This window comes from Schistocerca gregaria, unplaced genomic scaffold, assembly GCF_023897955.1.
Source record: "Schistocerca gregaria isolate iqSchGreg1 unplaced genomic scaffold, iqSchGreg1.2 ptg000308l, whole genome shotgun sequence".
Classification (NCBI taxonomy): Eukaryota; Metazoa; Arthropoda; class Insecta; order Orthoptera; family Acrididae; genus Schistocerca; species Schistocerca gregaria.
The window spans coordinates 4,269,137-4,341,225 of NW_026061788.1; positions in this window are offsets into that span (position 1 = coordinate 4,269,137).

Genomic DNA, 72,089 nt, shown 5'->3' on the forward strand with positions numbered 1-72,089 from the left:
TTCTTTGGTGCCTTGGGCATGAGGTAGGACCTTAAGATTTTGCATGAGAAGAGGTCTAGCAGCCGCGTTGCACGAGAGAATGTGAAAAGTGTTCATATGTAGTAAAAACCTCAAAAATCCGTCAATTTTCCTCCTTTGTTACCGAATCGACTTAAAGCCAGATATTCACATTGCCCGCTCTTCTCTCTGAAACGGTTACATTTATCGTCTGCAAAGCTATGTCGCGTGCTGCGGTATGCGGTGATACTAAAAGCACCATAGTAGAACACAGGAGAAACTTCTAAGTTGATGTAATAGCTAGTAAGAACCAGTACAATTCAAGTTTTAGCTATAGATTATTGACTTTTTACCCATCTTTGGTGCCTTGGACATGAGGTAGGACCTTAAGAGTTGCATGAAAGGAGGACTAGCAGCCGCGTTGCACGCGAGAATGTGAAAAGTGTTCATATGTAATAAAAACCGGAGACATCTGTCCGTTTTCGTCATTTGTTATCGAATCGACTTAAAGCCAGATCGTCACATTGGCCGCTATTTTCTCTGAAACAGTTACATTTATCGCCTGCAAAGTTATGCCGCGTGCTGCGAAATGCGGAGACACTAAAAGCACCATAGTAGAACACAGAAGAAACTTCTATGTTAATGTAAAAGCCAGTAAGAAGCAGTACATCAAAATTTAGTTATCGATTATTAACTTTTTAGCCTTCCTTGGTGCCTTGGACATAAGCTAGGACCTTAAGATTTTGCGTGAAAGGCGTACTAGTAGCCGCGTAGCACGGGAGAATGTGAAAAGTGTTCATATGTAGTAAAAACATGAGATATCCGTCCGTTTTTGCCATTCGTTATCGAATAGACTTAAAGCCAGATCGTCACATTGGACGCTCTTCTCTCTGGAACGGTAACATTTATCGTCTGAAAAGCTATTTCGCGTGCTGCGGTATGCGGAGACACTAAAACCACCATAGTAGTTGATGTAATAGCCAGTAAGGAGCAGTACAATTCAAGTTTTAGTTATCGATTATTGACTTTTTAGCCTTCCTTGGTGCCTTGGACATGAGCTAGGACCTTAAGATTTTGCGTGAAAGGCGTACTAGCAGCCGCGTCGCACGGGAGAATGTGAAAAGTGTTCATATGTAGTAAAAACCTGAGAAATCCGTCCGTTTTCTTCATTTGTTATCGAATCGACTTAAAGCCAGATCGTCACAAAGGCCGCTATTCTCTCGGAAACGGATACATTTATCGTCTGCAAAGCTATGTAGCGTGCTGCTGTTTGCGGAGACACTAAAAACATCATAGTTGAACACAGAAGAAGCTTCTAAGTTGATGTAATAGCCAGTAAGAAGCAGTTGAACGCAAATTTTAGTTATCGATTATTGACTTTTTAGCTGGCTTTGGTGCCTTGGACATGAGCTAGGACCTTAAGATTTTGCATGAATGGCGGATTAGCAGCCGCGTTGCACGGTAGAATGTGAACTGTGTTCATATATAGTAAAAACAGGAGAAATATGTCCGTTTTCGTCATTCGTTATCGAATCGACTCAAAGCCAGATCGTCACATTATCCGCTCTTTTCTCTGGAACGGTTACATTTATCGTCTGCAAAGCTATGTCGCGTTCTGCGGTATGCGAAGACACTAAAAGCACAATAGTAGAACACAGAAAAAGCTTCTAAGTTGATGTAATAGCCAGTAAGAAGCAGTACTACTCAAGTTTTAGTTATCGATTATTGACTTCTTAGCCGGCTTTGGTGCCTTGGACATGAGCTAGGACCTTAAGATTTTGCATGAAAGGAGAACTAGAAGACGCGTCGCTTGGGAGAATGTGAAAAGTGTTCATATGTAGTGAAAACCTGAGAAATCCGCCCGTTTTCGTCATTTGTCAACGAATCTACTTGAGAAATCCATCCGTTTTTGTCATTTGCTATCGAATCGACTTATAGCCAGATCGTCACATTGGCCGCTCTTCTCTCTGAAACGGTTACTTTTTTCGTCTGCAAAGCTATGTCGCGTGCTGCGGTATGCGGAGACACTAAAAGCACCATAGTATACCACAGATGAAGCTTCTAAGTTGATGTAATAGCCAGTAAGGAGTAGTACAATTCAAGTTTTAGTTATCGATTATTCATTTTTTACCCTTCTTTGGTGCCTTGGACATGAGCTTGTAAGTAGGCTGTTTAGGTCTTCTTATTGGTAACGCCACATAGCGCTCGGTATGAAAAAATCACTGGCTTTGCCGTGTGCACTCTGTGTTAAGTTTGCATTGTTGTCTGCCATTGTAGTGTTGGGTAGCGGCAGCTGGATGCTAACAGCGCGTAGCGTTGCGCAGTTGGAGGTGAGCCGCCAGCAGTGGTGGACGTGGGGAGAGAGATGGCGGAGTTTTGAAATTTGTAAGAATTGGTGTCATGAACTGATATATATATTATGACTATTAAGGTAAATACATTGTTTGTTCTCTATCAAAATCTTTCATTTGCTAACTGTACCTATCAGTAGTTAGTGCCTTCCGTAGTTTGATTCTTTTAGTTAGCTGGCAGTAGTGGCGCTCGCTGTATTGCAGTTGTTCGAGTAACGAAGATTTTTGTGAGGTAAGTGATTTGTGAAACATATAGGTTAACGTTAGTCAGGGCCATTCTTTTTTAGGGATTACTGAAAGTCAGATTGCGTTGCGCTAAAACTATTGTGTGTCAATTTAAGCACAGTCTTGTATAATTTTTCAAAGGGGACGTTTCATATGTCGACCCTTAGCCGAGGATACCTCACTGGAATCTTCTGATTTTTTCCTTGTAGTTTGTGTAATTAGTGTAGCTTTTGTTTATTGCTAGCGCGTAATCTTAGAGTGAATTTCCTTTGTAGTTGTAGTCTTTCATTGTTGTACAGTACAACAGTTGTGGCATGCATGTAGAGTTGCACCAAGTATTTTGCAGCTGCGCTTGCAATTAACTAGATATTATTTTCAGTGCTATGTTAATGTGTTCTCTTATTTTTGCTCTTCAAATTGTGCTTTTCTGTGTTATCGTGTGAAATATTGTGACAATAATGGCGTGTGAAAAACGTAATGCTAGGCTACAAAGTAAACTGGGAAATGACAGTGAAGACGGAAGCAATGTGTTAGCGCCACCATGTAATGAATTCACAAATGTTCAAAGTAGTAATTTGGTAATAGTGCATAGGAAAATGGAGCAGGCTGCAAATAATGGTGTAGGAAGTGAAACAGTTAGTTAACAGGGAAGCATTATCGATCGATTGGTCGGCAACAGCTCGTGTCAGGAATCCGATATGACAGGACACAATCTTGCAAATACTGTACATTCAGGTTTTGCGTCCTCACCGTTTTCTCAAATAAGCCGAGACACATTTTCTGCTTGTCAAACTGTGAATGTTGCCGGTGCAAATGCACTGCCGAAAAGCATAGATGATCAAATTCCAGACACTAATACATTATTATTGCAATTAATGCAACAAATGAAACAAAACCAGAGACAAACACAGCAACAGTTAGACACAATGGAACAAAATCTTCAAAAGTTAGACACAATGGAACATAATCTTCAAAAGTTAGACACAATGGAACAAAATCTTCAAAAGTTAGACACAATGGAACAAAATCAGAGACAAACACAGCAACAGTTGGACACAATGGAACATAATCTTCGGAAGTTAGACACCACACTTGAACAAACACGTGAAGATTTAACTACTGAGTTACATAACATTGAATCGAAATGTCAAAAAATCTTTAATGACGTAAAAACACAAATTTGTGAGCATTTTCAACCTATTTTTTCGCGGCATGAAAACTCATTACAGAATCACGAAGCAGCCATAAAAGAATTGCAAACTGTTGTTCGTGAAAATCACGACACCTTGCAAGCTAAAATGGACTCAGTTGCATCCACCAATTCGGTTACGCAACTTGCAAGAACTCAGGAAAACTTAAAGGACACAGTAGATTCGATTTCAACACAAATGGACATTCTGAAATTTGGTTCAGAAAAACACACTGAGGAAATGTGTTCACTATCGGAGAAAGTAGCCGAACTTTCGGATCAGTTCACTAATTTATCTACGAAGGTAGATGATAATTTGAATGACACAAAACCGGTAGTCTTTAATGACACAGAAGAGTGCGAACAAATTAGGAAATTCAAACAAAGTCTGAATCAAATTAGTACGCAACACCAAAGAGAAATCCGGGAAGTACAAGATCAGCTGACACAGGTAATACAACAATTACGTATTTCAGAGGACACTCGCGCTCCAATACGGAAAGAGGGACATAGAAATACGGAACAGCCACAAAATAATAACACAGGGCGCTTCGGAAATTATGAAAGAAATTGGCAATGTACACCGAATTCTGAGATGGAACCGCCGACACGACGTAACAATGACCGATATGCTACCCGCCGAGACGATGATTTTGACTATAAGCTGTTCATTACTGCACGTAAATTCAAAACATTTAAGAATTCTGGCAACGACATTCATCCACAAGCGTGGCTCCATCAATTCTCTCATTGTTTTCCTCCCAACTGGTCACTAGAGCACAGATTAGAATTTATGTGTGGCTACTTAGAGAATGAACCAGCTGTAAGAATGCGATCGGTCATTCACGATTGCCACAGTGAAGGAGAATTTTACCATGCCTTCCTCTCAGCATATTGGCCGCAAGCCACACAAGACCGAGTAAAACGTGGCATCATGATGATGAAACATTTCGAACAATCTGAATTTTCCAGTCTTGTGAAATATTTTGAAGACATGTTGCACAAGAATCAGTACCTGTCAAACCCATACAGCCCGTCAGAACTCATCCGCATTTGCTTAATCAAATTGCCTGAACATTTACGGCATATTATTTTGGCAGGCCGTTGCAAAGACGACATTGAAGCTTTTCAGGGACTCTTACAAGAATTAGAAATTGACACTGACAATCGCGGAACGCGAAAACAGGAACACAACAATTACAGGTCACCTCCGTCGCAATTCCGTGATGAAAGAAATAATAACTGGACACGACAAGGCTATTCTCACAATACAAATCGTGACCAAAACAGACACCACCCGTATGACAACCGTTGGCAGAGTAGTAATAATTACAGGGAAAGGTCACCTCTCCGCGGTAATGACTATCACAGAGACAATCAGAGAAACAGACAATATGGGAACCAAAATAATTACTATCAAGGGAGACAGAATAACTTTAGACGCAACGGTCCAGCGCGCAGTTACGATTCAGAGAGAAATTCTCCACCACGTGACCGACAAGAAAGAAACTATGGAATCTACCGACATGACGACAGACGATATGATCGTAACGACAGACCTGAATTGCAGCAGAACTGGCGGGAATCAAACAGAGCAGGGCCCTCTCGACAAGGTGAATTTGTAGAAGTTAGGTCTCCAAATCCCAATAACGACGCGCGCCAACAAAGACACAATAGGCAATGACACATACCGCTGGCAGCCTCAAAACGTACTTATCAAACTGACGACGCAGCTGCTGTAGCTAGTAATTACGTTAAAATGGAAGACATTAGGGACATATTACTCCAGGAACACGACGTAAAACACAACAACATTGCATATCCTGAGATTCACATTACTGTAAATGACGTAAAATTTTAAGGCAGTACTTGACTCAGGCAGTCCCATTTCAGTAATTAGTGAAACAGCTTTTAGCAAATGCAATAAATCGAACGATTGCCCCACACTTCCGTTACGCAAGATTAAATTACAAAGTGCAGTCATTGGAAAAGTGTAGATGTACGCCAACAAACTAACTTAGAATTCTTTTGTCAGAGCCACAGCTTCTCTATGAACTTTCTTATTGTTCCATTGTTGTCGACGGAAATTATACTGGGAGTAGACTTTTTGAATGAATACAAAGCAATCTTAAACTTTCACGATGCCGAAATAAGTTTAGAGAAAGAAGGTAAGTCAATAGCTTTGAAATTTGAAGATTGGCTCTCAAACCATGACGAGGAAATTAATCGGATTTACCTTCTGTTAGACAACAGTTCGGAATTTTCTACGGAAATAGACACTAACAGTCGCTCTGCAAGTACTGACAGGGATGATATCGACGGCACAATTGAAACTAATGAGTTAATTCAGAATAAAATTCAAACAATTGAGAATTGTAATGACACTGATAGGCAGGACCTTTCTGAGATTTTACAAGCACATTCCACAATTTTTACTCACAAAACAGGAACAATCAAGGGATTTCAATACCAATTTCGTGTTCGTGAGCATACTAAATTTTGTGTTAGACCATACGTAATTCCAGCACATTATAGGGACCGTGTTAGAACAGAAATACAATCCATGCTTGACGACGGCATTATTGAGCCTGCAGTAAGCTCATACAACAATCCATTACATGTTGTTGAGAAGAAAAATGGATCGATCAGGCTTGTCTTAGATTCGAGACAAATCAATACTATCATTATTCCTGAAACAGACAGGCCGCAAACGTTGGAAGAACTTCTTCAAAATTTTAATGGTGTAAAAGTGTTGTCTTCCATTGATCTCAGATCCAGCTTTTATCAGATCGAACTTCACCCAGAATGTAGAAAATATACAGCTTTTCTTTGTTTCGGCGTTTGTTATCAGTTTCGGAACCTTCCTTTTGGTTCGAACATTTCCTCGGCAGCATTCATTCGCGGGCTAAATTCCATATTACCTGAGCTCTTAAAACGTCACATCACCTTATATGTGGACGATATTCTGATAGCAGAAGCCTCATGGGAACAACATAATCGCATCCTCAACAGCGTGTTACATATTTTTGCAGAATCTGGAATTACAGTTAACTTGGAAAAGTCTGAATTCGGTAGGACAAAAGTGAAGTTTTTGGGACATATTATTTCTTCTGAAGGCATCCAGCCGGTTCCTGAAAAGTTAGAAGCAATCAGAGCCATTCCAATTCCATCCACAAAAAAACAAGTCCGCAGTTTTCTAGGTCTCGTAATTTTTACCGTCGTTTTCTGAATATGCAAATTCTAGTTACACCAAAACTTTGTTCTCTCACTGGAAAAAATACTATTTGGAACTGGGACAAACAAGCACAGTTGGAATTCAATTCTTTGAAAGAATCGCTCCTTAACGCGCCAATACTAGCTCATCCAGATCTTTCACAAGACTTTTGCCTAAGCACGGATTCTTCTAAAGTCGGTCTTGGTGCCCATTTATTTCAAGAAGCCACAGAAAATGACATTACTGTTCAGAAAACCATTGCTTTTGCTAGCCGAGTGCTAACAAAATCTGAAAAAAGTTATTCCGTTACTGAATTAGAAGCTTTAGCTATCGTTTGGGCATTTAACAAATTCCGTTTCTTTCTTTAAGGTAAGCACGTAAAAGTATACAGTGACCACCGTGCATTACAATTTCTTATGTCTTCAAAATTAAATCATGACAGGTTAAAACGTTGGGCATTGTTTCTGCAAGAATTCCACTTCACAATAGTCTACATTCCCGGCAAGGAGAACATTGTTGCGGACGCACTGTCACGCGCACCGGCTGGGCTTGAGAAAAGTAACACAGAAAGCAACCTCGAGAGAAATTTCAGTATTCTTTACATCCAGAAAGTCGCCTTTGAAAACTTCATCACCACATCTTTAAAGGACATTGCTCATGAACAAGACAAAGATCCGATTTGGAAAGACATCAAAAGTAAATGACATGAAAAGACACACACACAGATTCGGCTTTATTATCTGGTTAGAAACAACATACTGTTCAAACGATGCACTGTTGATGACAAGCTATGGGTACTTTGCATTCCAGACGATTTTGTTAATAAGCTCATTTGGTACATTCATTTCAGCTATGCACATTTTGGTCCACGAAAATGTTATCATATTCTTCGAACGACTTGTTATTTTAACAATATGGAAAAGAGAATTCGAAGAGTCTTGTCTATTTGTAAACTTTGTCAAAAGGCGAAACCATCTACTGTCACTCATCGTGCTCCATTGTTTCCTATCATTCCTTCTAAATTAAAAGAATTTGCTGCTGTTGATGTCTTGGGACCGCTTGTCAGAACATCTAATGGATTTTCGTACGTTCTAGTCGCTGTTGAACTTACTTCAAAATTCGTTTCTTTCACTCCGTTACGTAAAGCCACTGGACGGTCTGTATCCAACGCCTTTGTTAGAAATTTCTTACGTGAAGTTGGACACGTTAGTAAAGTAATTTCAGATAACGGACCGCAATTCAGATCTGCTGTTTGGTCACGCATGCTTCGTAACCATAAAATCAAATCTGTTTTTATTTCATTGTACTCACCACATTGTAACCCGTCTGAACGGATTATGAAAGAAATCAATAAGCTTTGCAGACTTTATTGTCACAGAAAGCATCAGCATTGGGACAGATATTTACACTTATTTCAAAACGTGCTGAATGAAATGCCTCATGACTCCACTGCTTTACCACCTGTTCTTGTACTGAAGAATAAAGAACCACCAAACAGAATAAGAGAGCTTGTACCTTTTCCGAATACACGTAAACTTCGACACAAAGACATAATTGATTTGGCTATTAAAAATATAAATTCTGCTGCAGACAAAAGGAAAAAATTACACGGTAAAGCAAATGCAAAGAAATTATATATTGGTCAGAAAGTTCTCATTAAAGCTCATCCATTGTCACATAAGAAGAAACACTTGAGTCACAAATTCTTTCTAGTTTACAATGGACCTTACAGAATCCGACGTATACCACATGATAATTGCGTTGAAGTTGAAACTCTGCGTACTAGGAAGAGTAAAGGTTTACACCACATTTCACATGTAAAACCGTTTATTGAAAGATAATCTGCTTTTTAACTTTGTCTTTGCCATAAAACATTTCACTTCACATTTCTAGTATGCTTTGTCACACTGAGAAACTGTTAACATGCAACAATGTTTGAAGTTTACTATCCAGTTTAGAACCTACGGAACATATTTTAACAGAAATTACGAATGCATTGTTATAGTGAACAGACGTCACAGTGTTATTGTGCGTGTACATTCTTGCTTGTTAGTTGCACGATTACGTAACGACCATAAGGTTCACATACTTAGAACATTTACCAGTATTGCTAATGGGATTTTAATGCAACATTTTGGTTTACTTGAAAATACATTCTGGATTTAAAGTACTTTCTGTGAGATACCAGATGATACAGTGGTTAGTTTATGTGACAGCTACACGATTTTATCACGACGCTACTAATGAGTGACAATTTACAACGTTGCTTTTGCAGTTTATCTGTTTTATATCTACACAGTTTTTCTGAATTTCTCTGGAAAGTAAAACATGTTTTAGTAGTAACGTTTGTGGTATAGCTACAATGAGACAGCCTTTTCTGTAGCACAACAATACGTACAGTACAGTACTTACTTCATCACGGCAATAAGCGTAATAACTATGATATCTATACGCAAAGCATTTCAATTTCGTTTATCATGAGGTAAGTACATTGACTTCTGCAGAACTTAGTCTTCGGAGGACAACAACTACGACACTTCCACAGAGATTGTCTTACAGCAAGACGCACATTTAGCGCTACAGGACACGCATTAAACTATTTATTTTTCAACATATTTTAATTACAAAGAAAGTTTTCCGTGATACATTTCATTCCATTGCTGTAATCTGTAACACTTGAGGATATAATTACATTATCCTCAGGGGGGTACACGCATGCTTTGTGTACCATGTGTTTGGCAAGCACAAGGAGCCCTAGCTAATATGGTATTTGCTTATACAACTTTACACATCGGTACCATATTTCTCTAACACATAAATTACACAGCTATCTGATCATTTAACTGAGAGAGACAAACATTTACTTTACTACATCAGCGACAGATGTTTACGTAATTACACCATTGGATAACTTCACACTTACGAAGTTGTATTTTGTCTGTACTTTGTGAACTGTTCATATTTTTTCGGAACCATTGTGATACTATGAGAGCTTTGAATGACATATTTGGTATGGGATCACGATTTTTAAAGTACGTTTGAGGCAGATGACACTTTTGACATGAGCAGAGAATTTTTTTTTTAGGTTTTGAAATTATTGGAGGAAGTTACGGAGATTTTGAGAGTTGACTGAGGTGTTATGATGTTATTATTACGATTACTATGTGTATTATGCTCTTGCGGTATGTTTATGATCAATAAGCCGATGCTATATGAGTCATTTGATTATGCTATGTATCTGTTATGATGAAATATTGAAGAAGTGTCGACGAATAAGGTAAGAAATAATGAGTAGAGGTTAGGGACTCTGGTTTGTGAAAAAAGTTGTTGGAAACCAAGAATCGTACTTTAAGAGTTATGAAATGTATGTAAATGCGTGAACGTATTACAATGCCGACGAAAATTTTTTGGACACTGTTATATCAATAGTATTTTGTTTCTACAGATGTGTAACGCAAATTCTTGACCTGTGAATTTTTTTATATGAGCCTGCCACTGTAGCGGAAACTGGTGTCGTAAATATTTCGATAAGACAGTTAAGTGACCACCTGCATGTAATGAGTCGTGGGCACCCAGCTGCGCGACAACCACCTGACAAAAAGAAAGCCATTAGTGTGTGCCTTTCAGAGACACAGGTAAAAAAAAGAGGCCATTATCCTCGCTATTGACATTCATTCCTTTGTAGAAAGCATCGCAAATACGCCACGCCCAAACCTGAAAACATATGATTACACTGTGAAGCTCTTAATTTATGATATTTACTGAAATGAAATGATGAGAAATATTTTATATCTATTGCCTTTCTAGCTGAGAGATTGCTCATTTTCTTTAATATCCAGTTTCTATCTGCACTGCAGCATTGGCTAAAACAAAATTTAATAGATGTACTAATATCACTATTTTCTGTCTACAGACCCAGTAAAGAATCATTTTATGATACTTTCTTAGAAAAGAGAACACAAATAGACATTTCCCTTCACAGGAATTGCCAAAATAATCTTTTTACGATTTGGTAACTTATCTGCTAGCGTATGTTTTCGTGATGCATCACTCTAGTGTTAAGATGTGACATAGATATTAAACATTTATACTGTAATATTTTTTCTGCTTCAGCTTTGTCATGTTTAGGTATAAGTTATAGCATTTGCTGCGGCTGCTTGCCATTCATAGTGCTACTGAATGTCACTTTGTATTACTAGGTTAAGCTAATTTTATTACTGATTTATTTTTCTTGTTTGCCTTATATTAGTTATAATATTGCTGCCTTTTTTTGCCAATTTCCATTTTTTTATCATTGCTGTTTGTGTTAATTGTTTTGTGCTGCTGCATTGCCTCGTCTCTTAGTTTCGTATCTGAGCTCAGTAGATTTAAGTTAGCTTAAGAGGGGGTAGACTATATAAGAAACTAACTATGATGAATTGGAAGAAAAGCATTGAGAAGCTTTAAGAAACTGGTTTGGCCAAAAAAGTAGTGTACAGTGGAGAAAAACTATTTTTGAAAGAGGATGTGAACCGAATACAGAAAGCAGGTTTAGATAGGACTTTTTGGAAAAATGATGAACTAAGGGAGATCTCTATGCAAAATACTGCAGTAAAACAAACACTGTCCTTTCCTTTCGTATTATCCCTCTATGTGTTTATGTACCCTTGTGTATTTGTCTTTTTCCTGTCTTTATGTGTTTAGCTAATAAGATTTATGTTGTAGAATTTTTCAAATACTATGTCATTTTCTTTGTAAATATGTTCAGACATTATTTATAGTGTTTTGTTTTAATGCTCATGTGTGAAGTTGATGTTTCAAAAGTTATTCTGAACCTTATGTATGTACTTTTGTTGTAATTTTTGTAACACTGATGTATTTACTATTTCGATTCTTTTGTAAGCCTGTACTACTGCAAATGTTATCTGTATTGTTATGTTCTTTAAAGATGTATTTTGTACCTTTGTTATTGCATTCTTATGTTATAAAATTGTAATTGACACCAGTTCATCAAATTAAGTAACTTGTAAATTACATTTCACGTCACACGTTTCTGGTGGTCATAGTATATTGACAATATGTGAGAAGTAGGGACTGATAGTGTTTGCACGTGTGTTAATAACTCAGTAAGGGAATGGATAACAGCATTGCTGGTTCTAAGGACAATTCAAAAACAATTTTTCTGAGTGCACAAGTGGTGGTTATGGACTTGTTATATTATCCGCAAGACTCTTCAATGGTGATTGTGCGCCTGCACAGTCAAACAGATAGCTGCTGGCCATCTCTACAAGGACTACAGTGGGTCTACACCTTTGATGACTCACCAATACCATTATTTCTACAAGGACTGCAATGGGTCTGCACCTCTGGTGGCCCACCAATACCGTAATCTCTACCAGGACTACAATGGGCCTATTCTGTGACGACCTACCTACCAATATTCTTCAAAACTTGGGCTGACTCTGCTGTGGGTTTGCTCTGTGGTGGCCCATTACCTGTCAGCATCTGAAGAGCCAGCACTGTCTTTCTGTTGGAAGGAAAACACTACTTCTTCAAGACTGCATGGAAATCCACTACTTAAGTGTGCATTTTCTTTTACTGCATAGACATTGATCAAAAACACTGCTATTTTACTATGATGAACGATCAGGACTGTCTTTATGGACTGTGAGAAAGTTTTAGCTTCTGACCAACATTGTATCAATAAGTGTGTGTATTTGATATCTTTGTTATAGTAATTATGAAAAATTTTATCAAATCATTATTGGCCACTGCCCAAAACAATCTAAAAAATTTTTTGTGGGGAGCATGGGGGCTATGTAAGAAGGCTGTTTAGGTCTTCTTATTGGTAACGCCACATAGCGCTCGGTATGAAAAAATCACTGGCTGTGCCGTGTGCAGTCTGTGTTTAGTTTGCATTGTTGTCTGCCATTGTAGTGTTGGGCAGCGGCAGCTGGATGCTAACAGCGCGTAGCGTTGAGCGTTGCGCAGTTGGAGGTGAGCCGCCAGCAGTGGTGGATGTGGGGAGAGAGATGGCGGAGTTTTGAAATTTGTAAGAATTGGTGTCATGAACTGATATATATATTATGACTATTAAGGTAAATACATTGTTTGTTCTCTATGAAAATCTTTCATTTGCTAACTGTACCTATCAGTAGTTAGTGCCTTCCGTAGTTTGATTCTTTTAGTTAGCTGGCAGTAGTGGCGCTCGCTGTATTGCAGTAGTTCGAGTAACGAAGATTTTTCTGAGGTAAGTGATTTGTGAAACGTATAGGTTAATGTTAATCAGGGCCATTCTTTCGTAGGGATTTTTGGAAGGCAGATTGCGTTGCGCTAAAAATATTGTGTGTCAGTTAAAGCACAGTCGTGTATAAATTTTCCAAAGAGGACGTTTCAAGCTAGGCCCTTAAGAGTTTGCATGAAAGGAGGACTAGCAGCCGCGTCGCACGGGAGAATGTGAAAAGTGTTCATATATAGTAACAACCTGAGAAAACCGCCCGTTTCGTCATTTGTTATCGAATCGACTTAAGGCCAGATCGTCACATTGGACGCTATTCTCTCAGAAACGGTTACATTTATCTTCTGAAAAGCTATGTCGCGTGGTGAGGTATGCGGAGACACTAAAAGCACCATAGTAGAACACAGAAGAAGCTTCTAAGTTGTTGTGAAAGGCAGTAAGAAGGAGTACCATTCAAGTTTTAGTTAACGATTACTGATTTTTTACCCGTCTTTGGTGCCTTGGACATGAGGTAGGACCTTAAGATTTTGCATAAAAGGAGGACTAGCAGTCGCGTTGCACGGGAGAATGTGAAAAGTGTTCATATGTAGTAACAACCTGAGAAAACCGCCCGTTTTCGTCATTTGTTATCGAATCGACTTAAAGCCAGATCGTCACATTGGCCGCTATTGTCTCTGAAACGGTTACATTTATCGTGTGCAAAGCTATGTCGCATGCTGCGGTATGCGGAGACACTAAACGCACCATAGTAGAACACAGAAGAGGCTTCTAAGTTGATGTAATAGCCAGTAAGATGCAGAACAACTCAAGTTTTAGTTATCGATTATTGAATTTTTACCTTTCTTTGGTGCCTTGGACATGAGCTAGGACCTTAAGATTTTGCATGAAAGGTGGACTAGCAGCCGCGTTGCACGGGAGAATGTGAAAAGTGTTCGTATGTAGTAAAGACCTGAGAAATCAGCTTGTTTTCGTCACTTGTATCGAATCGACTTAATGCCAGATCGTCATATTGGCCGCTCTCCTCTCTGAAACGGTTACATTTATCGTGTGCAAAGCTATATCGCGTGTTGCGATACGTGTAGACGCTAAAAGAACCACAGTAGAACACAGAGGAAACTTCGAAGTTGATGTAATAGGCAGTTAGAAGCAACACAATTCAAATTTTAGTTATCGATTATTGATTTTAGCTGGCTTTGTTGCCTTGAACATGAGCTAAGACATTAAGATTTTGTATGAAAGGAGGACTGGCAGCCGCGTTGCACGGAAGAATGTGAAAAGTGTTCATATGTAGTAAAAACCTGAGAAATCCGCCCGTTTTCGTCATTTGTTATAGAATCGACCTAAAACCAGAACGTCACATTGGCCGCTATTCTCTCTGAAATGGTTACATTTATCGTCTGCAAAGCCATGGCGCGTGCTGCGGTATGCGGAGACACTAAAAGCACGATAGTATAAAACAGATAAAGCTTCTAAGTTGATGTAATAGCCAGTAAGAAGCAGTACAATTGAAGTTTTAGTTTTCGATTATTGACTTTTTACCCTTCTTTGGTGCCTTGGACAAGAGCTAGGCCCTTAAGATTTTTGCATGAAAGGAGGACTGGCAGCCGCGTTGCACGGAAGAATGTGAAAAGTGTTCATATGTAGTAAAAACCTGAGAAATACAACCGTCATCGTCATTTGCTATTGAATCGACTTCATTCCGTATCGCCATATTGGCCGCTCTTCTCTCTGAAACGGTCACAGTTATCGTCTGCAAAGCTATGTCGCGTACTGCGGTATGCGGAGACACTAAAGGCACCATACTTGAACACAGAAGAGGCTTCTAGGTTGATGTAATAGCCAGTAAGGACAGTACAATTCAAGTTTTATCTATCGATTATTGACTTTTAATCTGCTTTGTTTCCTTGGACATGAGCTAGGACCGAAGTTTATGCATGAAAGGAGGACTAGCAGCCGAGTTGCACGGGAGAATGTGAAAAGTTTCATATGTAGTAAAAAACTGAGAAATACGACCGTTTTCGTCATTTGCTATCGAATCGACTTATAACCAGATAGTCATACTGGCCGCTCTTTTCTCTGAAACGATTACATTTATCTTGTGCAAAGCTATGTCGCTTGCTGCGGTATGCCTGGACACTAAAAGCAGCATAGTAGAACACAGAAGAAGCTTCTAAGTTGATGTGATAGCCAGTAAGAAGCAGTACAATTCAAATTTTGGTTATCGATTATTGACTTTTTAGCTGGCTCTGGCGCCTTGAACATGAGCTACGACATTACGATTTCGAATGATGGGAGATCTAGCCGCCGACTTGCACGGGAGAATGTGGGAAGTGTTTTTATGTAGTAAAAACCTGAGAAATTCGCCCGTTTTCGTCATTTTCTATCAAATCGACTTAATACCAGATCGCCATATTGGCCGCTCGTCTCTCTGAAACGGTTGCATTTATCTTGTGTAAAGCTGTCTAGCGGGCTGCGGTATGCGGAGACACTAAATGCACCATAGTTGAACACTGAAGAAGCTTGTAGGTTGATGTAATAGCCAGTAATGCCAGTACAATTCAAGTTTTAGCTATCGATTATTGATTTTTAGCCGGCTTTGTTTCCTTGGACATGAGCTAGGACCTAAAGATTTTGCATGAAAGGAGGACTAGCAGCCGCGTTGCACGGGAGAATGTGAAAAGTGTTCATATGTAGTAAAAACCTGAGAAATCTGTCCGTGTTCGTCATTTGTTATCGAATGGACTTAAAGCCAGATCGTCACATTGGCCGCTTTTCTCTCTGAAACGGTTACATTTATCGTGTGCAAAGCTATATCGATTGCTGCGGTATGTGGAGACACTAAAATCACCACAGTAGAACACAGAAGAAGCTTCGAAGTGGATGTAGTAGCCAGTAAGAAGTAGTACAATTCAAGTTTTAGATATAGATTATTGATTATTTAGCCGGCTTTGCTGCCTTGGACATGTGCTAGAACCTTAAGATTTTGCATGAAGGGAGGTCTGGAAGCCGCATTGTACGGGAGAATGTGAAAAGTGTTCATATGTAGGAAAAACCTGAGAAATCCGTCCGTTTTCGTCATTTGTTATCGAATCGACTTAATGCCAGATCGTCACATTGGCCTCTATTCTCTCTGAAAGGGTTACATTTATGGTGTGGAAAGCTATGTCGCATGCTACGGTATGTGGAGACACTAAAAGCACCACAACAGAACACAGAAGAAACTTCTATGTTGATGTGATAGCCAGTACGAAGCTGTACAATTTAAGTTTTAGTTATCGATTATTGACTTCTTAGAGGGCTTTGGTGCCTTGGACATGGGCTAGGACCTAAAGATTGTGCATGAAAGGAGGAGTAGCAGCCGAGTTGCACGGGAGAAAGTGAAAAGTGTTCATATGTAGTAAAAACCTGAGAAATCCAACCGTTTTCTCATTTCTTAATGAATCGACTTAAAGCCAGTTCGTCACATTGGGCGCTATTCTCACTAAAACGGTTACTTTTATCGTCTGCAAAGCTATGTCGCGTGCTGCGGTATGCGGAGACACTGAAAGTACCATAGTAGAACACAGAAGAACCTTCAAAGTTGATGTAGTAGCCAGTAAGAAGTAGTACAATTCAAGTTTTAGATATAGATTATTGACTTTTTAGCCGGCTTTGCTGCCTTGGACATGTGCTAGAACTTTAAGATTTTGCATGAAGGGAGGTCTAGCAGCCGCATTGTACGGGAGAATGTGAAAAGTGTTCATATGTAGGAAAAACCTGAGAAATCCGTCCGTTTTCGGCATTTGTTATCGAATCGACATAAAGCCAGATCGTCATATTGGCTGCAATTCTCTCTGAAACAGTTATATTTATCGTATGCAAAGCTATGTCGCGTGCTGCGGCATGCGGAGACACTAAAAGCACCATAGTATAACACAGAAGAAACTTCTAAGTTGGTGTAAACGCCAGTAAGAAGCAGTACAATTCAAGTTTTATTTATCGATTATTGACTTTTTTGCCAACCTTGGTTCCTTGGACATGAGTTAGGACCTTCAGATTTTACATGAAAGGAGGACTACCAGCCGCGTTGCACGGGAGAATGTGAAAGGTGTTCATATGTAGTAAAAACCTGAGAAATCCATCCGTTTTCTCATTTCTTAACGAATAGACTTAAAGCCAATTCGTCACATTGGGCGCTATTCTCACTAAAACGGTTACATTTATCGTCTGCAAAGCTATGTCGCGTGCTGCGGTATGCGGAGACACTGAAAGTACCATAGTAGAACACAGAAGAACCTTCAAAATTGATGTAGTAGCCAGTAAGAAGTAGTACAATTCAAGTTTTAGCTATCGATTATTGATTTTTAGCCGGCTTTGTTTCCTTGGACATGAGCTAGTACCTTACGATTTTGCATGAAACGAGGTCTAAGAGCCACGTTGCACGGGAGAGTGTGAAAGTTGTTAAAATGTAGTAAAAACCACAGAAATCCGTCCGATTTCGTCATTTGCTATCGAGTCGACTTAATGCCAGATCGTCATATTTGCCACTCTTCTCTCTGAAACGGTTACATTTATGGTGTGGAAAGCTATTTCGCGTGCTACGGTATGCGGAGACACTAAAAGCACCACAACAGAACACAGAAGAAGCTTCTATGTTGATGTTATAGCCAGTACGAAGCAGTACAATTTAAGTTTTAGTTATCGATTATTGACTTTTTAGACGGCTTTGGTGCTTTGGACGTAAGCTAGGACCTTACGATTTTGCAAGAAGGGAGGTCTAGCAGCCACGTTGCACAGGAGAAAGTCAGAAGTGTTCATATGTAGTAAAAACCTGAGAAATCCGTCCGTTTTTGTCATTTGCTATCGAATGGACTTAAAGCCAGATCGTCACATTGGCCGCTTTTCTCTCTGAAACGGTTAAATTTATCGTGTGCAAAGCTATATCGAGTGCTGCGGTATGTGGAGACACCTGGTAAGGATCCCACACTGCGCATGAATATTCTAACAGAGGACGAACGAGTGTAGTGTAAGCTGTCTCTTTAGTGGAGTTGTTGCATCTTCTAAGTGCCCTGCCAATGAACCGCAACCTTTGGCTCGCCTTCACGACATTATTATCTATGTGGTCCTTCCAACTGAAGTTGTTCGTAATTTTAACACCCAGGTACTTAGTTGAATTGACAGCCTTGAGAATTGTACTATTTATCGAGTAATGGAATTTCAGCGGATTTCTTTTGGAACTCATGTGGATCATCTCACACTTAATACCAGATCGTCACATTGGCCGCTCTTCTCTATGAAACGGTTACACGTTTCGTCTGTAAAGCTATGTCGCGTGCTGCGATATGCGGAGACACTAAAAGCACCATAGTAGAACACAGAAGAAGTTTCTAAGTTGATGTAATAGGCAGTAAGAAGCAGTACAATTGAAGTTTTAGTTTTCGATTATTGACTTTTTACCCTTCTTTGGTGCCTTGGACAAGAGCTAGGCCCTTAAGATTTTTGCATGAAAGGAGGACTGGCAGCCGCGTTGCACGGAAGAATGTGAAAAGTGTTCATATGTAGTAAAAACCTGAGAAATACAACCGTCATCGTCATTTGCTATTGAATCGACTTCATTCCGTATCGCCATATTGGCCGCCCTTCTCTCTGAAACGGTCACAGTTATCGTCTGCAAAGCTATGTCGCGTACTGCGGTATGCGGAGACACTAAAGGCACCATACTTGAACACAGAAGAAGCTTCTAGGTTGATGTAATAGCCAGTAAGGACAGTACAATTCAAGTTTTATCTATCGATTATTGACTTTTAATCTGCTTTGTTTTCTTGGACATGAGCTAGGACCGAAGTTTATGCATGAAAGGAGGACTAGCAGCCGAGTTGCACGGGAGAATGTGAAAAGTTTCATATGTAGTAAAAAACTGAGAAATACGACCGTTTTCGTCATTTGCTATCGAATCGACTTATAACCAGATAGTCATACTGGCCGCTCTTTTCTCTGAAACGATTACATTTATCTTGTGCAAAGCTATGTCGCTTGCTGCGGTATGCCTGGACACTAAAAGCAGCATAGTAGAACACGGAAGAAGCTTCTAAGTTGATGTGATAGCCAGTAAGAAGCAGTACAATTCAAGTTTTGGTTATCGATTATTGACTTTTTAGCTGGCTCTGGCGCCTTGAACATGAGCTACGACATTACGATTTCGAATGATGGGAGATCTAGCCGCCGACTTGCACGGGAGAATGTGGGAAGTGTTTTTATGTAGTAAAAACCTGAGAAATTCGCCCGTTTTCGTCATTTTCTATCAAATCGACTTAATGCCAGATCGCCATATTGGCCGCTCGTCTCTCTGAAACGGTTGCATTTATCTTGTGTAAAGCTGTCTAGCGTGCTGCGGTATGCGGAGACACTAAAGGCACCATAGTTGAACACTGAAGAAGCTTGTAGGTTGATGTAATAGCCAGTAATGCCAGTACAATTCAAGTTTTAGCTATCGATTATTGATTTTTAGCCGGCTTTGTTTCCTTGGACATGAGCTAGGACCTAAAGATTTTGCATGAAAGGAGGACTAGCAGCCGCGTTGCACGGGAGAATGTGAAAAGTGTTCATATGTAGTAAAAACCTGAGAAATCTGTCCGTGTTCGTCATTTGTTATCTAATGGACTTAAAGCCAGATCGTCACATTGGCCGCTTTTCTCTCTGAAACGGTTACATTTATCGTGTGCAAAGCTATATCGATTGCTGCGGTATGTGGAGACACTAAAATCACCACAGTAGAACACAGAAGAAGCTTCGAAGTGGATCTAGTAGCCAGTAAGAAGTAGTACAATTCAAGTTTTAGATATAGATTATTGATTTTTTAGCCGGCTTTGCTGCCTTGGACATGTGCTAGAACCTTAAGATTTTGCATGAAGGGAGGTCTGGCAGCCGCATTGTACGGGAGAATGTGAAAGGTGTTCATATGTAGTAAAAACCTGAGAAATCCATCCGTTTTCTCATTTCTTAACGAATAGACTTAAAGCCAATTCGTCACATTGGCCGCTATTCTCACTAAAACGGTTACATTTATCGTCTGCAAAGCTATGTCGCGTGCTGCGGTATGCGGAGACACTGAAAGTACCATAGTAGAACACAGAAGAACCTTCAAAATTGATGTAGTAGCCAGTAAGAAGTAGTACAATTCAAGTTTTAGATATAGATTATTGACTTTTTAGCCGGCTTTGCTGCCTTGGACATGTGCTAGAACCTTAAGATTTTGCATGAAGGGAAGTCTAGCAGCCGCATTGTACGGGAGAATGTGAAAAGTGTTCATATGTAGTAAAAACCTGAGAAATCCGTCCGTTTTCATCATTTGCTATCGAGTCGACTTAATGCCAGATCGTCATATTTGCCACTCTTCTCTCTGAAACGGTTACATTTATGGTGTGGAAAGCTATTTCGCGTGCTATGGTATGCGGAGACACTAAAAGCACCACAACAGAACACAGAAGAATCTTCTATGTTGATGTTATAGCCAGTACGAAGCAGTACAATTTAAGTTTTAGTTATCGATTATTGACTTTTTAGACGGCTTTGGTGCTTTGGACGTAAGCTAGGACCTTACGATTTTGCAAGAAGGGAGGTCTAGCAGCCACGTTGCACAGGAGAATGTCAGAAGTGTTCATATGTAGTAAAAACCTGAGAAATCCGTCCGTTTTTGTCATTTGCTATCGAATGGACTTAAAGCCAGATCGTCACATTGGCCGCTTTTCTCTCTGAAACGGTTAAATTTATCGTGTGCAAAGCTATATCAAGTGCTGCGGTATGTGGAGACACCTGGTAAGGATCCCACACTGCGTATGAATATTCTAACAGAGGACGAACGAGTGTAGTGTAAGCTGTCTCTTTAGTGGAGTTGTTGCATCTTCTAAGTGTCCTGCCAATGAACCGCAACCTTTGGCTCGCCTTCACGATATTATTATGTATGTGGTCCTTCCAACTGAAGTTGTTCGTAATTTTAACACCCAGGTACTTAGTTGAATTGACAGCCTTGAGAATTGTACTATTTATCGAGTAATGGAATTTCAGCGGATTTCTTTTGGAACTCATGTGGATCATCTCACACTTAATACCAGATCGTCACATTGGCCGCTCTTCTCTATGAAACGGTTACACGTTTCGTCTGTAAAGCTATGTCGCGTGCTGCGATATGCGGAGACACTAAAAGCACCATAGTAGAACACAGAAGAAGTTTCTAAGTTGATGTAATAGGCAGTAAGAAGCAGTACAATTCAAGTTTTAGTTATCGATTATCGACTTTTTAGCCGGCTTTGGTGCCTTGGACATGAGCTAGTACCTTATGATTTTGCCTTAAGGGAGGTCTAGCAGCCATGTTGTACGCGGGAATGTGAAATGATTTCATATCTAGTAAAAACCTTAAAAACAGCTCGTTTTCGTCATTTGCTATCGAATCGACTTAATTACTAGATCGTCACATTGGCCGATCTGCTCTATGAAACGGTTACACTTTTCGTCTGCAAAGCTATGTCACGTGCTGCGGTATGCGGAAACACTAAAAGCACCATAGTAGAACGCAGAAGAAGCTTCTAAGTTGATGTGATAGCCAGTAAGAAGCAGTACAAATCGAGATTTATTCATCGATTATTGTCTTTTTAGCCGGCTTTGATGCCTTGGGCATGAGCTGGAACCTTAAGATTTTGCCTGAAGAGAGGTCTATTATCTAAGTTGCACGGGAGAATGTGAAAAGTGTTCATATGTAGTAAAAACCTGTAAAATCCGCCCGTTTTCGTCCTTTGCTATCGAAACGACTTAATGCCAGATCGTCACATCGGCCGCTCTTCTCTATGCAACGGTTACACTTTTCGTCTGCAAAGCTATGTCGCGTGCTGTGGTATGCGAAGACACTAAAAGCACCATAGTAAAACGCAGAAGAAGCTTGTAAGTTGACGTGATAGTAAGAAGCAATACAAATCAAGTATAAGTTTTCTATTATTGTCTATTTAGCTGGCTATGGTGCCTTGGATATGAGCTAGGACCTTAAGATTTTGCATGAAGGGAGGTCTATCAGCCCGCGTTGCACGGTAGAATGTGAAAAGTGTTCATATGTAGCAAAAACCTGTAAAATCCGCCCGTTTTCGTAATTTGCTATCGAATCGACTTCATGCCAGATCGTCACAATGTCCGCTCCTCTCTATGAAACGGTTATATTTATCGTCAGCAAAGCTATGTCGCTTGCTGCTGTATGCGGAGACACTAAAAGCACCAAGTAGAACATAAAATAAGCTTCGAAGTTGGTGTAATAGCCAGTAAGAAGCGGTACAATTCAAGTTTTAGTTATCGGTTATTGACTTTGTAGCCGGCTTTGGTGCCTTGGACAATGGCTAGGACCTTATGAGTATGCATGAAGAGAGGTCTAGCGGCCACGTATCACGGGAGAATGTAAAAAGTGTTCATATGTAGTAAAAACCTGTAAAATTCGCCCGGATTCGTCATTTCCTATCGAATCGACTTAATGCCAGATCGTCACACTGGCCGCTCTTCTCTATGAAACTGTTACACGTTTCGTCTGCAAAGCTATTTAACTTGCTGCGGTATGCGGAGACACTAAAAGCACCATAGTAGAACATAAAACAAGCTTCTAACTTGATGTAATAGCCAGTAAGAAGAAGTAAAATTCAAGTTTGAGTTATCGATTATTGTCTTTCTAGCCGGCTTTGGTGCCTTGGACATGAACTAGGACCTTAAGTGTAAGCATGAAGAGAGGTCTTGCAGCCACGCTTCACGAGAGAATGTAAAAAGTGTTCATATGTAGTAAAAACCTGTAAAATCCAACTGTTTTCGTCATTTCCTATCGAATCGACTTAATGCCAGATCGTCACATTGGCCACTCTCCTCTAAGAAACGGTTACATTTATCGTCTGCAAAGCTGTGTCGCGTGCTGTGGTATGCGGAGACACTAAAAGGACCATAGTAGAACGCAGAAGAAGCTTCTAAGTTGATGTGATAGCCAGTAAGAAGCTATACAAATCAAGTTCTAGTTGTCGATTATTGACTTTTCAGCCGGCTTTGGTGCCTTGGACAAGAGCTAGTACCTTAAGATTTTGCCTGAAGAGAGGTCTATTACCACGTTGCGCGGGAGAATGTGAAAAGTGTTCGTATGTAATAAAAACCTTTAAAATCTGACTGTTTTCGTTATTTGCTATCGAATCGACTTAATGCCAGATCGTCACATTGGCCGCTCTTCTCTATGAAACGGTTACACTTTTCGTCTGCAAAGCTATGTCGGGTGCTGCGGTATTTGGAGACAGTAAAAGCAATATAGTAGAACACAAAAGAAGCTTCTAAGTTGATGTAATTGCCAGTAAGAAGCAGTACAATAAAAATTTTAGGTATCGATTACAGATTTTTTAGTCGGCTTTGGTGCCGTGGACATGAGCTATTTCCTTGAGATTTTGCCTGAAGGGAGGTGTAGCAGCTACGTTGCACGGGAGAATGTGAAAAGTGTACATATTTAGTAAAAACCTGTAAAATCCGCCCGTTTTCGTCATTTGCTATCGAATCGACTCAATGCCAGATCGTCACATTGGCCGCTCCTCTCTAAGAAACGATTACAATTTCCGTCTGCAAAGCTACGTCGCGTGCTGTGGTATGCGAAGACACTAAAAGGACCATAGTAGAACGCAGAAGAAGCTTCTAAGTTGATGTGATAGCCAGTAAGAAGCTATACAAATCAAGTTTTAGTTGTCGATTATTGACTTTTTAGCCGGCTTTGGTGCCTTGGACAAGAGCTAGGACCTTAAGGTTTTGCATGAAGTGAGGTCTAGCAGCCACGTTGCACGGAAGGGTGTGAAAGGTGTTCGAATGTAGTAAAAACCTCTAAAATCCGCCCGTTTTCGTCACTTGCTGTCGAATCGACTCAATGCCAGATCGTCACATTGGCCGCTCTTCTCTAAGAAACGGATACACTTTCCGTCTGCATAGCTATGTCGCGTGCTGCGATATGCGGAGACACGAAAAGCACAATCGTAGATCACACAAGGAGCTTCTAAGTTGGTGTAATAGCCAGTAAGAAGCACTACAATTCAAGTTTTAGTTATCGATTATTGACATTTTTGCCATCTTTGGTCCATGGACATGAGCTCGAACCTTAAGATTCTGCATGAAGGGAGGTCTAGCAGCAAGCGTTGCACGGTAGAATGTGAAAGGTGTTCGTAGGTAGTAAAAACCTGTAAAATCCGAGCGTTTTCGTCATTTGCTATCGAATCGACTTAATGACATATCATCACATTGGCCGCTCTTCTCTATGAAACGGTTACACGTTTCGTCTGTAATGCTATGTCGCGTGCTACGGTATGCGAAGACACTAAAATCACAATAGTAGAACACAGAAGAAGCTTCTAAGTTGATGTATTAGCCAGTGAGAAGCACTACAATTTTAGTTTTAGTTATCGATTATTGTCTCTTTAGCCGGCTTTGGTGCCTTCGACATGAGCTAGTACCTTAAGATTTAGCCTGAAGAGAGGTCTATTACCACGTTGCGCGTGAGAATGTGAAAAGTGTTCATATGTATTAAAAACCTGTAAAATCTGCCCGTTTTCGTTATTTGCTATCGAATCGACTTAATGCCATATCGTCACATTGGCCGCTCTTCTCTATGAAACGGTTACACTTTTCGTCTGCAAAGCTACGTCGGGTGCTGCGGTATGTGGAGACAGTAAAAGCAACATAGTAGAACACAAAAGAAGCTTCTAAGTTGATGTAATTGCCAGTACGAAGCAGTAATATTAAAATTTTAGTTATCGATTATTGATTTTTTAGTCGGCTTTGGCGCCGTGGACATGAGCTGGTTCCTTGAGATTTTGCCTGAAGGGAGGTCTAGCAGCTACGTTGCACGGTAGAATGTGAAAGGTGTTCGTAGGTAGTAAAAACCTGCAAAATCTGCCCGTTTGCGTTATTTGCTATCGAATCGACTTAATGCCAGATCGTCACATTGGCCGATCTTCTCTATGAAACGGTTACACTTTTCGTCTGCAAAGCTATTTCTCTTGCTGCGGTATGCGGAGACACTAAAAGAACCATAGTAGAACATAAAACAAGCTTCTTAGCTGATGTAATAGCCAGTAAGAAGAAGTAAAATTCAAGTTCGAGTTATCGATTATTGTTTTTTTAGCCGGCTTTGGCGCCGTGGACATGAGCTAGTTCCTTGAGATTTTGCCTGAAGGGAGGTCTAGCAGCCACGTTGCACGGGAGACTGTGAAAAGTGTTCATATGTAGTAAAAACCTGTAAAATCTGCCCGTTTTCGTCATTTGCTATGGAATCGACTTAATGCCAGATCGTCACATTGGCCGCTCTTCTCTGTGAAATTGTTACACTTTTCGTCTGCAAAGCTATGTCTGCTACTACGGTATGCGGAGACAGTAAAAGCAACATAGTAGAACACAAAGGAAGCTTCTAAGTTGATGAAATTGCCAGTGAGAAGCAGTACAATTAAAATTTTCGTTATCGATTATTGAATTTTTAGTCGGCTTTGGTGCCGTGGACATGAGCTAGTTCCTTGAGATTTTGCCTGAAGGGAGGTCTAGCAGCCACGTTGCACGGGAGAATGTGAAAAGTGTACATTTGTAGTAAAAACCTGTAAAATCCGCCTGTTTTCGTCATTTGCTATCGAATCGACTCAATGCCAGATCGTCACATTGGCCGCACCTCTCTAAGAAACGGTTACACTTTCCGTCTGCAAAGCTACGTCGCGTGGTGTGGTATGCGAAGACACTAAAAGGACCATAGTAGAACGCAGAAGAAGCTTCTAAGTTGATGTGATAGACAGTAAGAAGCCATACAAATCAAGTTTTAGTTTCCGATTATTGTCTTTTTAGCCGGCTTTGGTGCGTTGGACATGAGCTAGGACCTTAAAATATTGCATGAAGAGAGATCTAGCAGCCACGTTGAACGGTAGAATGTGAAAGGTGTTCGAATGTAGTAAAAGCCTCTAAAATCCGCCCGTATTCGTCATTTGCTATCGAATCGACTGAAAGCCAGATCGTCACATTGCCCGCTCTTCTCTAAGAAACGGTTACACTTTCCGTCTGCAAAGCTACGTCGCGTGCTGTGGTATGCGAAGACACTAAAAGGACCATAGTAGAACGCAGAAGAAGCTTCTAAGTTGATGTGATAGCCAGTAAGAAGCTTTACAAATCAAGTTTTAGTTGTCGATTATCGACTTTTTAGCCGGCTTTGGTGCCTTGGACAAGAGCTAGGACCTTAAGGTTTTGCATGAAGTGAGGTCTAGCAGCCACGTTGCACGGAAGGGTGTGAAAGGTGTTCGAATGTAGTAAAAACCTCTAAAATCCGCCCGTTTTCGTCACTTGCTGTCGAATCGACTCAATGCCAGATCGTCACATTGGCCGCTCTTCTCTAAGAAACGGATACACTTTCCGTCTGCAAAGCTATGTCGCGTGCTGCGGTATGCGGAGACACGAAAAGCACAATCGTAGATCACACAAGGAGCTTCTAAGTTGGTGTAATAGCCAGTAAGAAGCACTACAATTCAAGTTTTAGTTATCGATTATTGACATTTTTGCCATCTTTGGTCCATGGACATGAGCTCGAACCTTAAGATTTTGCATGAAGGGAGGTCTAGCAGCAAGCGTTGCACGGTAGAATGTGAAAGGTGTTCGTAGGTAGTAAAAACCTGTAAAATCCGCCTGTTTTCGTCATTTGCTATCGAATCGACTCAAAGCCAGATCGTCACACTGGCCGCTCTTCTCTATGAAACTCTTACACGCTTCGTCTGTAAAGCTATGTCGCGTCCTGCTGTATGCGGATACACTAAAAGCACAATCGTAGATCACACAAGAAATTTCTAAGTTGGTGTAATAGCCAGTAAGAAGCAGTACAATTCAAGTTTTAGTTATCGATTATTGACATTTTTGCCACCTTTGGTCCATGGACATGAGCTCGAACCTTAAGATTTTGCATGAAGGGAGGTCTAGCAGACCGCGTTGCACGGTAGAATGTGAAAGTTGTTTGTAGGTAGTAAAAACCTGTAAAATCCGAGCGTTTTCGTAATTTGCTATCGAATTGACTTAATGCCAGATCGTCACATTGGCCGCTCTTCTCTATGAAACAGTTACACTTTTCGTCTGTAATGCTATGTCGCGTGCTGCGGTATGCGGAGACACTAAAAGCACAATAGTAGACCACACAAGAAGCTTCTAAGTTGGTGTAATAGCCAGTAAGAAGCAGTACAATTCAAGTTTTAGTTATCGATTATTGACATTTTTGCCATCTTTGGTGCCTTGGATATGAGCTAGAACCTTAGGATTTTGCATGAATGGAGGTGTAGCTACCCGCATTCCACGGTAGAATGTGAAAGGTGTTCGTAGGTAATAAAAACCTGTAAAATCCGCCCGTTTTCGTCATTTGCTATCGAATCGACTTAATGCCAGATCGGCACATTGACCGCTCTTCTCTATAAAACGGTTACACGTTTAGTCTGTAATGCTATGTCGCGAGCTGCGGTATGCGGAGACACTAAAATCACCATAGTAGAACACAGAAGAAGCTTCTAAGTTGATGTATTAGCCAGTAAGAAGCACTACAATTCTAGTTTTAGTTATCGATTATTGTCTCTTTAGCCGGCTTTGGTGCCTTCGACATGAGCTAGTACCTTAAGATTTTGCCTGAAGAGAGGTCTATTACCACGTTGCGCGGGAGAATGTGAAAAGTGTTCATATGTAGTAAAAACCTGTAAAATCTGCCCGTTTTCGGCATTTGCTATCGAATTGACTTAATGACAGATCGTCACATTGGCCGCTCTTCTCTATGAAACGGTTACACTTTTCGTCTTCAAAGCTATGTCTGCTGCTGCGGTATGCGGAGACAGTAAAAGCAACATAGTAGAACACAAAAGAAGCTTCTAAGTTGGTGTAACTGCCAGTAAGAAGCAGTACAATTAAAATTTTAGTTATCGATTATTGACTTTTTAGTCGGCTTTGGTGACGTGGACATGAGCTAGTTCCTTGAGATTTTGCCTGAAGGGAGGTCTAGCAGCCACGTTGCACGGGAGAATGTGAAAAGTGTACATATGTAGTAAAAACCTGCCAAATCCGCCTGTTTTCGTCATTTGCTATCGAATCGACTCCATGCCAGATCGTCACATTGGCCGCTCTTCTCGATGAAAAGGTTGCACTTTTCGTCTGCAAAGCTATCTCACTTGCTGCAGTATGCGGAGACACTAAAAACACCATAGTAGAACACTGAAGAAGCTCCTAAGTTGATGTAATAGCCAGTAAGAAGCAGTATAATTCAACTTTTAGTTATCGAATATTGACTTTGTAGCCGGCTTTGGTGCTTTGGACTTGAGCTAGGACCTTAAAATTTTGCATGAAGGGAGGTCTGGCAGCCCGCGTTGCACGGTAGAATGTGAGAAATATTCATATGTAGTAAAAACCTGTAAAATCAGCACGTTTTCGAAATTTGCTATCGAATCAACTTAACGCCAGATCGTCACATCGGCCGCTCTTCTCTATGAGATGGTTACACTTTTCGTCTGCAATGCTATGTGGAGTGGTGCGGTATGCGGAGACACTAAAAGCACCATAGTAGAACACTGAAGAAGCTCCTAAGTTGATGTGATAGCCAGTAAGCAGCAGTACAAATCGAGTTTTAGTCATCGATTATTGTCTTTTTAGCCGGCTTTGATGCCTTGGGAATGACCTAGGACCTTAATAATTTGCCTGAATAGAGGTCTATTATCCACGTTGCACGGGAGAATGTGGAAAGTGTTCATATTTAGTAAAAACCTGTAAAACCCGCCCGTTTTCGTCCTTTGCTATCGAATCGACTTAATGCCAGTTCGACACATTGGCCGATCTCCTCTATGAAACGGTTACACGTTTCGTCTAGAAAGCTATATCGCGTGCTGCAGTATGCGGAGACACTAAAAACACCATAGTAGAACACTGAAGAAGCTCCTAAGTTGATGTAATAGCCAGTAAGAAGCAGTATAATTCAAGTTTTAGTTATCGAATATTGACTTTGTAGCCGGCTTTGGTGCTTTGGACTTGAGCTAGGACCTTAAAATTTTGCATGAAGGGAGGTCTGGCAGCCCGCGTTGCACGGTAGAATGGGAGAAATATTCATATGTAGTAAAGTCCTGTAAAATCCGCCCGTTTTTAAATTTGCTATCGAATCGACTTAATGCCAGATCGTCACATCGGCTGCTCTTCTCTATGAGACGGTTACACTTTTCGTCTGTAAAGCTATGTTGCGCGCTGCGGTATCCGGAGACACTGAAAGCACCATAGTAGAACACAGAAGAAGCTTCTATGTTGATGTAATGGCCAGTAAGAAACAGTAAAATTCAAATTTAAGTTATCGATTACTGACATTTTAGCCGGCTTTGGTACATTGGACTTGAGCTAAGACCTTATGATTTTGCATGAAAGGAGGTCTAGCAGCCACGTTGCACGGGAGAATGTGAAAAGTGTTCATATGTAGTAAAAACCTGCGAAATCCGCCAGTTTTTGTCATTTGCTATCGAATCGACTTAATGCCAGATCGTCACTTTGGAAGCTCTTATCTATGAAACGGTTACACTTTTCGTTCTCAAAGCTATGTTGCCTGTTGCGGTATCCGGAGAGACTGAAAGCACCATAGTACAATACAGACGAAGCTTCTAAGCTGATGTAATAGCCAGTAAGAAGCAGTACAATTCAAGTTTTAGTTAACGATTATTGACTTTTAAGCCGACTTTGGAACTTTGGACATGAGCTAAGAACTTACGATTTTGCATGAAGGGAGGTCTAGCAGCCACGTTGCACGGGAGAATGTGAAAAGTGTTCATATTTAGTAAAAACCTGAGAAATCCGACCGTTTTCCACATTTGTATCGAATCGACTTAATGCCAGAACGTCACCTTGGCCGATCTTCTCTATGAAACGGTTACACTTATCGTCTGCAAAGCTATGTTGCGTGCTGCGGTATCGAGTGACGCTGCATGCACCATAGTAGAACACAGACGAAGTTTCCAAGTTGATGTAATATCCAGTAAGAAGCAGTACACTTCAACTTTTAGTTATCGGTTATTGACTACTAAGTCGGCCTTTAAGCGTTGGACATGAGATAAGACCTTACGATTTTGCATGAAGGGAGGTCTACCAGCCACATTGCACGAGAGAGTGTGAAAAGTGCTCATATGTAGTAAAAACCTGAGAAATCCGCCCGTTTTTGTCATTTGCTATCGAATCGACTTAATGGCAGATCGTCATTTTGGCCGCTCTTATGTATGAAACGGTTACACGTATCGTGTGCAAAGCTATATTGCGTGCTGCGGTATCCCGAGACACTGAAAGCACCATAGTAGAACACAGAGGAAGCTTCTAAGTTGATGTAATAGATAGTAAGAAGCAGTACAATTCAAGTTTTAGCTATCAATTATTGACTTTTTGCCGGCTTTCGTGCCTTGGACATGAGCTAAGACCTTACGATTTTGCATGAAGGTACATCCAGCAGCCACGTTGCACGGCAGACTGTGAGAAGTGTTGATATGTAGTAACAATCTGAGAAATCCGCCCGTTTTTGTCATTTGCTAATGCCAGATCGTCACTTTGGCCGCTCTTCTCTATGAAACGGTTACACTTATCGTCTGCAAAGCTATGTTGCGTGCTGCGATATAAGGAGACACTGACAACACTATAGTAGAACATAAAAGAAGCTTCTAAGTTGATGTAATAGCCAGTAAGAAGCAGCACAATTCCAGTTTTAGTTTTCGATTATTGACTTTTTAGCCGGCTTTGGTGCCTTGGTTATGAGCTAAGACCTTACGATTTTGCATGAAGGGAGGTCTACCAGCCACGTTGCACGGGAGAGTGTGTAAAGTGTTCATACGTAGTAAAAACCTGAGAGAACCACCCGTTTTTGTCATTTGCTATGGAATCGACTTAATGCCAGATCGACACATTGGCCGCTCTTCTCTGTGAAATTGTTACACTTTTCGTCTGCAAAGCTATGTCTGCTGCTACGGTATGCGGAGACAGTAAAAGCAACATAGTAGAACACAAAAGAAGCTTCTAAGTTGATGTAATTGCCAGTGAGAAGCAGTACAATTAAAATTTTAGTTATCGATTATTGAATTTTTAGTCGGCTTTGGTGCCGTGGACATGAGCTAGTTACTTGAGATTTTGCCTGAAGGGACGTCTAGCAGCCACGTTGCACGGGAGAATGTGAAAAGTGTACATTTGTAGTATAAAACCTGTAAAATCCGCCTGTTTTCGTCATTTGCTATCGAATCGATTCAATGCCAGATCGTCACATTGGCCGCACCTCTCTAAGAAACGGTTACACTTTCCGTCTGCAAAGCTACGTCGCGTGCTGTGGTATGCGAAGACACTAAAAGGACCATAGTAGAACGCAGAAGAAGCTTCTAAGTTGATGTGATAGCCAGTAAGAAGCCATACAAATCAAGTTTTAGTTGTCGAATATTGACTTTTTAGCCGGCTTTGGTGCCTTGGACAAGATCTAGGACCTTAAGGTTTTGCATGAAGTGAGGTCTAGCAGCCACGTTGCACGGAAGGGTGTGAAAGGTGTTCGAATGTAGTAAAAACCTCTAAAATCCGCCCGTTTTCGTCATTTGCTGTCGAATCGACTCAATGCCAGATCGTCACATTGGCCGCTCTTCTCTAAGAAACGGATACACTTTCCGTCTGCAAAGCTATGTCGCGTGCAGCGGTATGCGAAGACACTAAAAGGACCATAGTAGAACGCAGAAGAAACTTCTAAGTTGATGTGATAGATAGTAAGAAGCAGTAGAAATCAAATTTAGTTTCCGATTATTGTCTTTTTAGCCGGCTTTGGTGCGTTGGACATGAGCTAGGACCTTAAAATATTGCATGAAGAGAGATCTAGCAGCCACGTTGAACGGTAGAATGTGAAAGGTGTTCGAATGTAGTAAAAGCCTCTAAAATCCGCCCGTATTCGTCATTTGCTATCGAATCGACTGAAAGCCAGATCGTCACATTGCCCGCTCTTCTCTAAGAAACGGTTACACTTTCCGTCTGCAAAGCTACGTCGCGTGCTGTGGTATGCGAAGACACTAAAAGGACCATAGTAGAACGCAGAAGAAGCTTCTAAGTTGATGTGATAGCCAGTAAGAAGCTTTACAAATCAAGTTTTAGTTGTCGATTATCGACTTTTTAGCCGGCTTTGGTGCCTTGGACAAGAGCTAAGAACTTAAGGTTTTGCATGAAGTGAGGTCTAGCAGCCGCGTTGCACGGAAGGGTGTGAAAGGTGTTCGAATGTAGTAAAAACCCCTAAAATCCGCCCGTTTTCGTCCTTTGCTATCGAATCGACTCAAAGCCAGATCGTCACACTGGCCGCTCTTCTCTATGAAACTCTTACACGCTTCGTCTGTAAAGCTATGTCGCGTCCTGCTGTATGCGGATACACTAAAAGCACAATCGTAGATCACACAAGAAATTTCTAAGTTGGTGTAAGAGCCAGTAAGAAGCAGTACAATTCAAGTTTTAGTTATCGATTATTGACATTTTTGCCACCTTTGGTCCATGGACATGAGCTCGAACCTTAAGATTTTGCATGAAGGGAGGTCTAGCAGACCGCGTTGCACGGTAGAATGTGAAAGTTGTTTGTAGGTAGTAAAAACCTGTAAAATCCGAGCGTTTTCGTCATTTGCTATCGAATCGACTTAATGCCAGATCGTCACATTGGCCGCTCTTCTCTATGAAACATTTACACGTTTCGTCTGTAATGCTATGTCGCGTGCTGCGGTATGTGGAGACACTAAAATCACCATAGTGGAACACAAAAGAAGCTTCTAAGTTGATGTAATTGCCAGTAAGAAGCAGTACAATTCAAGTTTTAGTTATCGATTATTGACATTTTTGCCACCTTTGGTCCATGGACATGAGCTCGAACCTTAAGATTTTGCATGAAGGGAGGTCTAGCAGACCGCGTTGCACGGTAGAATGTGAAAGTTGTTTGTAGGTAGTAAAAACCTGTAAAATCCGAGCGTTTTCGTCATTTGCTATCGAATTGACTTAATGCCAGATCGTCATATTGGCCGCTCTTCTCTATGAAACGGTTACATATGTCGTCTGCAAAGCTATGTCGCGTGCTGCGGTATGCGGAGACACTAAAAGCACCATAGTAGAACACTGAAGAAGCTACTAAGTTGATGTAATAGCCAGTAAGAAGCAGTACAATTCAAGTTTTAGTTATCGATTATTGACATTTTTGCCATCTTTGGTGCCTTGGATATGAGCTAGAACCTTAGGATTTTGCATGAATGGAGGTGTAGCTACCCGCATTCCACGGTAGAATGTGAAAGGTGTTCGTAGGTAATAAAAACCTGTAAAATCCGCCCGTTTTCGTCATTTGCTATCGAATCGACTTAATGCCAGATCGGCACATTGACCGCTCTTCTCTATAAAACGGTTACACGTTTAGTCTGTAATGCTATGTCGCGAGCTGCGGTATGCGGAGACACTAAAATCACCATAGTAGAACACAGAAGAAGCTTCTAAGTTGATGTATTAGGCAGTAAGAAGCACTACAATTCTAGTTTTAGTTATCGATTATTGTCTCTTTAGCTGGCTTTGGTGCCTTCGACATGAGCTAGTACCTTAAGATTTTGCCTGAAGAGAGGTCTATTACCACGTTGCGCGGGAGAATGTGAAAAGTGTTCATATGTAGTAAAAACCTGTAAAATCTGCCCGTTTTCGGCATTTGCTATCGAATTGACTTAATGACAGATCGTCACATTGGCCGCTCTTCTCTATGAAACGGTTACACTTTTCGTCTTCAAAGCTATGTCTGCTGCTGCGGTATGCGGAGACAGTAAAAGCAACATAGTAGAACACAAAAGAAGCTTCTAAGTTGGTGTAACTGCCAGTAAGAAGCAGTACAATTAAAATTTTAGTTATCGATTATTGACTTTTTAGTCGGCTTTGGTGACGTGGACATGAGCTAGTTCCTTGAGATTTTGCCTGAAGGGAGGTCTAGCAGCCACGTTGCACGGGAGAATGTGAAAAGTGTACATATGTAGTAAAAACCTGCCAAATCCGCCTGTTTTCGTCATTTGCTATCGAATCGACTCCATGCCAGATCGTCACATTGGCCGCTCTTCTCGATGAAAAGGTTGCACTTTTCGTCTGCAAAGCTATCTCACTTGCTGCAGTATGCGGAGACACTAAAAACACCATAGTAGAACACTGAAGAAGCTCCTAAGTTGATGTAATAGACAGTAAGAAGCAGTATAATTCAACTTTTAGTTATCGAATATTGACTTTGTAGCCGGCTTTGGTGCTTTGGACTTGAGCTAGGACCTTAAAATTTTGCATGAAGGGAGGTCTGGCAGCCCGCGTTGCACGGTAGAATGTGAGAAATATTCATATGTAGTAAAAACCTGTAAAATCAGCACGTTTTCGAAATTTTCTATCGAATCAACTTAACGCCAGATCGTCACATCGGCCGCTCTTCTCTATGAGATGGTTACACTTTTCGTCTGCAATGCTATGTGGAGTGGAGCGGTATGCGGAGACACTAAAAGCACCATAGTAGAACACTGAAGAAGCTCCTAAGTTGATGTGATAGCCAGTAAGCAGCAGTACAAATCGAGTTTTAGTCATCGATTATTGTCTTTTTAGCCGGCTTTGATGCCTTGGGAATGACCTAGGACCTTAATAATTTGCCTGAATAGAGGTCTATTATCCACGTTGCACGGGAGAATGTGGAAAGTGTTCATATTTAGTAAAAACCTGTAAAACCCGCCCGTTTTCGTCCTTTGCTATCGAATCGACTTAATGCCAGTTCGACACATTGGCCGATCTCCTCTATGAAACGGTTACACGTTTCGTCTAGAAAGCTATATCGCGTGCTGCAGTATGCGGAGACACTAAAAACACCATAGTAGAACACTGAAGAAGCTCCTAAGTTGATGTAATAGCCAGTAAGAAGCAGTATAATTCAAGTTTTAGTTATCGAATATTGACTTTGTAGCCGGCTTTGGTGCTTTGGACTTGAGCTAGGACCTTAAAATTTTGCATGAAGGGAGGTCTGGCAGCCCGCGTTGCACGGTAGAATGGGAGAAATATTCATATGTAGTAAGGTCCTGTAAAATCCGCCCGTTTTTAAATTTGCTATCGAATCGACTTAATGCCAGATCGTCACATCGGCTGCTCTTCTCTATGAGACGGTTACACTTTTCGTCTGTAAAGCTATGTTGCGCGCTGCGGTATCCGGAGACACTGAAAGCACCATAGTAGAACACAGAAGAAGCTTCTATGTTGATGTAATGGCCAGTAAGAAACAGTAAAATTCAAATTTAAGTTATCGATTATTGACATTTTAGCCGGCTTTGGTACATTGGACTTGAGCTAAGACCTTATGATTTTGCATGAAAGGAGGTCTAGCAGCCACGTTGCACGGGAGAATGTGAAAAGTGTTCATATGTAGTAAAAACCTGCGAAATCCGCCAGTTTTTGTCATTTGCTATCGAATCGACTTAATGCCAGATCGTCACTTTGGAAGCTCTTATCTATGAAACGGTTACACTTTTCGTTCTCAAAGCTATGTTGCCTGTTGCGGTATCCGGAGAGACTGAAAGCACCATAGTACAATACAGACGAAGCTTCTAAGCTGATGTAATAGCCAGTAAGAAGCAGTACAATTCAAGTTTTAGTTAACGATTATTGACTTTTAAGCCGACTTTGGAACTTTGGACATGAGCTAAGAACTTACGATTTTGCATGAAGGGAGGTCTAGCAGCCACGTTGCACGGGAGAATGTGAAAAGTGTTCATATTTAGTAAAAACCTGAGAAATCCGACCGTTTTCCACATTTGTATCGAATCGACTTAATGCCAGAACGTCACCTTGGCCGATCTTCTCTATGAAACGGTTACACTTATCGTCTGCAAAGCTATGTTGCGTGCTGCGGTATCGAGTGACGCTGCATGCACCATAGTAGAACACAGACGAAGTTTCCAAGTTGATGTAATATCCAGTAAGAAGCAGTACACTTCAACTTTTAGTTATCGGTTATTGACTACTAAGTCGGCCTTTAAGCGTTGGACATGAGATAAGACCTTACGATTTTGCATGAAGGGAGGTCTACCAGCCACATTGCACGAGAGAGTGTGAAAAGTGCTCATATGTAGTAAAAACCTGAGAAATCCGCCCGTTTTTGTCATTTGCTATCGAATCGACTTAATGGCAGATCGTCATTTTGGCCGCTCTTATGTATGAAACGGTTACACGTATCGTGTGCAAAGCTATATTGCGTGCTGCGGTATCCCGAGACACTGAAAGCACCATAGTAGAACACAGAGGAAGCTTCTAAGTTGATGTAATAGATAGTAAGAAGCAGTACAATTCAAGTTTTAGCTATCAATTATTGACTTTTTGCCGGCTTTCGTGCCTTGGACATGAGCTAAGACCTTACGATTTTGCATGAAGGTACATCCAGCAGCCACGTTGCACGGCAGACTGTGAGAAGTGTTGATATGTAGTAACAATCTGAGAAATCCGCCCGTTTTTGTCATTTGCTAATGCCAGATCGTCACTTTGGCCGCTCTTCTCTATGAAACGGTTACACTTATCGTCTGCAAAGCTATGTTGCGTGCTGCGATATAAGGAGACACTGACAACACTATAGTAGAACATAAAAGAAGCTTCTAAGTTGATGTAATAGCCAGTAAGAAGCAGCACAATTCCAGTTTTAGTTTTCGATTATTGACTTTTTAGCCGGCTTTGGTGCCTTGGTTATGAGCTAAGACCTTACGATTTTGCATGAAGGGAGGTCTACCAGCCACGTTGCACGGGAGAGTGTGTAAAGTGTTCATACGTAGTAAAAACCTGAGAGAACCACCCGTTTTTGTCATTTGCTATGGAATCGACTTAATGCCAGATCGACACATTGGCCGCTCTTCTCTGTGAAATTGTTACACTTTTCGTCTGCAAAGCTATGTCTGCTGCTACGGTATGCGGAGACAGTAAAAGCAACATAGTAGAACACAAAAGAAGCTTCTAAGTTGATGTAATTGCCAGTGAGAAGCAGTACAATTAAAATTTTAGTTATCGATTATTGAATTTTTAGTCGGCTTTGGTGCCGTGGACATGAGCTAGTTCCTTGAGATTTTGCCTGAAGAGACGTCTAGCAGCCACGTTGCACGGGAGAATGTGAAAAGTGTACATTTGTAGTAAAAACCTGTAAAATCCGCCTGTTTTCGTCATTTGCTATCGAATCGACTCAATGCCAGATCGTCACATTGGCCGCACCTCTCTAAGAAACGGTTACACTTTCCGTCTGCAAAGCTACGTCGCGTGGTGTGGTATGCGAAGACACTAAAAGGACCATAGTAGAACGCAGAAGAAGCTTCTAAGTTGATGTGATAGCCAGTAAGAAGCCATACAAATCAAGTTTTAGTTGTCGAATATTGACTTTTTAGCCGGCTTTGGTGCCTTGGACAAGATCTAGGACCTTAAGGTTTTGCATGAAGTGAGGTCTAGCAGCCACGTTGCACGGAAGGGTGTGAAAGGTGTTCGAATGTAGTAAAAACCTCTAAAATCCGCCCGTTTTCGTCATTTGCTGTCGAATCGACTCAATGCCAGATCGTCACATTGGCCGCTCTTCTCTAAGAAACGGATACACTTTCCGTCTGCAAAGCTATGTCGCGTGCAGCGGTATGCGAAGACACTAAAAGGACCATAGTAGAACGCAGAAGAAACTTCTAAGCTGATGTGATAGATAGTAAGAAGCAGTAGAAATCAAATTTAGTTTCCGATTATTGTCTTTTTAGCCGGCTTTGGTGCGTTGGACATGAGCTAGGACCTTAAAATATTGCATGAAGAGAGATCTAGCAGCCACGTTGAACGGTAGAATGTGAAAGGTGTTCGAATGTAGTAAAAGCCTCTAAAATCCGCCCGTATTCGTCATTTGCTATCGAATCGACTGAAAGCCAGATCGTCACATTGCCCGCTCTTCTCTAAGAAACGGTTACACTTTCCGTCTGCAAAGCTACGTCGCGTGCTGTGGTATGCGAAGACACTAAAAGCACAATCGTAGATCACACAAGAAATTTCTAAGTTGGTGTAATAGCCAGTAAGAAGCAGTACAATTCAAGTTTTAGTTATCGATTATTGACATTTTTGCCCCCTTTGGTCCATGGACATGAGCTCGAACCTTAAGATTTTGCATGAAGGGAGGTCTAGCAGACCGCGTTGCACGGTAGAATGTGAAAGTTGTTTGTAGGTAGTAAAAACCTGTAAAATCCGAGCGTTTTCGTCATTTGCTATCGAATCGACTTAATGCCAGATCGTCACATTGGCCGCTCTTCTCTATGAAACAGTTACACGTTTCGTCTGTAATGCTATGTCGCGTGCTGCGGTATGTGGAGACACTAAAATCACCATAGTAGAACACAAAAGAAGCTTCTAAGTTGATGTAATTGCCAGTAAGAAGCAGTACAATTCAAGTTTTAGTTATCGATTATTGACATTTTTGCCACCTTTGGTCCATGGACATGAGCTCGAACCTTAAGATTTTGCATGAAGGGAGGTCTAGCAGACCGCGTTGCACGGTAGAATGTGAAAGTTGTTTGTAGGTAGTAAAAACCTGTAAAATCCGAGCGTTTTCGTCATTTGCTATCGAATTTACTTAATGCCAGATCGTCACATTGGCCGCTCTTCTCTATGAAACAGTTACACTTTTCGTCTGTAATGCTATGTCGCGTGCTGCGGTATGCGGAGACACTAAAAGCACAATAGTAGACCACACAAGAAGCTTCTATGTAGGTGTAATAGCCAGTAAGAAGCAGTACAATTCAAGTTTTAGTTATCGATTATTGACATTTATGCCATCTTTGGTGCCTTGGATATGAGCTAGAACCTTAGGATTTTGCATGAATGGAGGTGTAGCTACCCGCATTCCACGGTAGAATGTGAAGGGTGTTCGTAGGTAATAAAAACCTGTAAAATCCGCCCGTTTTCGTCATTTGCTATCGAATCGACTTAATGCCAGATCGGCACATTGACCGCTCTTCTCTATAAAACGGTTACACGTTTAGTCTGTAATGCTATGTCGCGAGCTGCGGTATGCGGAGACACTAAAATCACCATAGTAGAACACAGAAGAAGCTTCTAAGTTGATGTATTAGCCAGTAAGAAGCACTACAATTCTAGTTTTAGTTATCGATTATTGTCTCTTTAGCCGGCTTTGGTGCCTTCGACATGAGCTAGTACCTTAAGATTTTGCCTGAAGAGAGGTCTATTACCACGTTGCGCGGGAGATTGTGAAAAGTGTTCATATGTAGTAAAAACCTGTAAAATCTGCCCGTTTTCGGCATTTGCTATCGAATTGACTTAATGACAGATCGTCACATTGGCCGCTCTTCTCTATGAAACGGTTACACTTTTCGTCTTCAAAGCTATGTCTGCTGCTGCGGTATGCGGAGACAGTAAAAGCAACATAGTAGAACACAAAAGAAGCTTCTAAGTTGGTGTAACTGCCAGTAAGAAGCAGTACAATTAAAATTTTAGTTATCGATTATTGACATTTTAGTCGGCATTGGTGACGTGGACATGAGCTAGTTCCTTGAGATTTTGCCTGAAGGGAGGTCTAGCAGCCACGTTGCACGGGAGAATGTGAAAAGTGTACATATGTAGTAAAAACCTGCCAAATCCGCCTGTTTTCGTCATTTGCTATCGAATCGACTCCATGCCAGATCGTCACATTGGCCGCTCTTCTCGATGAAAAGGTTGCACTTTTCGTCTGCAAAGCTATCTCACTTGCTGCAGTATGCGGAGACACTAAAAACACCATAGTAGAACACTGAAGAAGCTCCTAAGTTGATGTAATAGCCAGTAAGAAGCAGTATAATTCAACTTTTAGTTATCGAATATTGACTTTGTAGCCGGCTTTGGTGCTTTGGACTTGAGCTAGGACCTTAAAATTTTGCATGAAGGGAGGTCTGGCAGCCCGCGTTGCACGTTAGAATGTGAGAAATATTCATATGTAGTAAAGTCCTGTAAAATCCGCCCGTTTTTAAATTTGCTATCGAATCGACTTAATGCCAGATCGTCACATCCGCTGCTCTTCTCTATGAGACGGTTACACTTTTCGTCTGCAAACCTATGTCGTGTGCTCCGGTATGCGGAGACACTAAAAGCACCATAGTAAAACACTGAAGAAGCTTTTAAGTTGATGTAATAGCAAGTAAGAAGCAGTACAAATCAAGTTTTATTTATTGATTATTGACTTTTTAGCCGGCTTTGGTGCCTTGGACATGAGCTGAGACGTTACGATTTTGCATGAAGGGAGGTCTAGCAGCCGCGTTGCAAGGGAGAATGTGCAAAGTGTTCATATGTATTAGAAACCAGAAAAATTCGCCCGTTTTCTTCGTTAGCTATGGAATCGACTTAATGCCAGATCGTCACATTGGCCGCTATCATCTATGAAACGGTTACATTTTTCGTCTGCAAAGCTATGTCGGGTGCTGCGGAATGCGGAGATACGTAAAGCAACATAATAAAACACAGAAGAAGGTTTTAAGTTGATGTAATAGCCAGTAAGAAGAAGTACAATTCAAGTTATAGTTATCGATTATTTACTTTTTAGCCGGCTTTGGTGCCTTGGACTTGAGCTAGGACCTTAAGATTTTGCACGAAGGGAGGTCTAGCAGCCACGTTGCACGGTAGAATGAGTAAAATGTCCATATGTAGTAAAAACCTGTAACATCGGCACGTTTTCTTAATTCGCTATCGAATCCACTTAATGCCAGACCGTCACATCGGCCGCTCTTCTCTATGAAACGGTTACATATGTCGTCTGCAAAGCTATGTCGCGTGCTGCGGTATGCGGCGACACTAAAAGCACCATAGTAGAACACTGAAGAAGCTACTAAGTTGATGTAATAGCCAGTAAGAAGCAGTACAATTCAAGTTTTAGTTATCGATTATTGACTTTTTTGCCAGCTTTGGTGCCTTGGACATAAGGTATGACCTTACGATTTTGCATGAAGGGAGGTATAGCAGCCACGTTGCACGGGATAATGTGGAAAGGGTTCATGTGTAGTAAAACCCTGAGAAATCCGCCCGTTTTTTTCATTTGCTATCGAATCGACTAAATGCCAGATCGTCAGTTTTGCCGATCTTATCTATGAAACGGTTACACTTTTCGTTCTCAAAGCTATGTTGCCTGCTGCGGTATCCGGAGACACTGAAAGCACCATAGTACAATACAGACGAAGCTTCTAAGCTGATGTAATAGCCAGTAAGAAGCAGTACAATTCAAGTTTTAGTTAACGATTATTGACTTTTAAGCCGACTTTGGAACTTTGGACATGAGCTAAGAACTTACGATTTTGCATGAAGGGAGGTCTAGCAGCCACGTTGCACGGGAGAATGTGAAAAGTGTTCATACTTAGTAAAAACCTGAGAAATCCGACCGTTTTCCACATTTGCTATCGAATCGACTTAATGCCAGAACGTCACTTTGGCCGATCTTCTCTATGAAACGGTTACACTTATCGTCTGCAAAGCTATGTTGCGTGCTGCGGTATCGAGTGACGCTGCAAGCACCATAGTAGAACACAGACGAAGTTTCCAAGTTGATGTAATATCCAGTAAGAAGCAGTACACTTCAACTTTTAGTTATCGGTTATTGACTACTAAGTCGGCCTTTAAGCGTTGGATATGAGATAAGACCTTACGATTTTGCATGAAGGGAGGTCTACCAGCCACATTGCACGAGAGAGTGTGAAAAGTGTTCATATGTAGTAAAAACCAGCGAAATCCGCCAGTTTTTGTCATTTGCTATCGAATCGACTAAATGCCAGATCGTCAGTTTTGCCGATCTTGTCTATGAAACGGTTACACTTATCGTCTGTAAAGCTATATTGCGTGCTGCGGTATCCCGAGACACTGAAAGCACCATAGTAGAACACAGAGGAAGCTTCTAAGTTGATGTAATAGATCGTATGAAGCAGTACAATTCAAGTTTTATTTCTCGATTATTGACTTCTAAGACGGCTTTGCATCCTTGGACATGAACCAAGACCTTACGATTTTGCATTAAGGTAGGTCAACCAGCCACGTTGCACGGGAGAGTGTGAAATGTGTTCATATGTGGTTAAAACCTGAGAAAACCGCCCGTTTTTGTCATTTGCAAAGGAATCGACTGAATGTCAGATCGTCACTTTGGCCTCTCTTCTCTATGAAATGGTTACACTTATCGACTGGAAAGCTATGTTGCGTGCTGCAGTATGCGGAACCACTAAAATCACAATAGTAGAACACAGAAGAAGCTTCTAAGTTGATGGAATAACCAGTAAGAAGCAGTAGAATTCAAGTTTTAGTTATCGTTTATTGACTTTTTAGGCGGCTTTGGTGCCTTGGACATGAGCTAAGACATTACGGTTTTGCATGAAGGGAGGTCTACCATCCACGTTGCACGGGAGAGTGTGAAAAGTGTTCATATGTAGTAAAAACCTGAAAAAACCGAACGTTTTTGTCATTTGCTATCTAATCGACTTAATGCCAGATCGTCACTTTGGCCGCTCTTCTCTATGAAACGGTTACACTTATTGTCTGCAAAGCTATGTTGCGTGCTGCGGTATCGGGAGACACTGAAAGCACCATAGTAGAACACAGAAGAAACTTCTAAGTTGGTGTAATAGCCAGTAAGAAGAAGTACAATTCAAGTTTTACTTATCGATTACTGACTTTTTAGACGGCTTTGGTGCCTTGGACATGATCTAAGATCTTACGATTTTGCATGAAGGGAAGACTACCGCCACGTTGCATGGGAGAATGTGAAAAGTGTTACAATGCAGTAAAAACCTGAGAAATCTGCCCGTTTAGCTCATTTGCCATCAAATCGACTTAATGCCAGATCGTCACTTTGGCCGCTCTTCTCTATGAAACGGTTACACTTATCGTCGGCAAAGCTATGTTGCGTGCTGCGGTAACCGGAGACACTGAGAACACTATAGTAGAACACAGAAGAAGCTTCTAAGTTGATGTAATAGCCAGTAAGAAGCAGTACAATTCAAATTTTGGTTAACGATTATTGACTTTTTGGCCGGCTTTGGTGCCTTGGACATGAGCTAAGACCTTACGATTTTGCATGAAGGCAGGTCTACCAGTCACGTTGCACGGGAGAGTGTGAAAAGTGTTCATATGTAGTAAAAACCTGAGAAATCCGCGCTTTTTTGCCATCGGCTATCGAATCGACTTAGTGCCAGATCGTCACAATGGCAGCTTTTCTCCCTGCAACGGATACATTTATCGTCTGCAAAGCTATGTCGTGTGCTGCGGCAATGCGGATACACTAAAAGCACAATATTAAAACACAGAAGAAGCCTCTAAGTTGATGTAATCGGCCAGTAAGAAGCAGTACAAATCATGTTTTAGCTATCAATGATTGATTTATTAGCTGGCTTTGGTGCGTTGGATACGACCGAGGCCTTTAAGATTTGGCATCGAACGAAGTCTGTCACCCACGTTGCACAGTAGAATGTGAAAACTGTTCATATGTAGTAAAAACCTGAGAAATCCGCTCGTTTTCGTCATTTTCTATCGAATCGACCTAATGCCAGATCGTCACATTGGGAGCTCTTCTCTCTGAAACGGTTACATTTATCGTTTGCAGAGCTATGTCACATACTGCTGTTTGCGAAGACACTAAGAGCACCACAGTAAAAGACAGAAGATGCTTCTAAGTTGATGTAATCGGACAGCAAGTGCCACTACAACTAAAGTTTTAGTTATCGATTATTGACTCATTACACGGCTTTGGTACTTTGGACATGAGCTAGGACCTTAAGATTTTGCATGAAACGAGGTCTGTCGACCACGTTGCACGGGAGAATGTGAAAGGTGTTCATATGTAGTAAAAACTCGAGAAATCCGCCCGTTTTAGTCATTTGCTATCGAGTCGAATTAATGCCAGATCGTCACAATGGCCGTTTTGCTCCCTGCAACGGATACATTTATCGTCTGCAAAGCTATGTCGTGTGCTTCGGTAATGCGGATACACTAAAAGCACCATATTAAAACACAGAAGAAGCTTCTAAGTTGATGTAATCGGACAGTAAGAAGCTGTACAAATCAAGTTTTAGCTATCAATTATTGATTTATTAGCTGGCTTTGGTGCGTTGGATATGACCGAGGCCCTTAAGATTTGGCATCGAACGAGGTCTGGCAGCCACATTACACGAGAGAATCTGAAAGGTGTTCATATGTAGTAAAATTCTAAGAAAACCTTTCGTATTTGTCATTTGCTTTTGAATCGACGTAATGCCAGATCGTCACATTCGCCGCTTTTCTCTCTGAAACTGTTACATTTATCGTCTGCAAGCTTATGTCGTGTGCTGCGGTATGCGGAGACACTAAAAGCAACAAAGTATAAAACAGATGAAGCTTGTAATTTGATGTAATCGGCCAGAAAGAACCAGTACAATTCAAGTTTTGGTTATCGATTATTGACATATTAGCCGGCTTTGGTGCCTTGGACATGATCGTGGACCTTAAGCTTTTGCATCAATCGAGGTCTGGCCGCCACGTTGCACGGAGAAATGTGAAATGTGTTAATATGTAGTAAAAACCTGAGAAAATCTTTCGCATTTATTTAAGTTCCGTTAGTACAATAAGAAACTGGCTACAATAATCATAATCTTGCTCTACAAATCAAGTAACTACTATTATTAACAGTATTTATCAACAGCAAATATAACAAAAGACAAAACAGAAAGATAATCAAACGTCTAATGACACAGTAACGAAACTGAAAACAGTTCGCGAAAATTTCGTTTGAAATTATTTCACCAGATGACAATAAGAACACCGGACGAAGACACTTAAAGTTCCAAAATAAGCCACTATACACAAACAAATAATTAGTACTTAGCTTTGGATGCGCCGCTACAGCTGCACCTGGTCAGCGCGGAATGTAAACACAGGTAAGAAGTTAAGGTGCTCGATACGAAACACTCACAAAGATCGGGTCACAACTCAAGAAAGGCGGAGGTGAATGAAGAAACCATTAATAAGTAACTTATATAGTAAATATTATCACAAAAACCGTTAAAATATGTATCTGAAACCTAAAAATGTATGAAAACTTAGAGAGCGATTTCACACGCACTCACGCGCTTAATCGAAATGCCAGATCGTCGCAGTGGCAGCTTTGCTCACGGAAATGTTTACATATACATCTGGATACTTACGTCATGTGCTGAGGTATGCGGTGGGACCACAACCAACAAATATGAGCTTCTAAGTCGATGCAATAGGTAGGTAAGAAGTAGTTCTACTCAAGTTTTAGGTATCGAAAATTAAACTGTAGGCCGGTTTTGGTGCCTTGCATTTGACCGAGGACCTTATGATTTCGCATGAACCGAGGTCTGGCACCCACATTACACGAGAAAATGCGAAAAGTGATAATATGTAGTAAAAAACTGAGAAAACCTCACGATTTCGTCTTTTTCTTTCGTAATGACGTAATGACATCTCGTCACATTGATCTCTTTTTTTCCGGAAAGGTTTACATTTATCATCTGAAAACTTCTCTCGCCTGCTGATGTATGTGATGACTCCACAAGAAACAAAATAGAAACTTCTAAGTTGATGTAATAGGCAAGTAAGACATATTATAAGTCTAGTTTTAGTAATAGAAAATTCAGTTATTGGTCGGTTTTGGTGTTTTGCAGTTGATAGAGTACCTTGGAACATATCTGTCTATCTACCACCCCCCCCCCTCCCCCTCGTAAGGTAAGATGACAGCCTACGTACACCACCCCCCTTCGTAAGATGTCTGTCTACCTACTTCCCCCTGAAATGTCTCTTTACTTATCCCCTCAACCGGAAAACGTGTTTTCAAACCCGCCATCAGAAGATGACTTTCTTCGTACACACCCTTGGAAGATACCTGTCTACCTACCTCCCCCCCCCCCAGAAGATGTCTGCCCATCTACCTAGGTACCGCCATTTAGAAGGTGTCTGTCTACCTACCCCCACTTCGAAAGATGTTTAACTGCCTACCCCACCTCTGAAGATACACACGCGAGACAGATCCCTGGAGGATGTCTGTGTACATACCCCCCTTTTGGAAGTCATTTGACAACCGAAAAAACCGCTTTGGAAGATGTATGACTTCCTATCACTACCCTCGTAAGGTGTATGTCTACCTAGGACCCCTCTGGAAGATGTCTGTCTAACTAACGAACCTCGGTATATGCCAGTCTCACCCCCTCAGAATATGTCTGTCTACGTACCCCACATGGAAGATGTCTGTCTACCTGCCCCCCCCCCCCCATAAGATGTTTGTCTATCTACCCCTCCTTGGAACATGTCTGTCTAACAACCACCACCCCCCCCAGTTGTCTGTCTACCTACCCCCTTGAAGATGTCTGTCTACCTACCCCCCACAAAATGTCTGTGTACCCATCTTACCCTGAGAAAATGATAGTCTACCTACCCCTGTATGTAAGATGTCTCACTACCTACCCCCCTCCCCCCCCCCTTCGGGAAATGTCTGTCTATCTACCCAATCCACTCTTGAAAGATGCTTATCTAACCACCTTGGAAGATGCCTTTCTACCCCAGCTCAGAAATTGTCTATCTACTCCCTCGTCAGAAGATGTCGGCCAACATACCGTCCCCTCAGAAAATGTATATCTATCACCCTTGGAAGATGTATGTCTGTCTACCCCCTCAAAGAATATATGTCTATCTGCCCAACTCGGAAAATGTCTGTCAACATGCCCCCTTCGGAAAATGTCTAACATCACCAAGCTCAGTAGATGTGTGTCTATCTGTCCCGCCCCCCTCGGAAAATGTCTATTTCCAGCCCCCCTCGGAAGAAGTATGTTTACCAACCCTCCATCAGGAGAAGTCTGTCAAACTACGCCCCAGGAAGGTCTCTCTCTACCTACCACCCTCCCCCCCCATCGAATATATCTGTCCACTCAACCCATCCTTGGAAGATGATTGGCTACCTACCCCATGGAAGATGTCAGGCAACCTGCCCCCTCACTTAGGAAGATGCCTACTTCCCCCTTGGAAGTTGTCTATTTTCCACCACTCGGAAGATGTCTAACTACCCCCCTCCCAATATATATGTCTATCAAATCCACACAAATGATGTCTGTTTACCTACTCCCATAAGATGTCTATCATCCCCTTCAGAAGGTATCTTCCTATATACCCCCTCCCCTTGGAAGATGCCTGTCTGCATACCCAAACTAAGATGATGTCTATCAACCTTCCACCGCACATATGATGTCTGTCTACCTACCACCCTTGGAATATCTATGTCTTTCTACCCCCCGGAAGATGTCTGTCAGCCTGCCCAACTTGGAAAATATCTGTCCATGTGCCCTCCTTCGGAAGATTTCTATTATCCCCAGCCTCAGAAGAATTGTGTCTATCTGTCCTGCACCAACAGTAGATGTCTGTGTACCTACCCCTCTTCAGAAGAAGTCTGTTTACCAACCCCCCATCAGGAGATGTCTCTCAAACTACCACCAAGGAAGTCTCTGTCTACCTACCCCCCTTTGGAAGATATCTGTCTACCTATAACACAACTCAGAAAATGTCTGTCTACCTACCCCTCAGAAGATGTCTGTTTATCCACACCTCCACAGATAATGTCTATCTACCTACCCCCCCCCCCTATCCTCTGAGGATGTCTGTCTACCTACCCCCCCCCCCTCTTGGAAGATGTTGGTCTACTTACCCCTCTAGAAGATGTCTGTCTAAGTACGCCCCTCGGAAGTTGGCTGTCTACCAACCCACCAATGGGAGATGTCTGTCTACCTACCCCCCTCGGAAGGTGCCTTACTGCCTACTCCCTCAGAAGATTGTCTACCTACATACACTCAGAAAATGTATGTATACCCACGCCCCCCCCCCCCCCTGGAAGAATTCTGTCTAAATTTTCCCCACCCCTTGGTAATTTCTGTCTACATATCACTCCCTTGCAAGATGTCTGTCTACCTACTCCCTCTCGAAAGATATCTGTTTACCTACATCTTCTGTTGGGAGGTAGGAAGACACACATCTTCTGCGAGGGGTAAGTAGACGGACATATTCCGAAGCAGGGTATGTGGTCAGACATCTTCTGAGGGGGTGGTAGGTAGACAGACATCTTCCAAGGGGGGAGGGAGTAGACATCTTCTGTGGTGATAATGGTAGACAAACAATTCCAAGGAGGGGTAGATAGACAGACATCTTCTGAGTGGTTGTTTCTTAGACAGACGGCTTCCAGGAGGGAGCTTGGTAGACAGACATTTTCCAAGGGGGAGACATTTTTCGATTCGGGCCGGATAGGTAAACAGATATCCTTCGAGAGAGAGGGTTGACATTTTTCTGGGGGTGGAGGTAGATATTTTCGAGAGGTAGATTGACATCTTCTGGGAGGGGGGGAGATAGTATTCTTCCATGGGGGGAGGTGAGTAGTCAGGCATCTTCAAAGGGGGAGGGGGGTAGACAGACATCTTCCAAGAATGGTCGGTAAGTAGACAGACATGTTCTGTGGGGAGTGATGGTATGTACACTTACATCTTCCGATGGGTTCTGGTAGATAAACAGGCATCTTCCGTGAAGGGGTGATAGAGCTCCTCGAAGATGGGGTGTAGATATCTTCGGTGAGGAGGGTAGGTATACATCTTCCGAGAGAGGGTTAGATAGATTTCTTCCATAGGGGGGATAGATAGCCTTTTCCCGAGTTTGTGAGGAAGACAGACATACACACATGTTCCTAGAATTTGGAGGTAGACAGACATCTTCAGAATAGGCGGTAGACACATTCCAAATGAAGGAAGGCTGTAGAAATCTTTTGAGTGTAGGATAAACGTCCTCTGAGGGGAGGGGCTAGATGGAAATCTTACAGGGGTGGGGTAGGTAGACAGACATATTCCGAGAGGAGGGGGTTGGTAGACAGGCATCTTTCATGAGGTGGGTTATATACATCCTCCTGGGGGATATACATCTTCTGAGGTGGGGATAGGTATCTTCCAGAGGGTGTAGATATCATCTGAGGGTGGGGTAGATAGACATCTTCCAAGCTGTTGGTTGATTTTCACCATCCGAGTGGAGGGATACATAGATATTTTCCGCCTGGGCTGGGTAGATAGACATCTTCAGAAGGGGGTAGACATCTTCCATGGGGGGTAGGGAGACAGCTTCTAAGGGGGGTAGATAGACATTTTCCAAGATTAGTGGTAGATACACATCTTCTGAGGGGTGTAGATAGACCTCTTCCGAGGAGGGAGATTGGCATCTTTGGAGGGAATGGATAGATAATCTTATGAGGTGGGTGTGGGTAGGCATCAACCTAAGGGGCGAGATTGGCATCTTTCGATGTGGAAGGGGTTAGGTAGGCATTTTTAGAGGGAGGGATATCTTCCTAGGGGTTTAGATAGGCATCTTCCAAGGGGATGTAGGAAGACATCTCAGAGAGGGAGGAGACAAAATCCTCCGAGAGGTGGTAGGTAGACAGACATCTTTGGATGGGAGAGTAGGTAAGCAGACATCTTTTGAGTGGGGTTGGTAAACTGACATATTCCAAAGGGGCAAGGTAGACAGACAGTTTCTGAGGGTGGGGCATAAGTAGACTGACACTTTCCGAGATGTGGTAAGTAGAATTACATCTTCTGAGGTGATGGGGTAGGTAGACAGACATTTTCCGAAAGGGCGTAGGTATAAAAAAAATGGTTCAAATGGCTCTGAGCACTATGGGACTCAACTGCTGTGGTCATCAGTCCCCTAGAACTTAGAACTACTTAAACCTAACTAAACTAAGGACATCACACACATCTATGCCCGAGGCAGGATTCGAACCTGCGACCATAGCAGTTGCACGGTTTCGGACTGTGCGCCTAGAACCGCGAGACCACCACGGCCGGCTGTAGGTATACAGACATATGCCTAGGGGGGAAGGTAGACAGACATGTCCCGATTGGGGGTAGGTAGACGGCCATCTTCCAGGTGGGTAGGTACACAGACATCATCCGAAGGGGTTAGAAGGACAGACACTTTCCATGTGGGGGTTGGTAGACATACATCATCTGAGGGGGAAGAGACATCTTTCGAGGGGAGGGTACATAGACAGATATCTTCAGAGAGGAGGTAGTCATCCTCCGAGAGGGAGGTAGTTGTCCATTATCCACTGGTCTTAGGTAGGCAGACATCTTCTGAGGGAGGGTATGTAGACAGACATCTTCTGAAGGGGATAACGTAGACAGTCATCTTCTGATGGGGATGGGTAGGTAGACAGACATCTTCTGAGTGGTGGTAGGTATGGAGACATCTTCTGAGGCTGGGTTTGGTAGACAGACATCTTCCATGGGGGGGATGGGGGGTGTTGGAAGACAGATATCTTCCAAGGGGTGGGAAACAGCTTCTAAAGGATGTAGTTTGGTAGACAGACATCCTCCGAGAGGGGTGTAGACATTCTCAGATGGGGAGTGTATAACTTCTGAGAGGAGTGGTAGACTGACATCTTCCGAGAGGGGAGAGATACTTTTCTTCCATTGTGGCAATAGATAGATATCTTTCGAGAGGAGGTACATAGATAGACATCTTCAAATGTGTTGTGAATGTAGAGAGACAACTTTTGAGAAGGGGGTAGGTATACAGACACCCTCAGAGGGGGGTGGGTAGGGAGACAGACATCTTCCGAGATAGGGATAAGATAGACACAAATCATTCGACGTTGGGTAGGTAAATATACAGATTCTGAGGGGTTTAGGTAGACATTCATATTATGAGGGGTTGTGGGTGTAGGTAGACAGAAACCATCTGAGGAGGGGTATTTAGGCAGATAACGTCTGAGAGGGGGTTAGGTAGACTGACATCTTCTGAGGGGTTGTAGGAGGACAGACATCTTCCAAGTGGAGGGTTGGTAGACAGACATCTTCAGAGGTGGGGTGGGGTAGGTAGACAGACATCTTCCAATAGGGGGTTGGTTGGCAGACATCTTCTGTGAGGGGGATGGTAGTAGACAGCCTTCTTCTGATGGGTGGGTGGGTAGACAGACATCTTCCATGATGGGGCATAGGTAGAGAGACATTGTCCGAGGTAGGGTGACTATAGACATTTTTCGAGAGGGGGGGTAGGTAGACAGACTTCTTCTGGGGGGTTGTAGGTAAACTGACCTCTTCAGAGGGTTGGTGTAGAATGACATTTGCCAAGAGGGGATAGGTAGAGAGACATATTCCGATGGTGGTAAGTAGACAACATCTTCTGATGGGTGTAGGTAGACAGACATCTTCCGAGGGGGATGTGTAGGTGGACAGACATCTTCCGATGGGTGGTGGGTACGTAGACTGACATATTCCAATGGGTGCGGTAGGTAGCCAAACATCTTCGAAGTGCAGGCATTGTAGATAGACATCATACAAAAGTTCACGTAGGTAGGCAGACATCTTCTGAGGGGGCGTAGGTAGACAGACATTTTCCGAGGGGTGTACATAGACATACATTTTCCAAGTGGGGGCTAGGTAGGCAGACATCTTCAGATGAGGGGGTAATCAGACAATCATCTTCTGGGGGGTAGATAGACAGACATATTCCGAGGTATGGGTTGGTAGACAATATTTTATGACTGGGGCTATGTAGAGAGACATCTTCCAAGGGGTGTAAGTAGGTAGATAGACCTCTTCTGTTGTGAGATTTGTAGGAAGGCAGACATCTTCCGAGGCAGAGCGGTTGGTAAATAGACATCAATTGTGGAAAGGGTTAGGTAGGCAGACATCTTCCCAGTGCAGTTTTGTAGACAGGCATCTTCCAAGGAGGGGTTAGGTAGACTGACACCTTCTGAAGCAGGGTAGGTAGATAGTCATCTTCGGAGGGGTGTTTGGTATACAGACATCTTCCAAACGGGTGTAGGTATACGGACATATACCTAAGGGGGAGGTAGACAGACATCATGGGTGGGTAGGTACACAGACATCTTCCGAGGGGGATTAGGAGGACAGACATTTTCCATTTGAGGGTTGATAGACTTACATCATGTGACGGAGGAGAGATACCTTTCGAGAGGAGGGTATGTAGACAGATATCTTCAGAGAGGGGTAGACATCCTCTGAGAGGGAGGTAGTCATCCTCCAAGACAGGGGTAGATATCTTCCAAGAGGGCTGTAAATAAATATCTTCCAAGATGGGAGAAGATGGACCTCTTCCGGGGGTTTTAGGTAGGCACACATGTTCCGAGGGGTGGTATGTAGACATACACCTTCTGAGGGGAATAAGGTAGACAGTCATCTTCTTATGGGGAATTGGGTAGGTAGACAGACATATTCCAAGGTGGGGGGGGGGGGTAAGTAAGGAGGAGACATATTCTGAGGGTGAGTTCAGTAGACAGACATCTTCTGAGTGGTGTCCTTGTTAGACAGACATCTTTCAAGGGGAGGGAGACATCTTTCAAAGTATGCGTTTTGGTAGACAGACCAAGAGGGGTGTAGACATTCTCTGATGTTGGAGTAGATATCTTCATAGAGGAGTGGAAGTTTGACATCTTCCGAAAGGGGGGGTAGGTAGACAGATATCCTCAGAGGTAGGGGTAGGGAGACAGACATCTCCCACAGGAGGGATAAAATCGAATCATTTGAAGGGGGGTAGATAAGCATACATCTTCTGAGGGGTATAGGTAGACATTCATCTTATGACGGGGGAGGGGGGTAGGTAGACAGATCATGTGGGGGGGGGGGGTTTGTAGACAGATATCTCACAAGACAGGGGTAGGTAGGCAGACATATTCTGAAGGGTTGTAGGAGGACAGACATCTTCCAAGGGGGTTAGGTAGACAGGCTTCTTCAGAGGGCGGTTAGGTAGACAGTCGTCATCAGAGGGGTACAGGTAGACAGACATCTTCTAAGGGGGTTGGTAGACCGACATTTCCTGAGGGGGTGGGCAGGTAGACAAACTTCTTCCGAGTGTGGGTGGGTATGTAGACAGACACATTCTGAAAGGAATTGTAGGTGGACAGACATCCTTTGTGATAGAGGATAGGTAGGCAGAAATATTCTGAAGGGAGGGTAGGAAAACATACATCTTCCAAGGGGAGGGGTAGGTAGTCACACATCTTCTGAGGGGTGGGTTTAGGTAGACAGAGATCTTTCCGAGGGAGGGCAGGTAAGTAGACAGACATATCCTCTGGTGGGGGGATGAGAGACCGACATTTTCCGAGGGGGAGGGGTAGGTAAACAGACATCTTCCGGCGGTTGGGTAGGTAGACAGACATCTTTTGGGGTGGATAGCTAATCGGATATGTTTTGAGGGAGCTTAGGTAGACAGACATTTCCGACGGGGAGTGTAGGTAGACAGACATATTTCAAGGGTGGGGAGATGAAACAGACATTTTCTGATGTGGGGATAGGTAGACCGACATCTTCTGAGGGCTGTTGTAGGTAGACAGACATCTTCCAAGCGGGAGCTACAGGTAGACAGACATCTTCAGAGGGCGATTGTAGGTTGATGGACATCTTTTGTGCTGGTAATAATAGATAAACATATTCCAAGGGGTGGTAGTTTAACAGACATCTTTCCAGGGGGGCTGAGTAGATAGACAGACATCATCCAACATGGGTAGACAGACATTTTCCAGGGGGAGTAGACATCCTCCAAGGGGGTAGACATCTTCGAATGGTGATGAGGTCTGGAAGATACCTTCTGAAGTTTGGGGGTCTCTAGACATCTTCCATGATAGGGGTAAACAACTTCTGAGCGGGGGGCTGGATGGGGGTTGGGATAGGTAGACAGACATATTCCGAGAGGGCAGGTAGGTAGATAGACATCTGCGTAGCGAGTGGGGGGATGGGAGGGTTGAGAGACATCTTCCAGAGTGATAGACATCTTACGAGGTGGGGAGAAAGTTTTTCTGAGGGATGTAGATAGACATCTTCAGAGGGTGAGGTAGGTGGACAAACATCTTCCTTAGGGGGTTGAGGTAGGCAGACATCTGCCGAGGGGGTTAAGTAGATAGACGTCTTTCACGGGGCAGGTAGACAGACATCGCCTGTGGGGGGGTTATGTAGACTGATATTTTCTAAGGAGGCAAGTAGGTAGAATGACATATTAGGTGGTGGGGCGATGAGAGACAGACAGTTTTCAATGAGGGAGAGGTAGAATGACATCTTCTGATGTGGGAGGTGTAGGTAGATATCTTCCGAGGGGTGGGGTAGGTAGACATACATATTCCGAGGGGAGTGGTAGGTAGTCATACATATTCTGAGGGGGGGGGGGGGTTAGGTAGACAGACATCTTCCAAGGGTGTGGGTAGGTACACAGACATCATGTGAGGGGGTGGGGAGGTAGGTGCAGGTTGACATAGATCTTCCGAGGAGGGGTAGGTAGACAGATATCTTCCGAGGGGGGGGGGGGGGTAGCTAGGCAGATATCTTCTGAGGGGGATAGATAGGCATATTTCGAGTGTGGGGTAGATAGGCACCATCTCAGGGGGGGGGGGGCAGATGGTCATGGGTGTGACGTCAAGTGAGCTGCACTGCTGTTGAAATAGCTTGTTAATGTTTTATAACTTTTAGGCTTCATTTACGTATTTTATAGTTTGTTTGTGTTATTATTTTAGCCGTAAAAGCAACTTATTAGTGGATATTCATTTACCTCCGTCTTTCTTCCTGTTGCATTGACTCGAGTGGTCTATTATTTGTGAGTGTGCTTTCGTGGTTCGTCTAAGCCTCGCGCCTCATCAGTGTGTTTACATTTTGCGGCGTGCACTGCATCTGTAGCGGTTATAAGCTAAGTACTGACGAACTTGTTTGTGCTCTGTAATACAGTTGTTAAATTGAATGGATTACAGTGGTGTTGCTTGCCGTTTGTGGTGAAATAATGACTTAATAAACTTTTGTAATCGTTCGCTCGCTGTGTTTTATAGAGTTTTCAGTAAATTTCGTGCTTTAGTTTTGAACTGGCGTTTAGTTTTAATTTTTTGGTTTTAGCCAATAATTTTGTGAAGTTTTGCTGGTATTGGTATCGGCTGTGTTGTAGTAGTATTAATACAAGTAGCTGCTTTCTTAGTAGTTAGAGAATTTCGAGACCATAGTTGTTAGTTCTTAAACAGTGCTGCTTTTGTAACTGAACTTTGCTGACGTAGACGTACAGTTTATTTTAGTAACTGTAAAATTTTATCATGAGTGAGAAGTGTGGGTTCTGTCGTAGGTTTGTGAGTAGTGGATTACACTGTGGGATTTGTTCAAAGTGTTTTCATTGCGGGAAATGCATTGGGGAAGCCAGTGGTAATTTTAGGGTGATCCTGTCCTGGGAATGTAGAATCTGTAGTAGAAACAAGTTAATAGAGGAGCAGGAGTGTAAGATCTGTGCCCTTCAGGTGCAGTTACAATGCGCAAAGAAGGAACTAGATAAGTTGAGGAGGGTGAAGGGTGCTAGGGAATGGGAACTGGCAGTTGGCAGGAAGATAGCTAGGAAAAGGAGGTAGTCAGACAGTTTTACTTTGCATACATGCAATAGATACGACAAACTGTCAGAGTTGAGCGGAGAGGAGCCTCGTGAAGCTGTATATGTAGGTAACTTGCAGCAGTCCTCAGCAATTAGGAGGCCTAGGTTCTGCTGCTAGGTAGTTCCCACGGTAGAGGTGTGGGCCAGCATTTGCAGGAAGTTTTGTGGAGTCAGTACCAGGTCACAAGCATTGTGAAGCCTAGTGCAGGGTTGGCTCAGGTGGCTGAAAGCGTAGGGGAGTTATGTAAGAATTTTACAAAGGAGGATAAGGTAGTGATAGTGGATGGAGCTGGGAGCAGTCGCAATAGGGACATGGGGTATGATGTCAGTGGTCACTTGGTTAAGATAGCTACTCAAACTGGTGGCACTAATGTGCTTTTCGTGAAACTGTTTCAGCATCATGATCGGCCACACCTTAATGCGGCTGTTAGGCGCGTTAATGTGGGGCTGGAGAGTGCACTGATGACAGAGGGCATGGATCACATCTCAGTGGTACCAGTTGGGTCTATCAGTAAATTGGGTTTCACTAGGCATGGCCTGCACCTCAATAGGTATGCGAAGGGGAGGCTACCTAAGCTTATAGGTGACAGTGTAGTGGGTGGTGGTGGCGGTAGTGGTGTCACTCATGGAAAAGTTCCTGTAGTAGTTCCTGTTAGAGCTGCACCTTCTTAATACTGAAGTCAGCTGATAGGTATACCTGCTTAAAGGAAGTGCCTTTAAGGGCTCTCCTCCAGAGGATGTAATGTTTCCAAGTAAAGAAGGAATTAGCATATTTCATCAAAATATAAGATTTATTAGAGATAAAGTTAGTGAACTGCTAATAGATGTTAATGCTGAAATTATTGGTACATCAGAGCACCACTTCAATAAATTGATAATTTATAGGCTTGCTTTACCAGGCTACAGATTAGCTGGCTGTTTCTCAAGGAGTTCCTTGCGGGGTGCGGAAGTGTCTCTGTACATAAAAAAACAGTATGTTATTTGAGTCCATAGACTTGTTGCGACACTGCACTGAACAGATATTTGAAAGTTGTGCAGCATTTGTTGAATTTAGTGAAATTAAACTTCTAATTGCTGTTGTTTATAGGGCCTCTAACTCCAACTTCAGAGAATTTTTGCTTAAGCTAGAGAGGGTTCTTGATTCACTTTTGTAGGAAGTACCAGAAAGTAGTTATATGTGGGGACTTCAATATTAATTTTGTATATGATTGTGCAAGAAAGAGGGGGGTTGGGTTGTTTGGGGAAGGAGACCAGACATCGAGGTCATTGGTCTCGTCGGGTTAGGGAAGGATGGGGAAGGAAGTCGGCCATGCCCTTTGAGAGGAACTAACCCGGCATTTGCCTGAAGTGATTTAGGGAAATCACAGAAAACCTAAATCAGGATGGCTGAACGCGGGACTGAACCGTCGTCCTCCCGGATGTGAGTCCAGTGTCTTAACCACTGCGCCACCTCGCTCGGTCCCAAGAAAAATGATTTTGGAAGATCTCCTAAATTCATATGATCTGATGCAAACTGTGTTTTTTTCCAACTAGGGTGCAGGGGAACAGTAGCACAGTCATAGACCATATTTTTATTCGTTCTTCATTACTAGATGGGCATTCTGTTAGTAAAAGAGTGAATGGCCTTTCAGACCATAATGCACAAATTTTAACACTAAAAGGTTTTTTTACTCCAGCCAATGTCATATTTAGTTACATAGAACATAGGAAAGTCAATCCAACAGCAATAGAGAGTTTTTTAAAACTTGTCAAGGAACAAGAGTGGCAAGATGTTTATAGTGCCAATAATACAGAGGATAAATGCAATGCTTTCCATAACACATTTCTCATGCTCTTTGAGAGTTGTTTTCCATTAGAACATTCTAAATGGGGTACTAGCAGTCATGGACAGCCCGGTTGGCTGACTAGTGGGATAAGGATATCATGTAGAACATAGCGGGAATTACATCAAAATGTTAGAAGTAGTCACAATCGAGCTACCATAGCCCCTTACAAACAGGATTATAAGGTGCCTAAAAATGTTATTAGCAAGGCAAAAAGTATGTGATATGCAAATAGAATAGCTTATTCACAGGATAAAATTAAAGACATTTGGTTAGTTGTGAAGGGAGTGACTGGTCATCAGCACAAGGTCGATGATATAAAGTTAGTTCTAAGTAATAATATTTTCGTTAGTGATAAATCAGATATATGTACGGTATTTAACAATCACTTTCTGAGCATTGCTGGCGAGCTAAATAAAAATTTAGTTTCAACAGGAAATCATACAAATTTCTTAGCAAATACCTTTCTGAGATTGATGTCTGAAATACTCCTCTGTGATACAGACAAGGGGGAGATTGAGTCAATAATTAAATCACTGAATACTAAGGACTCTCATGGTTATGATGGAGTGTCTTTCATAATATTAAAGTACTGTGCTGCACATGTTAGTCCTGTATTTAGCCAAATTTGTAATTTTTCTTTACGAACGGTCAGTTTCCTGAGCGATTAAAGTACTCAGCTGTAAAGCCGCTTTATGAAAAGGGAGAAAGGAATAATGTAGAAAATTTTAGACCTATTTCTATGCCATCAGTGTTTGCAAAAGTTACCGAAAAGGCTGTGCATGTAAGGTTAGTTGATCATTTTATATCACACGATTTGTATCAAATGCACAGTTCGGTTATAGAAGTCGTTTGGCAACTGAAAATGGTATATTCTCTTTTCTCTGTGAAGTACTGGATGGGCTAAACAAAAAGGTAGTCAGAACCTTACGAGGGGAGGTAGGCAGACAGACATCTTCAAAGTATAGGGTAGGTAGACAGACATCTTCCCAGGGGCGGGGGGGGGGGGGAGGGGTAGGTAGACAGACCTGTTCCGAGGGGTGGGTAGGGAGACATACATCTTCATAGAGAGTGAGTATGTAGACAGATATCTTCCAAGTGGGGTAGGTAGACAGACATCTTCCAAGGGTGCGGGTAGGTAGACAGACATCTTCAGATGGGAGGTAGGTAGACAGATATCCTCTGAAGGGGGTAGATAGACAGACATTTTCCGAGGGTAGGTAGACATCTTCCGAGTGGTGGTAGACATCTTCCGAGGGGGTTAGATACTTTCTGAGAGGATGGTAGATAGACATATTCCGAGAGGGGGGAGACATCTTCCGACAGTTGGTTAGATAGCCTTCTTCCTAGGGGTGGTAGGTAGAGTGAAATCCTCCAAGACGGGAGGGGGGAGGGCGTAGATAGACACACATCTTCCAAAGCAGTGTGTATGGTAGAAAGACATCTTCCGAGTGAGGGATAAGGTCGACAGACATCTTCTGTGGGGAGGGTTGGCAGACAGACATCTTCCGAGGGGGAGTAGGAAGACATGTTCCAAGAGGGGGTAGACAGACATCTTCCAAGGAGGGGGGGATAGACACATCCTGGCATGGGGTAGGTAGACAGACATCTTCCAAGGGGGTAGGAAGACAAACATCTTCCGATTGCGTGGGTGGGTAATGAGACATCTCTGGAAAGGGGGAGGTCGACAGACATCTTCTGATGGGAGGAAGGTAGAGTGACATATTCCATGGAGGGGAGTAGGTTGACAAATGTCTTCCAATGGGTGGGGTAGGTAGAGAGAGATCTTCCAAGGGGTGGTAGGTAGGCAGACCTAATACGAGAGTAGCGGTAGCGGAAGAGCGATAGGTAGACAGAAATCTTCCGGACGGGAGGGGAGGGGGGAGCGTAAGTAGACAGATAAGTTCCCAGGTCCTCAATCTACTGCAAGACACCAAAACTGGCCAATAATTGACATTCCGTAACCGAAACTTGTCTTGTACTACTTCTTACTAGTCAATTGCAACAACTTAGAAGCTTCTATTTTGTTCCTTGTGTTACTACTGGATACCTCAGTACGTGACATAGGTTTCCAGACCATAAATGTAAACGTTTCCAAGAGAAAAGATACCTATGTGACTATCTAGCAATACGTGATAAGGCAAGTGACGCAAACAGGTGCTCTTCTACAGTTTTTAAATACATATTAAAAGTTTTCGCATTTTTGCGTGTAACGTGGCTGCCTGACCTCGGCTCATGCTAAAGCGTAGGGTCCTCGGTCACATGCTAGGCAATAAAAGCCGGCCAATAATTCATCAATCAGTAACAAAAATCTCACTTATATTACTTCTTACTGGCCGATTGCATCAACTAAGAAGCTCCTATTTTGTTGCTTGTAGTGTCACCCCACACCGCAGCAAGCGAAATAAGTTTTCAGACGATAAATGTAAACGTTTCAGAGAGAATAGGGGACAATGTGACGATATGGCATTACGTCGATTCGAAAGCAAAACGTGAAACAGGGTGGATATCTCAAGTTTTACCATATATGAACACTTTTCACATTATCCCGTGCAACGTGGCGTCCAGACGTCGTTTCATGCAAAATCGCAAGGTCCAAGCTCATGTCCAAGGCACTAAAGCAGCGAAATAAGTCAATAACCGATAAATAAAAATGAATTGTACTGCTTGTTACTGGCCGATTACATCTTCTTTGAAGCTTCTTCTGTGTTCTACTATAGTGCTTTTAGTGTCTCCGCATACCGCAGCACGCGACATAACTTTGCAGACGATAAATGTAAACGTTTCAGTGAGTAAAAAGCGACCGATGTGACGATCTGGCATTAAGTAAATTCGATAGCATATGACGAAAAGGGGCGGATTTCTCAAGTTTCTATTACATATGAACACTTTTCATATTCTCCCGTGCAACGTGGCGTCCAGATGTCGTTTCATGCAAAATCGCAAGGTCCTAGCTCATGATCAAGGCGCCAAAGCCGGCTAATAAGTCAATAATCGATAACTAAAACTTAAACTATACTGCTTTTTACTCGCCGATTACATCGACTTAGAAGTTTCTGTGCTCTACTGTGGTGTTTTAGTGTCTCCACATACCGCAGCACGCCACACAAATTTGCAGACGATAAATGTAACCGTTTGAAAGAGGAAAGCGGCCAAAGAGACGATCTGGCATTAAGTCGATACGATAGCAAATGACGAAAACGGTGCGATTTCTCTGGTTTTTACTGCATATGGACACTTTTCATATTCCCTCGTGTAACGTGGCTGCCAGTCGCTGTTTCATGCAAAATCTTAAGGTCGTCGGGCATGTCCAAGTCACTAAATCCGGCTAATAAGCCAATAACCGATAACTAAAACTTCAAATGTACTGCTTCTTACTGGCTGATTACATCAACTTGGAAGCTTCTTCTGTCTTCTATTGTGGTCTTTTAGTGTCTCCGAATACCATAGCACGCGACATAAGTTTGCAGTCGATAAATGTAACCGTTTGAGAGAGAAAAGCGGCCCAACTGACGATCTGGCATTATTCTCCCGCCGGAGAAACAATGCACTTGACAGTTCGCTTTTTGTCTAGTTAGGTTGGCTATACTGTAATAGCGATGTTGCAACAGCAGCCTCTATACACACAGCAGACGATACAGTTTTCCGTCCCGTCTCGTAAATGCAAGCGATTGAGCAATTGCAATGTATATAAAAACTCGTTTTTAGTTGTACTACAATGACAGGAAGTAAACAACCGTATAATAATGCATGTAAAAGCATAACAATGCGCACCCTTTCGATAACGGAGCATAGAAATACAAAAAACAAGCATCTGACGACTGGTACTTTAAAATCAATAATGTACGTAGTTTACAAAATAAATAATAACCGAGATTGCAATAAATAACCAATATTAGAATTTTTTCACTCACCAATTTACAGCGATAATGGCGCAATTCCATCCAGCTCGCCATCGTCACTGTTGTCCGATTCATCGCTAAAACCGTCTTCATCGTCGTCATCGGCAAGACAAATCATTAATTGTTCAGGCCGCTGATAATGCCTTCTATTGTCTGTGCTGCTCGTATAAGCTTCTCGACGTGCTCTACTTTTTTTCTCCGTGAGGCTGCATCCACAGTCACAATAGCTTCACGCAACAGCTTTTCCACCTCTGCTATTGTAAAGGACTTGTTGTTGTTCCTTACATACATTTTTACGTCACTCCATACTAACTCAATAGGGTTGAAATGGCAGTGATATGGTGGCAGCCTTATTACAGTATGACCCTGCTCCTTGGCAATTTCGTCTACTACGTATGTAGGTGTCGTAGGCTTATTTTCTTTAACAAGAGAATATAACAGAACCTTTGTCATACCCATATCCGCTGCAATATTTCGAGCCTGTAACCACTGCACCATAATTTCTTTCCGATCATTTGTAGTTGGGGCTTTGTTCTGTATCACCGAATGATATGGAGCATTGTCCATTACAATTGTTGTAGGGACAAGAAATTGTTTTAAAAGGTTCCTGAACTACTCAACAAATCGTGCGTGATCCATATCTTCATGGTAATCACCAGTCTTTTTTGATCTAAAAACTGAAAGTGCGTCAGGGACAAAACAACTGGAGGAGCCTGCATGGACCACAATTAATCTAGCTACTCTTCCCGTCGGCTGATGGCCGGTACTGCTGGGTGTGTTATCCCTCCAACATTTACTGACAGCTTCCCCGGCATTAACCCACGTTTCGTCTAGCCAAATTATGGAATGAATGTCTCTGCCCACAATTTTGTGCAAGAAAATGCTACGAGCGGTAACAATATGTGCCCTCTCTAACAGTACTTTGCGTCCGTCTAGCGTTTTGTAACGGAAACCCATATTTTTTAGCACAAATTTTAGTCTGTTTTACCACCCCTGAAGAGTTCACTTTCTTTTAAAGAGATTAATAACTTAGCTACAGTCGGATACTCTTTTCTGCTGTAGTAAGCATAAACATGCCTACGAACTGCATCAGTCTGGAAAGAATCTAAATCTGTGATAGGACTACGCCGCTTTTTCTTCTTTCCCAGGGTTGATAAAAATGTATTATTTGATGCAGACAGCTCGGAATCGTTACGGCTCACTTCAGTATCTTCAAAGTTTTGTAGTAATACTCCCTTACTTACTACCGTTCTTGCACTAATACCAAGAGTTTTCGACGTACGTTCCACCACTTTGTCGGCAGGAATTGATGGCTGTCCATGAATGCTTACGTAGTTTTTCTCCTGCTCGTAAAACTCACGAGTTCTGCGTAGCAACTCCAGTGCCTGGCTGTTTAGCGGCACCCCTCGACGCAAAGGATTGTCACTAGGTGAACGAAGTCTTTTCGGTGGCATTTTCCAAGTACGTAAACTCACAACGTAACAAAAGTCACAACGATATAGCACACAGTACAACGAAAATACGCGGTAAACAACACACAACTCACGTTGTATACACATTCACTAAACAAAGCCGGCAACGCGGTAACTTTAACGTCACAGCACGTGAGTAACAGCAGTGCTCACTGCGCTGTGATTGGCTGGCGCCCCACGCTGAACGCCTAGTGCCTATCGTTGTTCACTTGTTACTCTGTTACGCTGCCAACTTCATACGCAAACGTCAAGTGCAATGTTTCAACGGCCCGGGTATAAGTCGATTCGATACCACACGACGAAAACGGTGCGATTTCTCAGGTTTTCACTACATGTGGATATTTTTTTCATTCTCTCCTGTAAAGTTTCTCCCAGTCGTTGTTTCCAGCAAAATCGAAAGATCGTCGGTCATGTCCAAGGCACCAAAGCCGGCTAATAAGTCAATAATCAATTACTAGCACATGAATTGTACTGCTTCTTACTGGCCGATTACATCAACTTAGAAGCTTCTTCTGTGTTCTACTGTGGAGCGTTTAGTGTCTCCGCATATCGCGGAACGCGATATAAGTTTGCAGAAGTTAAATGTAACCGTTCTAGTGAGAAACGCGGCCAAAGTGACGAACTGGCATTACGTCGATACGATAGCAAATGACGAAAACGGTGCGAATTCTCAGGTTTTTACAACATTTGGACACTTTTCACATTCTCTCGTTTAACGTGGCTGCCAGTCGTTGTTTCATGCAAAATCTTAGGGTCGTTGGTCATGTCCACGTCACCAAAGCCAGCTAATAAGTCAATAATCGATAACTAAAACTTGAATTGTACTGCTTCTTACTGTTTGATAACATCAACTTAGAAGCTTTTTGTGTGTTCAACTGTTATGCTTTTAGTGCCTCCGCATACCGCAGCACGCCACATAGGTTTGTAGTCGATATATGTAACCGTTTGAGAGAGAAAAACTTCCAATGCGACGATCTGGCATTCCGTCAATACGATTGCACATGACGAAAACGGTGTGATTCCTCAGACTTTTACTATTTATGGACTCTTTTCACATTCTCTCTTGTAACGTGGCTGCCAGCCGTTGTTACATGCAAAATTTTATGGTCCTCGATCATGTCCAAGACACCAAAGCCGGCTAATAAATCAATAATTGATGAATAAAACTTGATTTGTACTGCTTCTTACTGTTTGATAACATCAACTTAGAAGCTTTTTGTGTGTTCTACTGTTATTCTTTTAGCGTCTCCGCATACCGCAGCACGCCACTTAAGTTTGCAGGCGATAAATGTAACCGTTTGAGACAGAAAAACTTCCAATGTGACGATCTGGCGTTCCGTCAATACGATAGCAAATTACGAAAACGGTGCCATTTCTCAGACTTTTACTATTTATGGACACTTTCTCTCGTGCAACGTGGCTGCCAGCGGTTGTTATATGCTAAATTTTATGGTCCTCGGTCATGTCCAAGACACAATACCCGGCTAATAAGTCAATAATCGTTAACTAAAACTTAAATTGTACTGCTTCTTACTGGCCGATTGCATCATCTTAGAAGCTTCTTCTGTGTTCTACTATGGTGTTATTAGTGTCTCCACACACCACAGCACGTCACATAGGTTTTCAGGCGATATATGCAAGCGTTTGAGAGAGAAAAGCGGCCAATGTGACTATCTGGCATTACGTCGATACGATAGCAAATGACGAAAACGGTGCGATTTCTCAGGTTTTTACCACATATGAACACTTTTCACATTCTCCCGTGCAACGCGGCTGCTAGACCTCCCTTCATGCAAAATCTTAAGGTCCTGGCTCATGTCCAATGCACCAAAGCCGGCTAAAAGTAAACAATCGATAATTAAAACTTGAATTTCACTGCTTCTTATTGGCTATTACACCAACTTAGAAGCTTCTTCTGTGTTCTACTGTTGTGCTTTTAGTGTCTCCGCGACATAAGTTTGCAGACGATAGAAGTTACCGTTTGAGAGAGAAAAGCGGCCAATGGGACGATGTGACATTACGTCGATACGATAGCAAATGACGAGAACAGTGCTATTTCTCAGGTTTTTACTACTTATGGACACGGCTAATAAGTCAATAATCGATAACTAAAACTTGATTGTACTGCTTCTTACTGACCGATAACATCAACTTAGAAATTTCTTGCGAGTTCTACTGTGGTGCTTTTAGTGTCTCCGCATACTGCAGCACGCCACATAGGTTTGCAGACGATATATGTAACCGTTTGAGAGAGAAAAGCTTCCAATGTGACGATTTGGCATTCCGACGATAGGATAGCAAATGACGAAAACGGTTCGATTTCTCACGTTTTTACTATTTATGGACACTTTTCACATTCTCTCGCATAACGTGGCTGCCCCCCCCCCCCCCCCCCCCTCCATGAACCATGGACCTTGCCGTTGGTGTGGTGGCTTGTGTGCCTCAACGATACAGATAGCCGTACCGTAGGTACAACCACAACGGATTGGTATCTGTTGAGAGGCCAGACAAACGTGTGGTTCCTGAAGAGGGGCAGCAGCCTTTTCAGTAGTTGCAGGGGCAACAGTCTGGATGATTGACTGATCTGGCCTTGTAACAATAACCAAAACGGCCTTGCCGTCCTGGTACTGCGAACGGCTGAAAGCAAGGGGAAACTACGGCCGTAATCTTTCCCGAGAGCATGCAGCTTTACTGTATGATTAAATGATGATGGCGTCCTCTTGGGTAAAATATTCCGGAGGTAAAATAGCCCCCATTCGGATCTCTGGGCGGGGACTACTCAGGAGGATGTCGTTATCAGGAGAAAGAAAACTGGCGTTCTACGGGTCGGAGCGTGTAATGTCAGATCCCTCAATCGGGCAGGTAGGTTAGAAAATTTAAAAAGGGAAATGGATAGGTTAAAGTTAGATATAGTGGGAATTAGTGAAGTTTGGTGGCAGGAGGAACAAGACTTTTGGTCAGGTGAATACAGGGTTATAAACACAAAATCAAATAAGGGTAATGCAGGAGTAGGTTTAATAATGAATAGGAAAATAGGAATGCGGGTAAGCTACTACAAACAGCATAGTGAACGCATTACTGTGGCCAAGATAGATACGAAGCCCACACGTACTACAGTAGTACAAGTTTATATGCCAACTAGCTCTGCAGATGACGAAGAAATTGAAGAAATGTATGATGAAATAGAAGAAATTATTCAGGTAGTGAAGGGAGACGAAAATTTAATAGTCAAGGACGACTGGAAAACGAGTGTAGGAAAAGGGAGAGAAGGAAACGTAGTAGCTGATTATGGATTGGGGCTAAGAAATGAAAGAGGAAGCCGCCTCGTAGAATTTTGTACAGAGCACAACTTAATCATAGCTAACACTTGGTTTAAGAACCATGAAAGAAGGTTGTATACATGGAAGAACCCTGGAGATACTAAAAGGTATCAGATAGATTATTTAATGGTAAGACATAGATTTAGGAATCAGGTTTTCAATTGTAGTACATTTCCAGGGGCAGATGTGGACACTGGCCATAATCTATTGGTTATGACCTGAAGAAACTGCAAAAAGGTGGGAATTTAAGGACATGGGATCTGGATAAGCTGAAAGAACCAGAGGTTGTACCGAGTTTGAAGGAGAGCATAAGGGAACAATTGACAGGAATGGGGGAAAGAAACACAGTAGAAGAAGAATGGGTAGCTCTGAGGGATGTAGTATTGAAGGCAGCAGAAGATAAAGTAGGTAAAATGACGATAGCTGCTAGAAATCCTTGGGTAACAGAAGAAATATTGAATTTAATTGATGAAAGGAGAAAATATAAAAATGCAGTAAATGACAGAGACAAATAGGAATACAAAAGGTCTCAAAAAAGAGATCGACAGGAAGTGCAAAATGGCTAAGCAGGGATGGCTACAGGACAAATGTAAGGATGTAGAGGCTTATCTCACTAGGGGTAAGATAGATACTGCCTACAGGAAAATTAAAGAGACCTTTGAAGAAAATAGAACCACTTGTATGAATATCAAGAGCTCAGATGGAAACCCAGTTCTAAGCAAAGAAGGAAAGGCAGAAAGGTGGAAGGAGTATATAGAGGGTCTGTACGCAGGCGAAATACTTGAGGGCAATATTATGGAAATTGAAGAGTATGTAGATGAAGATGAAATGGGAGATACGATATTGCGTGAAGAGTTTGACAGAGCACTGAGAGACCTAAGTCGAAACAAGGCCCCAGGAGTAGACAACATTCCATTAGAACTACTGACAGCCTTGGAAGAGCCAGTCCTGACAAAACTCTACCATCTGGTGAGCAAGATGTGTGAGACAGGTGAAATACCCTCAGACTTCAAGAAGAACATAATAATTCCAATCCCAAAGAAAGCAGGTGTTGACAGATGTGAAAATTACCGAACTATCAGTTTAATAAGTCACAGCTGCAAAATACTAACACGAATACTTTACAGACGAATGGAAAAACTAGTAGAAGCCGATCTCGGGGAAGATCAGTTTGGATTCCATAGAAACACTGGAACACGTGAGGCAATACTGACCTTACGACTTATCTTAGAAGAAAGATTAAGGAAAGGCAAACCTATGTTCCTAGCATTTGTAGACTTAGAGAAAGCTTTTGACAATGTTGACTGGAATACTCTCTTTCAAATTCTAAAGGTGGCAGGGGTAAAATACAGGGAGCGAAAGGCTATTTACAATTTGTACTGAAACCAGATGGCAGTTATAAGAATCGAGGGACATGAAAGGGAAGCAGTGGTTTGGAAGGGAGTGAGACTGGGTTGTAGCCTCTCCCCGATGTTATTCAATCTGTATATTGAGCAAGTGGTCAAGGAAACAAAAGAAAAATTCGGAGTAGGTATTAAAATCCATGGAGAAGAAATAAAAATTTTGAGGTTCGCCGATGACATTGTAATTCTGTCAGAGACAGCAAAGGACTTGGAAGAGCAGTTGAATGGAATGGACAGTGCCTTGAAAGGAGGATATAACATGAACATCAACAAAAGCAAATCGAGGATAATGGAATGTAGTCGAATTAAGTCGGGTGATGCTGAGGGAATTAGATTAGGAAATGAGATACTTAAAGTAGTAAAGGAGTTTTGCTCTTTAGGAAGTAAAATAACTGATGATGGTCGAAGTAGAGAGGATATAAAATGTAGACTGGCAATGGCAAGGAAAGAGTTTCTGAAGAAGAGAAATTTGTTAACATCGAGTATAGATTTAAGTGTCAGGAAGACATTTCTGAAAGTATTTTTATGGAGTATAGCCATGTATGGAAGTGAAACGTGGACGATAAATAGTTTGGACAAGAAGAGAATAGAAGCTTTTGAAATGTGGTGCTACAGAAGAATGCTGAAGATTACATGGGTAGATCACATAACTAATGACGAAGTGTTGAACAGTGTTGGGGAGAAGAGAAGTTTGTGGCAAAACTTGACCAGAAGAAGCGATCGGTTGGTAGGAAATGTTCTGAGGCAACAGGGGATCACGTATTTAGTATTGGAGGACAGGATGGAAGGCAAAAATCGTTGAGGGAGACCAAGAGATGAAACAATAAGTATATTCAGAAGGATGTAGGTTGCAGTAGGTACTGGGAGATGAAGAAGCTTGCACAGGATAGCGTAGCATGGAGAGCTGCATCAGACCAGTCTCTGGACTGAAGACCACAACAACAACAACAACAACAACGTGGCTGCCAGCCGTTGTTACATGCAAAATCTTATGGTCCTCAGTCATGTCCAAGACACCAAAGCCGGCTAATAAGTCAATAATCGATAACTAAAACTTGAATTGTACTGCTCCTTACTTGCCGATTACATTAACTTAGAAGTTTCTTCTGTGTTTTACTGCGGTGCTTTTAGTGTCTCCGCATTCCACAGCACGCCACATAAGTTTGCATATTATAAATGTAACCGTTTCAGAAGGAAAAGCGGCCAAAGTGACGATCTCGCATTACGTCGATACGATAGCAAATGACGAAAACGGTGCGATGTCTAAGGTTTTTACTATTTATGCACACGTTCCACATTATCTTGGGTAACATGGCTGCCAGCCGTTGTTACATGCAAAATATTATGGTCCTCGGTCATGTCCAAGACACCAAAGCCACCTAATAAGTCAATAATCGATAACTGAAACTTGAATTGTACTGCTCCTTACTGGCCGATTACATCATTTTAGAAGCTTCTTCTGTGTTCTACTATGGTCTTTTTAGTGTGTCCACCTACCGCAGCACGCCACATAGGTTTGCAGACGATATATGTAACCGTTTGAGAGAGAGAAGCTTCCAATGTGACGATCTTGCAATCCGTCGATACGATAGCAAATGAAGAAAGCGGTGCGATTTCTCAGGGTTTTATTACATATGGACCCTCTTCACATTCTCTCGTGCAACGTGACTGCCAGTCGTTGTTTGATGCAGAATCTTAAGGTCGTCGGTCATGTCCAAGGCACCAAATCCACCTAATAAGTCAATAATCGATAACTAAAACTTGAATTGTACTGTTTCTAACTGACCGATACATCAAGTTAGAAAGTTTCTTGTGTGTTCTACTGTGGTGCTTTTAGTGTCTCCGCATACCGCAGCATCCCACATAAGTTTTCAGACGATAAATGTAATCGTTTGATAGAGAAAAGCGGCCAATGTGACGATCTGGCATTAAGTCGATTCGATAGCAAATGAAGAAATCGGGTGGATTTCTCATGTTCTTACTACATATGAACACCTTTCACATTCTCCCGTGCAACGTGGCTGCTAGACCTCCCTTCATGCAAAATCGTAAGGTCATAGCTCATGTCCAAGGCACCAAAGCCGGCTAAAAAGTCAATAATCGATAACAAACCTTGAATTGTACTGCTTCTTGCTGTCTATTACATCAACTTAGAAGCTTCTTCTGTGTTCTACTATGGTGCTTTTAGTGTCTCCGCATACCGCAGCACGCGACATAGCTTTGCACACGATAAATGTAACCGTTTTCGAGAGAAGAGCGGCCAATGTGACGATCTGGCATTACGTCGATTCGATAGCAAATGACGAAAACGGTCGGATTTCTCAGGTTTTTAATACATATGGACACTTTTCACATTCTTCGTGTAACGTGGCTGCCAGGTCTCGTTTCATGCCAAATCTTAAGGTCGTTGTTCATGTCCCAGGCACCAAAGTTGGCTAATAAGTCAATAATCGGTAACTAAACTTCAATTGTGCAACTTCTTACTGGCCGATTACATCAACTTATAAGCTTCTTCTGTGTTCTACCTTATTGCTATTAGTGCCTCCACGTACCGCAGCACGGAACATAAGTTTGCAGACGATGAAGGTAACCGTTTCAGAGAGAAATGAAAAATTCCATGTCTGTGCCTACTGCCTGCTCATATTGTTTAAAGCAGGTTGCTCTAAATGCCCAGTGGATCTGATTCCCTTGATACATTCTAAACAAACTCGGAATGGGAAAGACCGAGCTCTGCTTATACTTGTAGTCTGGAAAGTTGATATATCTTAGACAGTAAAATATGACTGTAATAGATGTCCACTGAGTATTCCCATTTACACTGAAATTAGCTTTGAACAACAAATTATTAATTAGCCACCTAGTCATGACTCAATAGCTACTAAGATCTTTCACTGGTGAAGGAGGTGACGACGTTGTTATGTCCATTAGAGGCTTCTGTAGCTTGCTGAGAATGATGTAAAATAATTGTGCCATGTGATTTTCTATGGAGTTTCAGAGTATGTTCTATACTGGTGCAGGACATTCATTTCTGCTGTTCTCATTATAGGCAATCCTAGATTCTGAATCTCAAACACCAGAAGATTAGAAACAGCAATGCAACCTCTGTCTTCCTGGCTGTGCACTACTTCAAAGTCTCTTCTCATTGTGCAGTACTTGTAGATTATTTTAAATACATTATCTGTAATATTTAGAACATCTCATTCTAAACTTTCTAAAGAATGGGTCTTTTCTGTTATGACCATGTCATAACGCCGAGGTCGGCGTTTTACTCCGAGGTCGGCGGTTTTCCCCGAGGTCGGCGGTTTTCCCCGAGGTCGGCGTTTTTCCCCCGAGGTCGGCGTTTTTCCCCGAGGTCGGCGTTTTTCCCCGAGGTCGGCGTTTTTCCCCGAGGTCGGCGTCTTTCCCCGAGGTCGGCGTCTTTCCCCGAGGTCGGCGTCTTTCCCCGAGGTCGGCGTCTTTCCCCGAGGTCGGCGTTTTTCCCCCGAGGTCGGCGTTTTTCCCCCGAGGTCGGCGTTTTTCCCCCGAGGTCGGCGTTTTTCCCCCGAGGTCGGCGTTTTCCCCCGAGGTCGACGTTTTTCCCCCGAGGTCGGCGTTTTTGTCCCGAGTTCGGATCGGCGTTTTGTTTCCCCAGGTCTAGGAAGCTATCGATATATTGAAAATCGAAACTATTTTCATGTATATCGAACTATACTGATATGTGTTGTCATCTTGAAACATATGTCTGACCACTAGGTATCGTTATTTACCGAGTCAGCGATATATTTCGATATTTATTTATTTATTTATTTCGTGAATCGTTTTCTTAGAGGTCAGATTTATTTTGAGACATCCATACATATCACATTATCGATTCATTTCGATATACCATTTTATTTCGAGGCCCAGTTTTGTATTGAGCAGTCGATTTATTTCTATATATCTGTCTATATCGAATAGTCGACGTATTTCGAGATATCGATTGATTCAATGTATCCGGTTATGTCGAGATATCGATTTATTTTGATATACCGACACAATACGGGTTGTCTATATATTTCGAGGTATCTATATATTTCCATGTATAGGTGTACTCCAGATAACGATTTCTTTCGAGATATCGATATATTTCGAGATATCTCTATATCTCAAGTAACCATAAATTTCTAGATATCCCTCTTTTTAGAGAAATCTTTGTATTACGAGGTATCGATATATTTCCAGATATCGATGTGTTTCTAGACCACGCATCATATCGAGACCTCGAATTATTTCGAATTATCGATCCATTTCGTACGTCGTAATGCATCTTGATGTCTATACATTTCGATATTTCGACTCATTTCGATGTGTCGGTTGTTTTGGATGTGTCGGTTTATATCGAGGTTTTGATTTATCTCTGGGTCTCAATTTCTTTCGTGGTTTCGATTTATTTCGAGGTGGCGATTTATTTCGAGGTGACGATTTATTTCGAGGTGGCGATTTATTTCGAGGTGTTGTTTTATTTCGAGGTGTCGATGTATTTCGAGGTGACAATA